The sequence below is a fragment of the Capra hircus genome, chromosome 16 (assembly GCF_001704415.2).
Source record: "Capra hircus breed San Clemente chromosome 16, ASM170441v1, whole genome shotgun sequence".
NCBI lineage: Eukaryota > Metazoa > Chordata > Mammalia > Artiodactyla > Bovidae > Capra > Capra hircus.
The window spans coordinates 2457822-2527200 of NC_030823.1; the positions used below are offsets into that span (position 1 = coordinate 2457822).

The 69379-nt window shown below is 53.1% G+C and overlaps 3 protein-coding genes and 1 pseudogene across 4 annotated transcripts; 1 reads left to right on the plus strand and 3 right to left on the minus strand.

Annotated features, from left to right (window-relative positions):
- Positions 6730-25797, minus strand: NUAK2 (NUAK family kinase 2). Of its 2 annotated transcripts, none has more exons than XM_018060048.1 (7): positions 25452-25797; positions 16311-16431; positions 13802-13953; positions 13451-13516; positions 11472-11591; positions 10883-11015; positions 6730-10092 (listed from the first exon to the last, which is right to left on the minus strand). In XM_018060048.1, the coding sequence occupies exons 1-7, from the start codon at positions 25695-25697 to the stop codon at positions 8996-8998; spliced, it is 1935 nt and encodes a 644-aa protein (XP_017915537.1). In that variant the 5' UTR covers positions 25698-25797; the 3' UTR covers positions 6730-8995. The 2 variants fall into 2 exon arrangements, with proteins under 2 accessions (XP_017915537.1, XP_017915538.1); XM_018060049.1 differs by lacking the exon at positions 25452-25797 and adding an exon at positions 19934-20666.
- LOC106502938 lies at positions 26627-27192 on the minus strand (annotated as a pseudogene).
- Positions 36914-37304, plus strand: LOC102186914 (putative 60S ribosomal protein L37a). The gene has a single exon (XM_005690398.3). The coding sequence runs from the start codon at positions 36965-36967 to the stop codon at positions 37241-37243; it is 279 nt and encodes a 92-aa protein (XP_005690455.2). The 5' UTR covers positions 36914-36964; the 3' UTR covers positions 37244-37304.
- KLHDC8A (kelch domain containing 8A) lies at positions 45533-52001 on the minus strand. The gene is made up of 5 exons (XM_018060050.1): positions 51432-52001; positions 48627-48791; positions 48175-48390; positions 47500-47601; positions 45533-46578 (listed from the first exon to the last, which is right to left on the minus strand). The coding sequence occupies exons 1-5, from the start codon at positions 51805-51807 to the stop codon at positions 46385-46387; spliced, it is 1053 nt and encodes a 350-aa protein (XP_017915539.1). The 5' UTR covers positions 51808-52001; the 3' UTR covers positions 45533-46384.

A 69379-nucleotide genomic window follows, 5' to 3' on the forward strand; every position in this document is an offset into this window, starting at 1 on the left:
ATTTATTAATTTATTTTAAAAGACCAGTCTAAAAAAACAATGGTAATAACTCACTACATGTTTATATATATAAAACACTTTTTACCAAAAAAGCTATATTTAAAAAAAAAATTAGTGAGAAGAGTAGCATTGTTCTACGTTTTTGCAAATGTTTTTAATGGTTGGCTTAATGAAAAAGATAGATTTTTTTAAATTAAAAAATTTAATTGAGTAACAAAATACATAAAATTCACCACCTTAACTGTCTCAAGTGTGCAGTTCAATAGTGTTAAGTATGTTCACGTTGTGCAGAACTGGATTCTTGTACCTCTCAACATTCAGTCTGCTATAATTCATACACAGCACACACATGGTTGAATGTGATTCCAAGCTGGTTCTCATTTCTGAGCTAAGCGGTGGGGTGGGAGGAGACTGAGGCTGGCTCTTGCCTAGTGCCCTAGCAGGGATGAAAAAAAAAGGGCCTAGAAAGACTCGGGACCTAGGGACCTAGCAAATGGCACACAAGCTGTGAAGCAGACCAAGCTGGCTTAGAGAGAGAGAGACAGTTCTGCTTCATCTTGAGGCTCTGAGAGACTGAAGAAGGCAAACTCCTCCAGGCAGGGAGGAGACAGTGGGTGCCTTTCTCAGGACATGGTCAGTGAACCAACATGCTCGATGCCCCAGCCCGCCCTCACCCATGGCTGGCGAGGTGGGAGCTGTTCTTGTCCGATGCCGGCTGCTCATTTTGGCCCTCACCCTCGTTTCCTGCCACGACTTGTGGCTGTGGGGAAGGACCGCTGGGCCCTCCTGGTTCTACCGAGTGGGCTCAGGGAGACCCTGCCTTGGGGCCGGAACACCATGAGCCTTAGTTATGGGCACTTATTCCTTTTCTGACCAACCTGTGACCAAAGCCTGCGGCCAGAGCCAGCCAGGGGTCTAGCCCTCAGCCACGCGAGTGGTCCCGTTACAGCCAAGTCCAGGGGAGCTGGACACATTATCTGTACCAGACACACACCCTTAGCACGCTCACATCTGTGCTGTTTGCGGTCATCCTGCAGGTGTTGTTTTATGGCTTCAGCTTTATTATATACACATTCCTTGAGGGAGGGAGCCATGCCTTGACTGCCTTTGTGTCCTCCCTGGCGCCTACAACAAAGTAGGGTCTCGGTACGTGTTGACGGGTTTATTAGGGGGTGAGTTTTCACTGATGTAACTATCAGATTCCCTTTCTAAGGGGCTGGGGCCGCGGGAGCAGGTGGAGGCCCTTTATTAAACATTTATTGAGCACCTTCTCCCACTCCTTCGTTTTCTTCGGGGAGGTGTTGCTTACAAAGCACGTTCAGGAGTCATCCAGTGATGTCCCGGGGCAGCAGAGCTGACGTGAGCGCGCTGGGAAAGTGACCGTCTAAGTGATTGCACTGTGCCCTGCCTACAGGAGGAATGTGCTAAGCCAGGGAGCTTGTCTCTGGGGCAGTGTGTGCGGGAGGCTCTCCAGAGGTCTGCTGGGGGAAGGCGCCCTGAACCAGCCACCTGGTGCGTCCTGGCTGAGAGGCTGCCACGCCACGAAGGCCATTCATGGCCACAGTGTTCTCTGCCCAGTTTCCATGCTCTCTGAGTAAGCTTCCCTCTGAATCTCAGCTTCGCCGCGTGTGGAAGCAAGGGGTGAACGTGCTCATCAGCAACCCAAGGGCCTGGCTGGTTTGACAGCAGTTTACGAACCAACAAACTGACGTTCTGGCTGTGTCTGTTCATCTCCTGGAGCTTTGCAAGTCTGCCCCTGAGTCTCCTGGGCCTGTGGCTAGCAAGGTTTCTGAGCAGCCATGTGAGGCCCAGACCCTGAATTGAGAAAGCGTCTCGAAGGGGACCTGGCCACCACGTGAGACTCTGAGGAGGAACCAGCCAGCTCCCCCCAGGTGGCACCCAGCCCACGGCTTCTCCATTCATAGAGCCCTGCACTTAGAGCCAGCCAGGGGTCCTTCAGCAGAAGTGGGGCTCCATGCCGGGGGCTGACCTGCTTCGGCAGGAAGCCAAAGGACCAGGAAGATGCTGCAGACGAGGCTGGAGGCGGATTCGGAATCCAGCCGAAGAACTTTGAAAGGTCACTGCACCCTTCCCTCTGCTGCTGGGTGAGGCATGTAGTCAGCCCTGCTGGGGAGCTGGGTCAGCACCCCTGGGAGCTGGTGTCCTCCGAGGAGGAGAAAGCAGGGACGAGCAGGAGTAGCTTCCACCCGGAAATGGGATTTTGGCCTCTGGGGCTGGGAAAATCCTGTTGTGCTTTTCTGTTTATTAGGGAAGCTGAGTCAGTCTCCTATCTCCTAAAAAGCTGCTGTTTGTAGAATTTCATTGGTCAAAGCCGGCACTCCCCTCTCCCAACAGCTTCCTTTTCTCTGGGGAATTCCTGTGGGGGTAGGTGACGCAGGGGAGGAATGGGAGAGTGAGACCGGAAATCAGAACTTTTGCCCATTTATGGACTTGAAGCCCCCTCCCCAACTCTAGGATGACTCATTCCCCCAACTCAACCTAAACATCCCCAGAGGGGAAAGGGTGAAATTGAGTCAGGGGATTAGCTGGAGTGAGGAGGGGAAAGCCTGAGAAGCATGGGGTGCTGTGCTCAGTGGCTTCAGTCGTGTCCGATTCTGTGTGACCCCATGGACTGTAGCCCCCCAGGTGCCTCTGTCCATGGGGTCCTCCAGGCGAGAACACTGGAGTGGGTTGCTGTGCCCTCCTCCAGGGGGTCTTCCTGACCCAGGGATCCAATCTGGGTCTCTTATGTCTAACCTGCGCTGGCAGGTGGTTCTTTACCCCTAGTGTCACCTTCTTATGAAACACGATCAGTAAGGAGGATTTTAGAGCCGAAAGCAGGCGGAATAAAAGAGAGAGAGAGAAAGAAGTTTGCAACCCAGAGAGGAAGCTGCTTGCCCAGTGGCGTGGCATTTCTCTAAAGGCAGCAGCTCTGTAGAGAGAGGTTAAAAGCCCTCACTTGGAGTCAGTCCTCCAACTCTGGTGTCATCAGAGCCACTCACCAGGCCTGTTAAAATGAGGGCTGCGTGGAAGCTTGCCCATGATCTGAAGCAGGAAGTTCTGAAACAGCGGAAGAGAACTGGGAATCCGGGAGCTGGCTTGTTCTCTGGGGCCTGGGTTGTACAAGGCAACTCCCCTCCCCTCTGCCAGTGTCAGAGGCAGAGGCCTGGCCCCAGAGTGCCATTTCCAATGTGCTTATAAAATCTCTAACATCCTTAGATGTGCGGTCATGAGGTTTCACGGCTGGATGGTTTTGAGAGGTCTTTTAGCACAGCCCTCTTGTACAGGAAGACAAAGGACGACCCCCCGCAGTCTTCTTCCATCCCTGGGAGAAGCCTGTGTCTTCCTCAGGAGGAGAAAGTCAGTTGCATACGGGCAAAACCACCTTCCTGACTCAGCAACACCCATCTCCTCCACTGTCAAGCTTTCACAAACTGATCAGCCACACAGAATAACTGCTTTCCTAGTCAATGTGTGTGTGCATGCTAAGTCGCTTTAGTTGTGTCTGTTTCTGTGCGACCCCATGGACTACAGGCCACCTGGCTTCTTTGTCCATGGGGATTCTCCAGGCAAGAATACTGGAGTTGGTTTCCATGCCCTTCTCCAGAGGATCTTCCCAACCCAGGGATGGAACCCGTGTCTTTTACATCTCCTGAACTTGCAGGCAGGTTCTTTACCACCAGCACCACCTGGGAAGTCCTTCCTAGTCAATGAAATCCAGGAATCTTTAGAACTCAGGGACTTCAGAGATCAACTAAGCTGATTTTCCACCCGAAGCAGAAATTCTTTCCTAACAACTCCTGTCTTTATCTCCAACTCATATGTCTTTCAGAAATTCCAGACTCCTTATACCGTTCATCTCCACTGGAGATCTGAGTGCTCCCTAGCTTCCTGCCCCAGCCCCAGTCTCTTATAAATGCCGAGGCTGCTTGGCTAACCCTTTGTCCTGGGTCCTTCCTGGCTCAGACATGCTCTGGCTCTCAGTGAGTCTCCAGATTCTGACTGGCAGAGCTGAGCAGAAGCTCTGGGGCTGTGGGCACTATTTCATGTGGAGGACTGCTGTTCCCCACCCATCTGAATTGCCATTTCCCCTTCCCGCCAGCCCACCAGAAGGGTCTGAGGCAGCCCAACTGGATGGGGTCCCGGGGGGATCAGACAGCTCCTCCTGACGTGCCCAGTGGGGGGGGGGGTCTCCCCACTGCATGAAGTGAAGCTTCCATGCTCCCCAGCGAGGGGGTTTCCACCCAGGGACAGCCTGGATGGACTTGCCCCAGGGAAGGGCTGAGGGTGTGGAGAGAATTCTGGTCCGGTTTCTGAAGGTCCTTTCCTGTCTCCCAGAGTTGCCCCCCGGTGGTTGTCTGGGTTATTCACATTCCGGAAGCGCTGATGTGGCACTAAGTATTCCTAGGGCCCCAGACTTCCCCCCTGGGGCTCAGAGTCATCTCTGAGTCTACTTTCTGGAATGTTTTTGGTATGAAGCATCTGGCAGGTGAGGGGAAGGGCCCAGCAATATGGAATCCACATCCCCAGAGCTTGGGTCTCCTTAGGGGCTGGTGTAATAGACATTCTCTTCCCCCCAGGGTCTCTTTCCCCAGCGGCCTGCCCGCCTCCCCGGTTCCCTCTCTCTTGCCCACCCCTCCCAGCCCCTGGTTTGAAAGAGGTTAAGCAAACAAACCTCAAAGAGGACAAAAGATCTCAGTCCTGGAGAACTGCATGGACTGTATAGTCCGTGGGGTCGCAGAGTTGGACACAACCGAGCGACTGCCACAGCCACAGGCCCTCCTTAGACGTTCCAGCCCCAGCAGTGCCGGTAGGGTGTGCTGCTGGGGCTGTGGTGTCCCTTCTCCCTTCCGGGCTCCCCACACCAGCTTCTCCCTGTTCTCACTCACCCTCTGCTTTTCCAGCTCCCTTTTGAGGCTTTCGAGGGAAGGGGAAGGCATTTGGGGCAGAAATAACTACCTCCATTGTGCCTAGACAAGAGCGGGCCTGTCCATTTGTAGTTCCATTCACTGATATTCACTGGTATTCTCCCAACTCTCCAAAGCCTACCTAGATTAAATAAATCCCACATCGCCCACTCCTGCTGAGATTTGGCATTCCCCCAGACCTGGAGTTCAAGAGATGTGGTTTTATCCCTGGGATGGGAAGATCCCCTGGAGGAGGAAGTGGCAATCCACTCTAGTATTCTTGCCTGGGAAATCCCCTGGAAAACCTGGTGTCGCGAAGAGCTGGACACAACTGAGCGAACTAACACTTTTCACTTTCACCTGGTGGTTCAGTGGTAAAGAATCCGCGTCCAACGCAGGGGAGACTGTTTGATCTCTGGGTCAGGAAGATCCCATGGAGTAGGAATGGTAACCCACTGCAGTATTCTTGCTGGGAATCCCATGGACAGAGAAGCCTGGTGGGCCACAGTCCCTGGGGTCGCAAGAGTTGGACATGACTTAGTGATTAAACTACCATCACCAAGTGTTTGATACATAAGCACTTAAATGGTAGCCCCTGTTACCTCCTCAATTGCAATTATTCTTTTCCATCACCCCGTTGCCCCTTCCCCATCATCTAAACTGGCAGTTTTTCTATTGAACTCTATTTCTAACACATGCAGCCTTGCTGCTCGGGCTGCATCCTCTTTGAGGTTACGATCTTCTGTGCTGCACCAGCAACAGAGCACTTACTTCTGTCTTTCACAGAGGTTTCACTTTTTTCCTGAGTCAGTGAATAAATGAACACGGTTGATTCCACATCTGAACTCTCTGCTTCTTGGGTAACGATTTTCTCCTAAGCTTTTCCTATGTCTACCCAGAGCTTGGCCCAGAGCTCCGGCATTCATTTGGACCACAAACAAAGGTATCAGACTGAAGTATCCCATTCGCAGCCTCAACAGTTTGCTTCCTCTCCCATCCTGACCCCACAGTTACCTGGCCTCCTCACTTCTTTCCCAGACTCAGCAACTTTGCCAGCTTCGCACAAGCAGGGAAGGGGAGGAAAGGGCAGGTGCCCCATGCCAGCAGGCACTGCAGGCTGGCGGGAGGGCAGGTGTGTGTGGAGCGGGCAGCTGCAGCTGGCCACGACTGGGGCTGTTTGGGGGCCTGTGCACAGCAGAGGCGGATAAGGCATGGGGGAGGGCGTCTGCTTGGAGCCGGAGCCAGCCGGTTGCTGGCCTGCACTTTGTGCTTATCCTCCCTTTCATCCTGCCCTCCGAGCCTGGGAGTTTCTCAATGGAACCGGCGTCTGGGGAATGCTCTGCAGGGGGTGGAGAGGGCTGGCCCACGAGGGGGGCATTCCAGGCATTCTTTACATCCTCCAGGAGCCAGGCGGTTGGGCGCTAGAGAGAGAAGCTGCCCTGCACTAGCGGGAAAAGGATTTCTTTGGAAGGAGAGAATAAAGGTGGCGGGGTGCCTTCCAGCAGCCAGGGACAGAGCTGGATAGGGGAGGGAAGGGCGGGCTATATAACTGGACAAACCCAGTTCTTCAGTGCTAAAGGCAGAAAGGGCAAGTTGGGACCCTCAGTCCAGGGCTCTCTCCCCTCTGTGTGCTTACAAGGGCAGAACTGCTGCTGGAGGTATACCTGGGAGTCTTTTGGAGCTAAGAGCCGGGTTTTTGTTGTGTGTTTTGCTTTCATTAAGCAGGGTCTCCATTTTTCACCCCAGAGAGTCCAAGGAAGTGTGTGTTAGGAGAAAACTCAAAGGTCTGTGTCCCACTACCCAAACAGAATGACTGAAGCTGTTTTCCAATCACCGTTCTCATTTTTAATGGGGTGGTTCTTTCTGGTCACAGGAGGGAAGAGGGACCATCAGGTAGACAGTGTCAGGGCGTGGAGCGAGGAGCCAGAGACCCCTCCCAGAGAGTGCGATGGGGCACGTAGGCTTACAAAAGATCCCCACCCCCGCCTGTGATCAGCAGGGAAGCTCTGCACTAATACCTCCCTGTACACAAAACTTGATGTCATAGTGGAATTCCCCAGAGCATAGCATTCACAGTATTGAAAATATAAGATTCGCTCTTTTAAAAACACAGAGCTGAAAACATTAAAATAAATAAGGACTTTCTAGGGCCCTAAAGGCCCGGAGAAACAGATACATCCATTCTCAATAGCAGGAGCAGCATGGAGGCTGGAGAAGTTCAGAGTCCTTGAGGTCCAAAGTGGGGTCTGGGGGACTCTGAGCCCCTTGAGATGAAGTCCATTAGCAGCCTGAGCTTTTTCAAGTCTTTTAGATCCATAGCAGCGATTCCATTCGCCCTGCGGCATGAGGACCTCCTGGCTGACCCCGTCTCTCCCTCAGGTGGAGAGCTGGTCCCTGGGCGTTCTCCTCTACATCCTGGTGCATGACCACGAGACGCTGGTGAAACAGATCAGCAACGGGGCCTACCAGCAGCCTCCTAAACCCTCTGGTGAGTGAGGGATGTGGGCATTCTCATCCAGACCCTGGGTGTCCTTTGCTAATTCCTGATGCAGGAATTAAACAGTGACGTAAAGTGAAGCTTCCCTGGTGGCTCAGACGGTAAAGAATTTGCCTGCAGAGCTGCAGAGTGGGAAAAATCCCCCCGAGAAGAGAACGGCAGCCCACTGCAGTATTCTTGCCTGGAGAATTCCGTGGACTGAGGGGATTGTCTGCAATTGCAGCCTGGTGGGTACAGCCATGGGGCTGCAAAGAGTCAGACACGGCTGAGCGATTTTCACTCCCACTTTCCAAGTTTGGAGGATGGGAAAGGGGAGAGAACCTCTGAGGAAACAGAGGCTGTGTTCTCTTACTGCTCAGGTAAGTATGGAAGGGCACACTCTAGGAGACCATTCCCAAGACACCCCCGGGAAAACTAGCGGGGAGGGCCACATTGCAGTTTGAGTGGTTCTGTTAGCGGAAGCACACTGACTGAAACCGCCCACCCTGGTAACCGTTTGCATGAGTTGTTTCACAGGAGATCCTGGTAAGGAACACGGAACTAATAAGCCTCCACCAACTGGCAGAGTTCAGGAAAGGTCAAAAGGAGACACCACCTGTCCCACCACCTCCCAGAACCCTTCTCTCTGGCATCCATCTTGGCTGAACAAGGCATGCACCACCAGGAAGGACTCTGAGTCAGAATGATTGGCTGAGGGCAACCCAGAAACTAACCCCATCACCATAAAACCCGAGACTGCGAGCCACGTGGCAGAGCAGCTCTCCTGGGTTCCCTTACCCTCCTGCTCTCCACCCGGGCGCCCTTCCCCAATAAAACCTCTTGCTTTGTCAGCACGTGTGTCTCCTTGGACAATTCATTTCTGAGTGTTAGACAAGAGCCGTTTCGGGCCCTGGAAGGGGTCCCCCTTCCTGCAACAGTTGGTGGAGATGGGAATGTGTGCGTGAATGAAGAGCTTCTAGCCCCACCTTGGCAGGACGGCATCACACACAAACTTACTCTTTACAGGAGCTAGGCACTGACAGAGTGCTCTTTCCAGCTCTCTGTGGCCCTACTATGGGGAGGGCACAGGCTACACTGTACCCGCATGTGGGCGGGCGGCCGGCAGAGACCCTGGCCAGGCCTCCGTGGCTCAGTGGCTGCGGCGCCAGCCTTTGTTTAAGAAGTCCAAGAGTAAGAACCACACAACCCAGACCCTCCAGGGGGACGCCGCCCCTCGCCCTGGTAAGGGTGGCCTCAAGCTGCCAAAGGCATCCTCAAGAAGAAGGCATCGACCCCCTCAGAGGGGGCAGTGGGCAAGGCAACCTGGAAATTAACAGGCAACCTAGACTCAGCCGCGGGCCTTCCTCGCTGCTTCTCTACTCATTTCCCCTCTAGAGCTACCTTCTTGGTTCCACGGGGCTGAAGACATTGAACCCTCAACGCACTTCACTTGCCCACTGCCCACATTCAGCCCTCCCCATGGCTCAACTGAAACCACCTCAGCCTTCTGGGCTGGGATGTGGGTCCTGGGAGGCAGGGAAGAAGGCAGTCTCCCCCTTAGGGTGCATCCAGCTGCATCTCAGAGCCTGCCCGCATGGGCAATACCCCCTCTTCAGCTGAGCTCCGAGTAGACCCTCAGTCCCTGCTGGCCGCCCTCTGTCCCCTCCGGGCAGTCCAGCAGGGAAAAGCAGCTAGTCCCCAGGGGGTCCTGCCTCCAGCGCCTCAGGCCTCGGCTTCCGGGGCCCTCCAACGGGGGTGCCTCCAGCCCCATGAGGTTGTCCACAGACACAGAGCCCCGCAGAGGGGGCTCGGGGAGCCGTTCGGGCAAGTCCAGCTGGTCAAAGGACTCAGAGGACAGGATGCTATCCTCACTCACAGCCCCCGAGGGGTGGCTGGCCCGGGCTGGAGGGCGCGGGGAGGCCAGTTCATCCAAAGAGCCGAAGGTGGTGGGCGCTGTGTGCTCCAGGGCTGCGTGCGAGAACTTGCCGTTGTGTTTGAGAATGCCCTTGCGATGTGGCAGCCGCCCCGAGGCTGGAGGGGGCTTGTGCTCCATGGTATCCCCACTCACAAACACGTTCCCGGCATCCGTATCCCCACTCACAAACACGTCCCCGGCATCCAAGAGCTCCCCAGACTCGCTGGGCTCAGGTGAGGAGTAGTAGCCAGACTCCCGCTGGTGCGCCTTCTTGAGGATGCCCTTCTTGGGGAGCGGCGGGCCAGCCTGGCCTGGGTTGGCGGGGCTGGGGCCGGGCTCAGGGCCCTGCGCTGCCCCCTCTGCGGGATCTGATGTCTTCTTCTTGAGAATGCCTTTCGGCAGCTTGAGGCCACCCTTCCCAGGGCGAGGGGAGGCATCAGTGGCCGGGGCCCCCTGGAAGGTCTGGGCCATGGCGTTCTCCTTGCGGGACTTCTTGAGCGAGTGCTGGCGCTCCAGGCCAGGGGCGAGGGCCCTGCCGCCTGGCGCCTGCTGCTTCAAGAAGCTGCAGACCTTGGCGCCATTCTCCAGGAGGGGTCGGGAGGAGCGCCACAGCCACTGAGCCACGGAGGTCCGGCCGGGGTCGCTGCTGGGGTGCCCGCCCTCGTTCAGGGCTCCCGGCTCCCCGACACGGGTGGTGTAGCCCCAGTTGACCCACCAGTGGCTGGCCACGTCCTCCAGGGTGGCCCGGCGGCTAGGGTTCACCATCAGTAGCCACCGGATTAGGCCACAGGCATCTAGAAGGGGAGAGAGAGGCTTCAGCTCCGTAGCCACAAGCTCGGGCACCCACAGCATCCCTTCTGGCTCACCCCATGGATGCTAAGACGGGGCTCCCTCCCAGGTCAGCTGTGCCCCCAGGCAGGCTCCCCAGTCTCCAGGACCGCAGGACCACAGCCCTGTTTACAGGTCTGCTCCTTTGCTCCAGTGAAATGCAGGCCTCTGGGGGTGGAGGCTATGCTGCTCAAGAGTAAACCAAGGTCCTCACACCCTTCTTCTCACCTTACACATTGTACATGAAAGGACAAGATTTCTAAGGACAAACGCAGTAGGCAATGAGACAACTGTGGCAGAGAGGATCTAGACTAGGCTTTAGGAAGCACTTCCCAAATAAGCATGCCCATAAAGGAAGATTTAGCCCTTCCTTCCTTGCAGGTCACAGACACAGGAGGCAGGGACATGAGAGCAGCTACACTGGGTTGCCGTCTTCACTTAGTGAAAGCGAAAATCGCTCAGTCATGTCTGACTCTTTGCAACCCCACGGACTGTAGCCCACCAGGCTGCAATTGCAGACAATCCCCTCAGTCCACGGAATTCTCCAGGCAAGAATACTGCAGTGGGCTGCCATTCTCTTCTCTGGGGGATCTTTCAGACCCAGGGATTGAACCCCAGTCTCCAGCTTTGCAGGCAAATTCTTTACAGTCTAAGCCACCAGGGAAGCTTCACTTTACGTCACTGTTTAATTCCTGCATCAGGAATTAGCAAAGGACACCCAGGGTCTGGATGAGAATGCCCACAACCCTCACTCACCAGAGGGTTTAGGAGGCTGCCGATAGGCCCCGTTGCTGATCTGTTTCACCAGTGTCTTGTGGTCCTGCCCATCAAAGGGCATGGAGCCATGCACCAGGATGTAGAGGAGAACGCCCAGGGACCAGCTGTCCACCTGAGGGAGAGACGGGGTCAGCCAGGAGGTCCTCATGCCGCAGGGCGAACGGCTCCAGGCTCGCCTTCAGTACCCATGAGGCGGAACCCAGAGCCCAGAGCATCCAGGGACCACCTGCTTCTAGTACCCAGGGGCAAAGAGGGCCATACTGTAGAAGGGACTGGGAGTCACGGAGAGAGGCGTCACCTGCCTCTGCTTGGGGAGGCTGGCCGGGGCTAGGAAAGGCAACAGGAATGCAGGTGTGGGGCACAGAGCCACGCTGTCAGGGGTCAGGGGTCAGAGGTCAGAGGACTTAAGCGCTCATGCCAGTTTTGCTACTCCCAGCTACAGAACTGGCCAGGCACTGCTTTGCCGGGGAAGTGAGTCTTGCAATCTGAGAAAGGGAATCATTAGAAAACCAGCTCATCCCTCTCTCAAGGTCTAAGCCAAGAGATTAGGAGGCGGCCAGGTGCTCACCTCTGGTCCTGTGTAGGGCTTTCCATTGACGATCTCTGGCGAGGCGTAGAGGGGGCTCCCGCAGAACGTCTGCAGGAACTTGCCTTGGTGGTAGAGGTTGGAGAGGCCAAAGTCAGCGATCTGTAGGATTGGGTCAGACACGGACAGGGTTAGGGTTAGGGTTAGGGGCCTGGATTGTTCTGTAGCTCCTGGTCTGCCCCTCTCCAGACCCTGAGGAAACACAGGCCCTGGCAGAAGGAAAGGGTGCCCATGACCTCTACCCCATACTGGGCACTACCAACACAGCTCAGGCCCTGGAAGAAAGAGCCCTTCAGAGGCCGTGTCAACGAGGTGTGCCTGGGCAGAGGTGAGGGGAGCTCCAGAGTCCTCACTGTTCCCCAGGCCCTTGCTTAGCCTGCTCTCCACTCCAGGGATGCTCACTCTGCCTACACACGTCCTACCAACCCAGAAGGCCCACCTCCCCCGGAAGCCTTCCATCGCCCTGAGATCTCCTCTCCCATAAAGCCGTACGGTTTCCAGTGGCTCACAGGGGGCCCTGCTTGTCAGTTCCGTCTCCTCATGCTGCCATGTCAATATGCTCCCCACGTGGACCACCTGCCCCGACCCCTTCTGCAGCTCCTCGCCCAGCTGCGGCCCATGGATGGGACTAGTGGGACTTAATGACTGAAGGACGGCTCTCAGTTGGAGGGGGAGAGACAATGTCTCATGTCAGTGCCAAGGACTTCAGAACACAGTTACCCCATGGGCTTGGGTTGCCTTCCCAGCAAAGGGCTCATCTTGGCCCACATCTAGGCAGGAAAGTGGTGGTGGGACTGGGGTCAGCCCAGGAGATCTGAGAAGCCACAGGGAAGGCAGAGCAGAGATTAGGGCTATCATTATGGCCCAGGAGAAGCAATCTTCTTACAGGAAGGGCCTCATGAGCCCTCAGATACTGGGGGTTTGAGGGCCCCCAAGCCCATCTTCCCCCTCCTTAGAGAGACCCTTCCCCCAGCTCTCCTCAGACAGAGGCTGAGACCTATGCCCTCTCGCTCCTAGCCTTCCTCCCCAGCAGAGGGTCACGTGTGTCCAGGGTGGGGAGGAGCTGTTTATGAACTCCTTCTTTTATGGGTTTTATTGGCCTCTTATCAAGCAGTTACCTATTGACGCCCATGACGAGGCAGATGACTGGTACAGATGGGAAAGCTCATGCCTGCCTGGACTGTGTGCACTTACTGGCTCTGGCCTCCCCCTCCCTGGTTAGCATCAAAGCGAGCCCCACCTACTCCGGGAATTGGAAAGGAGAATGAACTCAGGGCACCTCAGGGCACAGGTCAGGGGCCACTGGGGAAGAGGCTGTGACCTGGGTTCGGGAAGATTCTGCGGAGGGTCCGAGGGCAGAGTCAGAGCCCTCCCAGGTGTCTTCAGGGCAGGCCCTTGCTGTCTGCCCCTTCCAGCCCTGAGATCCGAGCTTATCAGGTCAACACGAACTTCTCAGACCTAAATCTAACTACTTAGCCATGGGAATTCAGTGGCAGCAGGAGGCAGGAAGCTGGTGCTGGAGTGCTTGCTGAGGTGGAAGGTGAGAAAGGGCTCCTTCACGGTAGCAGATCACAGTGCACACGCGTGCGTGCGTGCCTGCATCTCTGTGCACACGTGCAGGTGCGAAACACGCAGGCCACGGCCTCTCCCTGCCAGTCCCAAGGCTGTGAGCAGCAACCGACCCTAGATCTGGACTCCTTCAACCTTGTGACGTTGAGGGGGTTAGAAGACTGGTTCCAGCTGACCTTGCTAGCCCTGGGCCCTTGTGTAAGACACGCCTTATCATGAGGCCTCAGTCTTCAACCCACAGAAGGAAGTGCTGAAATGGAGGGTGGCTGAGTCCTTACCGGGACTCAACTCCTCCTGGAACCTCCTGGAGACTAAAAGATGCTTAGGTGGGGCCAGTGCAGACGGCCTGGGGAGGGGTGGGGGAGCAGTTTTAAACAAGAAGTGAGGCTCACCTTGATATTTCCGTTGGCATCTAAGAGGATATTCTCCAGTTTGAGATCCCGGTGGACAACCCCGTTCTGAAAGAGGGAGGACAGGGGTCAGGGGAAGGCCATGAGGGGAGACGGACATTAAGACCTAGTCTGGACAGTGAGGAAGCACAAAAGATGGGGTAAGCACAGACAGGCAGGGAGCCCAGCTTCACCGGTACAACAAACCATGGGTCCTTCCAACCCCAGCCAAGAGACTTGAAGCCAGACGCGCCAACACTCCCATCTCGCCTTTGTTTCTCGCTCCCTGTGTGGTCCTGGCAAGTCTCGGGACCTCTCTGGGAAAGCCAGCCCCCGGGCCCAGGGCCCGCCCACCTGGTGGCAGTAGTGCACGGCGGAGACGATTTGCCGGAAGAAGTGCCTGGCCTCGCGCTCGCTGAGCCGCTGCCGCCCGCTGATGTAGTCATACAGGTCACCCCGGCTGGCGTACTCCATGACGATCACGATCCTGCTGCTGTTCTCAAACACTGGGGCAGAGCGAGGCAGCAGAGTCAGGCCCTGCGGGGGGCACACTCCCACCAGGGGCCACACCCTCCTCCTGGCCCCAAACCAGACAACTGTAAGGGGGCAGGATGCTGCCCGCTGATGCTCCCAGCACCTCCCAGTAGCAATGAGTTCAGGCCAAGAGGACTGGCTCACTTCCCTCTCCTTGGAAGTTCAGGCTTCTGAGCATTCTTAAACCTACCCTACGAATTCTGAGACATCGCTGGATAAGAATGAAAAGTCAGGCTCCCTGGTTCAGAACTCAGTACTTTTTTGCCTGGTGACCTTCAGCAAATCTGTTCCAGACACCTCAGTAAGGACATAGGTTTGGGATTCGAATCCTGGCCCCATCACTTACTAGCTGGGTGACCATGGCAAGTCATTCAATCAGTGCGCCTCAGTTTCCTCATATGAAGAGGGATAATGACAGCAATTTCACAGGGCTGGGGCGAGAAATAGATAAAAACAAGCGACAGCTTTCAGGCTGGCTGAGCGAGCTGGTGTGGAGCCTGACAAGCAAGCAAGCACTCAATAGATGGTTGCTAAGCTGCTAAGTCACTTCAGTCGTGTCTGACTCTGTGCAACCCCATAGATGGCAGCCAACCAGGCTCCACCATCCCTGGGACTCTCCAGGCAAGAACACTGGAGTGGGTTGCCATTTCCTTCTCCAATGCATGAAAGTGAAAAGTGAAAGTGAAGTCGCTCAGTCGTATCCAACTCTTAGCGACCCCATGGACTGCAGCCTACCAGGCTCCTCCATCCATGGGATTTTCCAGGCAAGAGTACTGGAGTGGGGTGCCATTGCCTTTATTATTAGCATCCTCATGCATAAACTTGAAAAATAATACTCAGAAGATCAGAAGAGGGATAAAAGCATATGAAAGTGGTTTGTAATCCACGGAGAGCTGAGACACTCATCACTCTGAACTTCTTTGATTTCCCGTCCAGAGTATTCAGGCTTGGGCCTTGTACACAGAAACAATCAATAAATATTTGATAATTAATTGACTCGCTGGGCTCCTGGCGGTCAGCCTATTTCAGCTGGCTCATCTCCACGTGTGGGAGGGGCCTGCTTGCCACCACAGGCCTCGTCTGTTCTCCTGGAAAAGCAGGGAACGGCTGGTTCATCAAACTGGCCTTTCAGCTGGGTGTGTGTCAAAACATGTATGTCCGTGATATTGCATCTTCGTGTCAAGCGGGTCCTATGAGTCTGGCTTGCTCAGTCAACCCCAGAGCGATTCCTGTCTAGCCTGGGAGAAGGAGTTGAGAGAGGAGGCTACTCTTAGGGAGAGTCCGAGCTCCCAAGCAGTTGGGTATCTGGCCAGGAAGACTGTGCTTTTTCCCAGGAGAGCACCGTGGCCCAGACTGCTGGGGCCTGCCTAGAGACTCCAACCCTGTGGGCCTCTACAACCCTGCAGAGATGCCACTAGCCTTCTCAGCCGCTTGCTTGGGCTCCTCATGGGACGGGGTCAGGCCAGGGGACCATGGCAGTGGCTCTGCTCTTAAGCCTTCTTCTAAACAGAAGGTGAGAGAGGGGACCTCTCTTCCTCCCATCAGGAATATCCAGGCTGAGAGCGAAGTCTCAGGCTCCCTTCCTCCCGCTGCTCCTGCCATTCCTCACTTCCTGCCTAACTGATATTATGTAAAGGCTGCCAGGAGACAGGAGTGCGTGGAGGCCGTTCCCTGTCTTTCCCGCGTCACCATCTCTCGCTCACTTTGTTGTCTGGGTCACAGGGAGCAGGGTAGCTGGGGTGGGAAGCCAGCACTGATGTCAGTACAAGAGGAGGCTGCGAGATACGAGGACGAGTAGGAAACGGCCTCACAGTGGGAATGATTCAGAGGACAGGAGGCCTGGCTCTTGAGACGTACAAAGAAAGAGAGCACCCACACGCCTGAGACAGGCGCAGGTCTCCGTATGCTTCAGCTACCCCCACAGTGCCAAGGCTCTCAGTGGGTTTGGGGAGGCAGTGTTTAAGTATGGGAAACCTAAGAACAAAAATGCCTACAATCTGTGGAGTTCCTCTCCTGAGCCGAGTACTTGGTGATATTAAATTTGATCTTTGCAACAACCTTGTGACGTAGGTGAGATTATCTCATTTTACAGAAGAGGAACTGAGACCCAGAGACTACATTAAATTACTTGCTCAAGGTCATGCAGCTGGGTTTCAAATCCAGCTCCTGCCCAAGCCTAAGCCCATGCCTTTTTCTACTCCTGTGTGTCATCTGTTCTGACCGTGTGTGCGCACGCACACACTCTCTCCGCACACAAACACACTCTCCGCACGCACACACACTCTCCGCACACATACACTCTCTCCACTTCAATGCCCTGCCTCTGTACCTTCGTGGATGGCAATGATGTGGGGGTGGTTGAGTGATGACATGATCTCAATCTCTCGCCGAATGTGCATCAGATCTTGCTCATCTTTGATTTTGTCTTTCCGGATTGACTTGATGGCCACCTGGGAACAGAGGGTGCAGCAGAGTGAGGAGGAAGGCCTGGCAGGCAAAGGCATCCCTGAGGACACTCTGGGGGAGCCCTGACCCTGGTGATCTGCCTCCAGCTGCTACAAAGGCCATAGGTTGCACCCAGAGAAGCCTCTCTACCCTTCACTGGGGCAGGCAGCAGAGAGGCTAGAGAGAACCTTCTCTGGCAAAGATTCTTGCCTGGGTTGGGTGCAGTTTATGTAGTAGGAATGAGGATAAGTCGATGACCTCACTCAGAGTATGGATAGGTGAAGACGGTAGGTAACAACCTGTACTTGTAAGGCCGACGCTTCGTGATTCAAAGCAAATTTATCTTGGTCCACCACGAGGAAAGGACTGGGCCTCTTCTGCTCCCCACTGGGTGGCGAGCACGGTGCCTGGCACGCAGTAGGCACTGAGTAGCCATTTGTTGCAGCTGTCACTGAACTGGCCTCAACCAGCCTGAGAGGCAGGCGCGGAAAGCACCACCATCCCCATTTCCAGGTGAGGAAGCGCGCTCCTAGAGAGGCTGTTTCCTTCCTGTTCAACATCACACAGGCACTCACTGGCACAGACTGGCTTGCACTGTTGACCCACGTCTGATACTTTTTCCACCTGATACTTTTTCCACCTCAGCCCTCTACTTCGCTACAGTCTCTAGCTAAAAGGTGGGAAACAACCCAAAGGCCCATTAACCGATGACTGATCAGACAAAATATGCTATGTTCACACAATGGAGCATTATTCAGCCACAAAGGAGAATGAAGTACCGATACATGCCCAACACGGACGAACCCTGAAAGCATGCTCAGTGAAAGAAGCCAAACACACAGGGACAAATGCTGCACACCTCTACTTATCTGAGTAACCAGGATACACAAACGCACTGCACAGAGAGCAGGAGGCTGGTTACCGGGGTGGGGGTGCGGAGGCGATGGAGAGTTATTGCCTAGTGGATACTGAGCTTCCATTTGAGATGATGAAAAGGTTTGAGAAACGCATAGTGGTAACGATGTACAGCACTGTGAATGTACTGAATTGTACACTTAAAATGATGACAATGGTAACTTTTATATGTCTTACCCCACGTAAAAATGTGAAGTCGCTCAGTTGTGTCTGACACTGTGCAACCCCATGGACTGTAGCCCACCAGGCTCCTCTGTCCACGGGATTCTCCAGGCAAGAGTACTGGAGTGGGTTGCCATTTCCTTCTCCAGGGGATCTTCCCGACCCAGGGATTGAACCCGGGTCTCCCACATTGTAGGCAGACGCTTTACCGTCTGAGCCACCAGGGAAGTCCCTGCTTACAAAAAGATCACTCAAAAAAGTTATGAAAAAAGTACTAGCGTTTTCAATCCAGGTGAATAGTAAGGTCTCTCCCTCAGCACCAAACAACCAGACGGTTAAACAGAGTCCCCTGGGCTTCGCTACCTTGTCTGTAAAGGTGAACACGCCATTTAAGGATTAAACTCTGGCTGGTACCTGCGGTGGGTTCAGGAAGGGTGGAGTGAGGCAGAGGAAATGGAGAAAGAACTGCCAAGAAGCTGCTTACGCACAGCGCTTATACACAGAGGGGTCCCGGGCCTCTGTCCCGCCACACGGAGCAGCGACACAGGAAACGCGCGCGTGGAGTGCGGGCAGTCGGGGAACCGGGCTGGACTAAGGAGGATGTCTGCCACGCTCTCCTCCTCTGCCTCTGTGGAACGACCGTATAAACGCCCCGGGCCACGGAGATGCAAGGCGGGCACCGGGGCCAGGCGGGGGAGGGCGAGGCGTCGCCGACGTGGGCCGTTCCGACAGGTCTTTGCGAGCGCACGGGAGGCAGACACAAGACCCCCCCCTTCCCCGGAGCCTGGCGAGTTGTAAGAAACCCGGGGAAAACGGCCCCTGGTTCATCCCCCAGGAGGGTTTGCCGCCCCTCGAGGTTCAAAGGAGCCGGAAAAAGGAGCCCGGGGGCGGGGCCGCCCACCCCTTCCCCGGGCTCTGGGCAGACAAAGGCTTCCTGCTTCTGACGCGCCCGCGGGCCTGTGTCCCCTCAGCCAGGAATGCGGAACCGCCGCAATCCGGCAAAGCGGCGCTCACAATGCCCGGGCCGGTCACCCCAGCAACGGGCCGGGGACGGCGCGCCTGAAGAGGGGCGGCCGGCGGGCGGGGGCCAATGGCGGCGGGAGGGGCGGCCCCCTCGGCGCCTCCTGCCCGCGCCCCGCAGGGGCCCCGCTGCAGCTGCAGGGCCGGCTGCGCCCCGGGCGTCTCCTCACGCGCTCCACCCCTCCCGCTCCAAATGACCCCGAGGAGCGAGCGAAGCAGAAAAATCCCCAGCTTAGAACTGGACAGGGGGTGGGGACGGGGGAAGGGGCCTAAATCCTCTTCCAACTACAGGCTTCAACCGGCAGCCTGGCTCCTGATCGCCTCTCCTATACCCTTTTTCTCCCCCTGAAGGGGAGATATTATGGACTCGTTCTTCTCTCTTTAAATTTTTTGTTTTAAAAATCAGGTAATACCCCGAGCTCTTCAGATAAAGGGCCATAAATTGAATCTATTTATGTAAAAGGAAAATCACATATAAATCACATACTTAGATAATGAAACAAATATTTGAGAATTTAAGATACATATGCAAAACCTAGGCATATCTCAGATGTACGACTGTGCACACACAGACATGCGCAATGAGCAAATCACTGTAGGCGGGGTCAGAGCTCTAAAGAAGGCAGGCCTAACAGAAGAGAGGTCTCAGAAAAGGAAAGGGCCCTGAGGGGTGCTAGGAGGAGTCACTGTGGGGATACAGGGTGCACAAGTTGAACCCTGAAATCCATTCTGGAAGCCTACAATTAAAACCAGAATTGTTCGTCCTCAATGGACAGCTCCATCCCCCTGCCAGCTCAGGCTCTGGTCCCATTATCTATGCGAGGTCTTAGGAGACCACAGTTTGGCTGGCACTTCCCAGAAAGGAAACAGGTTACGTCATCGAGCCACCACCAGTCCTCAAGCAAGTGACAGACAAGAAGAGCAATGTGTCACTGCCCTGGTGGGCCTGGGGCACTTCCCGCACCCACCCTAGCCCCACCAGACAGGCCTCTAACTACTGGAGAGCCTGTCAAAGTATATGAGATAGAGCAACAGCTCAGGCTTATAAGGAGCTCAGCATACAGAAAACACTCAACTGTTTACTGGTGAACACAAATCACAAATGAATATTTATTGGTTACATCACTGGGCTAATCCCTGGGACCTACGGGACCAGTGCCCAAATAAGATTTTCTGCCCTTTTTGTGAGGCATGGGTGGAGTCAACCTTGTTTACTAGAACTCATTTTGAGAGACCTTTGTTCTTATGAGCAAGATAGTTGAGGAACCACTCTCTAGAATTAAAATATAGTGACCAGACTAAAGGAAGAGAAAGATAGTCGCTGAATGGATCACCCAGAGGCAGGAAAGCCACCTGCGTACCGACAATCCTGGTTCATCCCATGTAATTAATAGTGCCCTTCTTACTCACCGAAGTATTCAGGCTGAGATGTTATATTACATGGCCACCCTACTCAGAAGGGCCAGGAAACTGAAACACAATAATGACAATATAAATGTGAACGTTAGATCAGTGGAGGGGCGCCAAGAGCCCAGGTATCTAATCTTTATTTGCCCCTTTGGAGCTATGCAACTCAAGACAAGTCACTTAAATGATCTGGTTAACTGGTCTGGCTAGTTCTAATGTTCTCATCTGAAAAATAGAAGGGCATCTATTCTCCAAACATTTGCTGAACGCCTACTACATGTCTGGCACTGCAGTAGGTGCTGGATTCAGACAAAAACTGGACAGTCCCTGCACCAAGGCCCTTGATCCAGTGAAGTATGATTGAGATCCCTGCCCACCCGGGAGCTCCAAGAGCACTGGAGAGCTTTGCCTGGAGGAGCAAGGTCAATCACCCCTGGGAGAAAACTTCGTTTTAGATCTTGAAGGAACAGTGGGGCTCACCAAGCCAAGGCACATAGGCTTTTGGAGGGGGACAACAAGGGCATTCCAGGCAGACAGAAAGGTTTGAGAACACACCAGAAAGAAAGGAAAGGAACTATTCGTGAATTTGCACACTAGGATCTCTAAGCTCGCTTCTAAACTCCAGCATTTTCTGATGAGCTTCTTCAGAAATGGGTCACCTGCTATCATGCCAGGAAGGTGCTGGCCAAGGGTTGTTATAATGGGCTTATTCAGAGGCCCCATGCCATAACCGTGTTAACCTGCCTGAGCAAAATTCCTATTGCTACCAGCCCAGTGGTTTTCTTGCCTCTGCGGCCCTGCCTGCCTGAAAGGCAGCATGGCTAATTCCCTATCCCATTTTGCAAATGCAAATACTGAAGTCCAGAAAGGTGACTCTTCCCAGGTTCCTCAACAAGGCCAGGCTGTCAGGATCCAAGATGGAGGGTTGCTGTGTGGAGAAGCTACCATCTCAGAAGACAAAAGGTCTTTACAGATGTTCTGGCCTGCCTCTAACCCCTGGGGAAGGGAATACCCCACACCCTGCCTTGGGCTGGGCTGTGCACCACCAGCCACCATCAACCCACTTACAGATAGACAAACATGCTGGACAGATGGGTGCTGAGATCAATTGGTTAAACACTGCCTTCTCTCCTTCTAATCCCCATAGGAACTCAGATCAAGAATAATATGCATTCAGGAGAGGATGGCAGAAAAATCTTAGAAAAAGATGACCTACAGGTACTGGCTGCAGATGACAAGAGAGAGGGTACAAATTGGGCATCTCTGGTCATAGCTATCAGCCAGAGTTGGAGCCAAGATCTTTGACTCCTTTTTGGCCTTTCACGGAGCAGCTGCCTCTGGGAGGCAGGTTGAAGAGCTGGAGGATGACCCATTTAGATTACAGAGGAGAAGCTGGGCTGGGCTGGCAGGATGGAGATAGGCCTGGGGGTGGCTCACCATCCCACCAAGCCTTCCAGAGAACCCGGCAGGGACCAGGAATGGGTTCTGAGGAGAGGGGGCGCTGCCTCCCCTAAATCCCATGCTGTGCCCACCCCTTCTTTGCCACCCTCCAGCCGGCTCTGCCAGACAAAGCGCTTCCCTACCCAGCCCTCCTGCACGGCTTGGCCAAAGCCCAGGAACAGGAGTCACCTGCAGCCAAAGTCTCTCTCTCTGCCCTGAGCAGGCAGGTGCAGCAGGCGCTGGGAGGGCAGCATCACACAGAAGAGGCCTCTGGCACCTGGCCCGGTGGCAGCCCTTCTCTGGATCAGGGGCTAAAGGAGAGACTGGGACTCTGAACAAGGCAGAGGCCAAAGGGCTTAGGGAAGTGAAGCACATGCCATTCTCTTCCTCAGGGCAGGACAGACCCAGGATGGAGGGACTCCGCCTTCCCCAGGAGAGGGCGAGGAGGACCGTGACAAGGCCAGCCCTGCTAGGGTAACACCACTACCACGCATGTCAGCTAACATGCACATTACCTTATTTAACCCTAGGAGAACCCCCACGAGGCAGGAGTTATCACAATCCCCACTTTACAGATGAGGAAGCTGAGACGCACAGAGGTCACATGGCTCGGAAGGAGCAAAGCCCGGATTTTGAATGCTTGCACCTTGATGATGAGCGGAGCAGTTTTCCTGACAAAGCAAAAGCCTCGAATGTAGTATAGTTCACCCACTCAGGATCCCTGGGCACAGGCAGTGAGGATGTGGGGGTGGGGCTTGTTCCCGAAGACTCTTCCCACTCTCAGTGTGCCTGGAGCTCTGGGAAGGGCAGTCAGAGCTAGCTGCTGGAATGACAAAGCAAACTGAGGCGAGCCCAGGCTCAGCCCAGAGCCAGCTCCCAGTTCGAGACTCAGGCCTGGTCATCTCGCGCTGGGTGGTCAAGTCAGGAGCCAATGTTGCAAGCATGCCACTAACCACCCCCGGGACATGTCACCTGCCCTCCCTGGGCTTCAGTTTCCCCATCTGTCAATGAGGGGATCAGACCATATCGGTCGTGTTCAAACATTTTGAAATCCCACGCAACAATCCAATATAAAAATGAGACAGAAGCTCCCCTGGCCCAGATCACTCTCCCCTGGGACTCCACTCTGCTCGTGCAGGTAAGAACTCTATGCAGATCACCCTAACAGCTGTGGTGGACTCCACCATTCCAGGCACCCAGCAGGTGCTTTTCTTCCTGGGGGAGGGCGTAGGTCAGGAGAGCTAGGAGAGTCACAGGAGGAAATGTCATGTGGATACCAGGAATGCACTCAGAGCTAGAAGATCCAGAGCAAATATTTATTTTTCTTTTAATGTCCTCCTGGAGTGGCCCTTAGTCCTGCCCACCTGCCCCTCCCTGCAGACAATCCCATCGGGCCCCTGAGAATCCCATCAGACAGGCTGGGAATTGGGAATGGGGCGGAAGTCACCCAGCAGGCTTTCCTCTGACTCTCCTCCCCAAAGACCTTGGTTCATTTAGGGGGAGGTCGTGGGCTGCTCCCACACTCCTCTCCTGGGGCACCAGGTCAGTCTTTCTTCAGGGAGGACACTGCAGAGGCAGAAGTGGGGTGCAGTGGAGAAGAGGATTCCTCTCCAGAATTTAGAGAAACCAGAGTTTAGCAGCGTGTAGAGCTGCTCTCCAAGGAGGTTGGAGGCCCTGAGCAAACTCCCAGCAGAAGTACAGGGTGATCTATGGATCAGGGAGCAGGTTCCATTCCTACTTATCTCAGCTCCCTGGAGACAAGAGACATGAAGCCAGGGAGCACCTTTGAATTCTCTGTTCTGATGTAATAAGAGCGGAAATCTCTGCCTACAGCCACTGAGGTTTGCAAACTGAAAGCTGGTTCATCTCATTCCAGAATCAATGATTTCTCTCTTTCTCTTTTACACACACACAACCCCCATACACACGCAGTGACCCAGGTCAAGAGCTTAATGGGTTTCTGAATTTCAGCCTCAGTTTCTGGGCCACCCCATTCCTCCCCAATCCAGTCTGCCCCCCAAGAGGTATGAGCCACAAGCCACAAGCAGCTATTTTTCACTTGAGCCCCTAACAAAGCCTCGGTCCAGCAGTCCCAAGCCTGGAGGCTTATTGGGCCATTACACTTTATAGAAAGAGAAAGAAAAGGAAAGTCAGGAAGTACATGATTGCCCAATAGCTGTAACCTGGCAGTGGGCACCTGGGGACTGTGCCAGGCGTCAGCAGGAAAAACATACTCGGTTCTATTGATGGGGCCATAATCCACTCCCTTTCCCCAGCATCCACTCTCCTTCACCAGTGAAATGACTTCCTGAATTTCAAACCAGCTACTGGCTGCAAAAGCAAACAATCTAGGGAGGTGACTTGCTGCCATAGCCAACAGGCAAACCACGGCCGTGCATACACGCACATCTCATAACCAGCACCCAGCTGGATTTGGCAAAACAATCCCTAAACCACCTGTTTTTAAAAGGCTTCTTAAAATACAGATTATTTAGGGACTTGTCTGGTGGCTCAAATGGTAAAGAGTCTGCGTGCAATGCGGGAGACCTGGATTGGATCCCTGGGTTGGGAATATCCCCTGGAGAAGGAAATGGCAACCTACTCCAGTACTCTTGCCTGGAAAATCCCACAGACGGAGGAGCTTGGCAGGCTAAAGTCCATGGGGTCACGAAGAGTCAGACACGACTAAACCACGAATACTTTCACTTTTGACCTTTTTGGAGGTTCAGTGGTTAAGACTCGGTGCTTCCACCGTAGGGGCACGTGTTTCATCCCCGATCCCACGTACTGCACAGTGTGGCAAAAAAAAATACAGATTATTTGGCCCCATCCTAGATCTTCAGAATGAAACCCTCCCAGTGCGGAACCAGAGAAGGTGCTTCAATAAGCACCCAGGTGATTCCAATGTACATTAAGCTCAAGTTAGGGAACCACTGTTAATTTCTGCAAACTTGCCATCCTTTTAGGGCCAGTCTTCCCAAATCAGTTCTCACTGAGGGGTCTACTGTCAGGAAACAATTTAAATTCATATTTGTACCTCATTCAATCCTCATAGAAACTCTGAGGGAGCCCATATTTTCTTCATTTTTGCAAAAGGAGAAACTAAGTACAGAGAAAATAAACTACTTAAGGACACACATTAAAGGACTCCCCCCCCCCCCCCCCCCGTGACTCGGCAGTAAAGAATTCATCTGCAATGCAGGACATGCGGGTTTGATCCCTGGGTCAGGAAAATTCCCTGGAGACTGAAATGGCAAACCATTCCAGTATTCTTGCCTGGACAATCCCATGGAAAGGGGAGCCTGGTGGGCTATACAGTCAATAGTGTCACAAAAGAGTTCGACATGACTGAACAACTAAACAACCCACAGATCGCTACTACTATACATACCTACGTCCCAAATGAACAGGACACGTCCCTGAAAAGGCCCCAAATCCAAAGGTACCTTGGGGCACAGTGGATCTTTCACCAGAGCCTGATTTCACATTTACCAGAGTGAAAAACACATCATAATAAAACTTTGATTGAATGTCAGAGCTGGCAAGGACCTAAATGTCAAACCCACCCACGCCCCTCAGGAGGGAGGGATGTCTCCATCGTCTCCTGGGCTGCCAAACTCCCAGAACTGAACTGAGGAACTGGACGCCTCATTCCTTTATTCAGTCGGCTACACATACGCACTACCCCCACTAAGATCAAGTGCCTTCTACTTCCTCTTTCCATGCTACTCCACTGGATAGTCTGTCACAAACAAAATTCCACTAAAGTCTCATCTCTAGGGACCCTCCTCACCCTGACTCACTTTGGAAACCATCACTTGCTGACCAGAGTTGCTCGGGTTCTCAGGTCCAAGACCATTGTCCCTATACTCATGGACAAATGTATAGAGAACACCATCAGCGCGCGCACGCACGCACAAACCACCACACACACACACACACACACACACACACACACACACACGAAGATGGAGACTGAAGGCAGGCAACCCCACCGAGTAGGGCGCTGGCCCCTGGCCCACCCTCCGCCGCTCCACAAGCGTGGCCGAGCCAGGAGCCCGCCGGCCGGCGCCGCACTCACCAGGCGCCCGGAGCTCTCCCGCGCCTTCTTCACCTTCCCGTAAGTCCCCTTGCCCAGGGTCTCCAGGAACTCGTAGCGGTGTCGCAGGTTGTGCTTGTGGTGGTGCCGCTTCACCGCCTGCTTCTTCATCAAGGGCTTGGGCGACTTGAGAAGCCCGTCGGCCAGGGGCCGGACCAGCTCGGCGGCCAGCGCGGCAGTGGCCGAGGGCGCAGGGCCGAGGCGCCGGGGGAAAGGCAAGGGCTCCATGCCAGACGGCGGGCGCGGGCGGAGGAGGTCGGCGGCTCAACAGAACCGAAGACCCGGACACCTGTGCCGCTTACGCCCGGGAACCCAAGCTTGCACCTGCGCTCGCGAGCCGGCGCGGAGCTGCAAGCGGTTATAAACGCCGGGAGCCCGCAGGCGGACCACGCCCCCCGGCGTCCATTGGCCGGGCCGCCAGGAACGCGTGACCAGGGCCGCTGGCATTGGCTCCTCCCGCGCTTTGCGGGGAGAGTGACAGTGGAGCCCCGCCCCCCGGGCTCCGGGGGTGACTTGCAGCGGAAGGGGCGCGCGGGGCGGCCGTTGGGGCGGCCGTTGGGGCGGGGCGGGCTGGGGTCGATGCTGCCGGGACCCGGACGCTTTGAGAGCCCCTACATTGCTCTGTGCCTCTCAGAGGCTCTCGGTACTGCCTAGAGCCACCTGTTGGCCTCTCACCGCGCTGTTCTCAGTTAGCCAGAGGCAAACTGACAATGATACTGTCCCCCAAAGGATTTCTCCATCCTGAGTAATTTGCTTCTCCCAAGTCAAAATCCATAAAGTCACCCCACCACTTCTCTGAGACCATAAGGAGGAAAAAGGGATGGATTGGAATGGAGGCAAACTCTCGAGTTGGAGGGTTAGGGGAGAGCCGTTTCAAGGTTCTGAGTTCTGCTTTCGGTCGGATCAACTTTAACTGTATCCCAGACATGCAGTTCTGGGAAGTTCCTACTTCTTCAGCAAATAAGGCTTCTAAGGTTGAGTGAGTTCCTCAGGATGTGGTAGAATTGATGAAGCAAGGGAAGGAGGCAGAGCCAAAGGGAAACATCCATTCATTTAAAAATATATTACACTCCTACTATTTAACTTGTAAATAGTTGCCCATTCAAGTTTTCCTTTTTTTTTTCTTAACTTTTATTTGCATTTATTTTTTGCGGCATTTATTCCCAGGCCATAAACTTTTGTTTCTTCAGTTTCTTCTGGGACATCTTTTTCTTCTGGGCAACCTCCTCTTCTGGTTTAGGAACAATCTGTTCTTTTTCAGTAAGGATCATCTCAATGTGGCAGGGAGAGCTCATGTAGGGGCTGATCCAACTGTGAGCTCTGTAAGTCCTGCGCCACATCTTGGGGGCTTTGTTCACTTGGATTTGCTCAATGACCAGAGAATATACATCTAAGCCCTTAAGTTCAGCATTACTCTCTGCATTTTTGAGCATGTGTAGTAAAAATTCAGCACTCTTTTTGGGCCACCAACCCTGCGTCCAGCCCCACTGTTTGGCCTGTGCACACCTACCAACTCCACGGTTATAACGACGGAATGGCACACATTGCTTCTTTAAAGTGACATCCTTCAGGTACTTGGTGGCTTTCCGGATATGCATACCCTTTATGGCCTGTTTCATGAGTGTTCTTAAAGTGAATACGAAGATTTGAACCTCTTGATTTGCATGATTTTGTGGGGTTTTCTGGGTCAAGTGAATAGTGCACCATTTTTAGGGGTCACCTCAGGCCGCTTACCAGAAAAGGCTCAAGTTTTCCTTTCTGTGGTTTTTGAGCCTGGTTTTTAAGGTCTGGAGCAGAATCCTTAGTCCAGAATCCCCATTGTGAGTGTCATTTAGAGTGAAGAGACTACCCATAGGCTCGCCTCTTTCCTCTAAGTGTGGGATGTAATGGGGAGAAAGAAACATTTCCCCCTGAGTCTTCATAGTAGTCCAGTCCTGTGAAGGGTGCATTATTCTGTCCAAGGCCACACAACTGGTAAGAAGCTGGCAGAGCTGGGATTCAGAAACCGCTGGAGGATGCTGCCTCCAGCTGTGTATTCAGGGCAGGCTGAGGACCAAGAAGGACTAGACCCCCAGTGACTGAATTTTGTATTTAGTCTGCCCACTTTCCTACTTCCACTGTCCTTTCTAGTGTGAGTTAGGGCTGGAGAATGGGGCCCTTGGCTTCCTTTGTCACTGCAGAGGATCCGCTTATTCAGGAAACCAAGCCCAAATCTGGAGAGCCACAGGAGGTGGTACCAACCCCAAACCTGGAGAGCCACAGGAGCTGGTAGCCAGTCTGGCATTCTCCTCTCTGCAGCCTCCCCTTTGGCTCTGAATTATCTGAAAGTAGAATGAGGTCCAGGTGAACGTTCCCCTGACCTGCTGTTTCCTTTCAGCAATGAGATTAGGATCCATTCCTGGGATCTAGCTGGCTGGGGCCGTTTAGATAGATAAGGGCTCTCAAGAGGAAGCATGGGTAATATAAGAGCAGCCACAGGGCAGGGTGTTAGGACCCCTGAATTCTCGTTCTGACTGATACCTGCCGCGTCTGTGGCCTTTGATCCCATCACTTAGTCATTCTACAAATACAGGTGCCTACTAGGTACTACCTATGGATCTGAAGGTGACAGGGTGGCTTCTGCCCTCAGAGAGTTCTCAATCTAGTGAGAAATAAACAAGCAAATCCTAGAGGCAGATGTATCCATGATGAGGGAGAACAGAATGCCCTTGGGGTGTATTTCAGGAGGGCACCTCTAGCCCTCTCTGGAAGAGCCTGGTCTGGGCAGCTTCCCGCAGACAGAGCCTTTTAGGCTCAGACCTGAAAGATGTGAGACAGCCAGATGAATCAGTATGTTCTCATAAGTAAGGTGAAAGAATTGTACAGATGAATCTGAAATTTCCTTTCAAGCTTGATCCAGACGCCTATGCAGTCCAGACTAATCCAGACCTAATCTAGACTCCAGGCATCCCTAATACACAGCCCATTGCTAGGCACAAAAAGGCACTCAGCAAACGTTTATGAACTAAAAGAATGCATATGCAGTGGAATTCAAAGACTCGAGGGATTTCCCTCTGTTCCCACCTAACAGGGGTGGGGGATGAGGCGGGGGTCGGCGGGGGAGATCCCCTGTACCTCTTGGACCTTCCCCACCCCCACTTCAGCTTCCTTTGATCAGAATGTGAACCTCCTTTTAGGGGGCAAGCCGTGATAGCCAAAGTCTTCAGAGAAAAGAGACCGCCTCAGTTCCAGACAAGGTGACGGCTGGGCTTTAGTCATGAATAGACGGGGCTGCTATCTGTCTGCAGCAGACAGGCTGGGGGGCAGACAAACAGACAGAGAGCCGGAACGGCATGAGACTCGGAAATGACCCTAACTGCTGACACTCAATGCCCGGACTCCTGGAAGGGAGACCCGGTCGGTCACAGAGTGAGAATGCCTGACAGAGGATGGGATTACGTCAGGGAGCTTGGCTGCCGGCAGATAGCGGGGAATTCCTGGGTCATGTGCGCGGATGTGCCTAGGCGGCTGGGCTGAGCTGAGCTGAGCCGTCCAGTTGAAGGTGGGCGCGCAGGAGCTTACCCTTGGTGATCATGGTGTGAGGGGCTCTGGGATTAATGGTTTACTGAGCCTGCTAGATGCTTCACTGGGAAGACAATTAGAAACACACATCTGTCCCCAGCCCTGACACACTTCACAATCTGTGCCTGTGTCTGGGTGTCCGTATCAGCGGGAGCGGATGTTAAGACGGCTCGGAGTAAGGACTGCAGTGATGGGTTAAGCGCAGGGTGCCTGTGGGAGGGCTGGTGAGAGGTATCAAGGCCATGCTTTGGGGGTGAGGTGGGGAGTGGTGGGAAAGCAGTTCTCCTGGAAAAGAAATGGATCTCAGGTGACTCTTGAGGGATGATCAAGAGTTAGCTCCTTGCTCTCAGGAAGTTTACAGTTTAGCAAGGGATATAAGATAAGTGAACAATTTACCATCTAATCCAAAGCAGACAGTGGGAAGGCTCTCAAGACCAGCGCATAACACAACACTGTAAATCAATACACGTTTTGAAAGGTAAAATAAAAAGTAAGAAAACTAGGTAGGTGGTTGGGCCGCTAGCACAAATTTAGGGCACAAGAGGAACACTTACATGCTTGAAGAAATTATGAAGGAAAAACTTTCATGTGTTAACCAAAAAATAAGCAGCTTCTTGCAACCAGTTGCCCTATGCCTCATCTCATATCACAAATTGCACATCCCTGTGTCTATAGTGTTACTTCTGTCATTCTCTTGGACAGATGAAAACAAACTATAATAAATTTAAATAATGTATGCATTGTTTTTAAGAGACAGGCACAAAATGCCACGTACGGTTAAAAGGATGGGTCTTATTCTGGCTCAGGGGTTTGAGGGAGGGCTTCACAGGAGGCCAGTTGGACCAAAGGGAGAGTAAACTGTGATGAAAGACGTTCAGGGATGGGGTAGTGGGGTGAGAGTGAGGGGCGGTACTGAGAGAGCAGTAGGGGAGAAAGGTAGATGAGGGCCAGCTGAGCGCTCTATGGATCTGCTGAGCTTTGGGGGGGCTCCCAGGCCCTTGGGGTTTATCTGGGTATAGATGCCTAGATCCCTCTTTCCTTTTCTCTGGGAAAAAGGCTGGTGCAAGCTGGAGGGCTCAGCTTACCACTGCTTTGCCTGAGACCACAATCATTGTATTTCCCTTCCTCAGAGCTCTGAGTTATAACCCTCTGTAACTGTCATTCTCGGATGGTGGACAGGATGGCCCTTTCTTTTTCAAGGGCTAGAGGAACTGCCTGATTGTGAACCTGCTCATTAGAAGCGGCCTTCCAAGACTGGGAGGTGGGCTCTGAAAAGAGACCTGGGACTGAATTCTTCGTTTCTGACTCAATGCTGCCCTCTGCTGACAAAATCAAGCCTAGCATGTTGTATGGAATGCCCAAAGCTGTGACCAACATCTGTTGGATCATAGAAAAAGTAAGAGAGTTCCCTAAAAACATCTACTTTTGTTTTATTGACTACGACAAAGCCTTTGACTGTGAGGATCACAACAAACTGTGGAAAATTCTTCAAGAGATGGGAATACCAGACCACCCAACCTGCCTCTTGAGAAACCCGTATGCAGGTCAGGAAGCGACAGTTAGAACCAACGTGGAACAATGGATGGATTCAAAACTGCGTCCAGGCTGTGTATTGTCACCCTGCTTATTTAACTTATATGCAGAGTACATCAGGCGAAATGCCAGGCTGGATGACGCACAAGCTGGAATCAAGATTGCCGGGAGAAATAATAATCTCAAATATACAGATGACACCACCCTTATGGCAGAAAGAGAAGAAGAACTAAAGAGCCTCTTGATGAAAGTGAAAGAGGAGAGAGAAAAAGTTGGTTTAAAATTCAACATTCAAAAAATAAAGATCATGGCATCCAGTCCCATCACTTCATGGCAAATAGATGGAGAAACAATGGAAACAGTGACAGACTTGATTTTCTTGGGCTCCAAAATCACTGCAGATGGTGATTGTAGCCATGAAATTAAAAGACGCTTACTCTTTGGAAGAAAATCTATGACCAACCTACTATATTAAAAAGGGAAGACATTGCTTTGCCAACAAAGGTCCGTTTAGTCAAAGCTATAGTTTTTCCAGTAGTCATGTATGGATGTGAGAGTTGGACTATAAAGAAAGCTGAGCGCTGAAGAATTGATGCTGTTGAACTGTGGTGTTGCAGAAGACTCCAGAGAGTCCCTTGGACTGCAAGGAGATCCAACCAGTCCATCCTAAAGGAAATAAGTCCTGAATATGCATTGGAAGGACTGATGTTGAAGCGGAAACTCCAATACTTTGGCCACCTGATGTAAAGAACTGACTTATTTGAAAAGACCCTGATGCTGGGAAAGAATGAAAGCAGGAGGAGAAGGGGACGACAGAGGATGAGATGGTTGGATGGCATCACCGACTCAATGGACGAGAGTTTGAGCAAGCTCCGGGAGTTGGTGATGGACAGGGAAGCTTGGCGTGCTGCAGTCCATGGGGTTGCAAAGAGTTGGACACGACTGAGGAACTGAATTGAAAGCTGTCACCACAGGTATATGTCTGTTTAGGCAGTTTGTTCATTTAATGAGCTATTCATTCATTCCTTCATTCAACAAATATGTACTGAGCAACTCCAGTACTAGGTATAATACTAAGCTTCCCTTGTGGCTCAGCTGGTAAAAAACCTGCCTGCAGTGCGGGAGACCTAGGTTTGATCCCTGGGTTGGGAAGATCCCCTGGAGAAGGGAAAGGCTACCCACTCCAGTATTCTAGGCTAGAGAATTCCACGGACTATACAGTGAGCGACTTTCACTTTCACTTTACTTTCTATATAACATTTATTGAGCCAGTTCTGGTTCTAAGCACCTTCAATATACATGACCAAGACCACCTAGCCCTAGCTAGAAGTAACAGAGCTGGGAGGCAGACCCCGTCAGTCTGACATCACAGCTCAAGTCCCTAAGAATCACGCTGTCTTGTGGGACCCAGATGGGCTCTGGAAATACAAGATGGAACTGATGAGCTACTTATAATCTAAATAAGCAAGCCTTAACCAGGAGTTTGGGAAATTTTGTGCTACCAACTCTGAAAACAGTCCCCAAGCTATCCGTTAAAATGGGAAATTTAATGTTATTCACAGGCCAGGCCTAGGAAAGATGTGACCAAGGAGAGGCTAGCTCTTCTCTGCAAGCCGGACAACTTGCAACTCCCACTTGCAGCAGCAGGGGAAACGCACATAAATGAATCCGACTCCTGGGTGGCGTGGCAGTCCGAATGCGGGTGCTGCAGAAAGGAGTGGGTTTATTAAGACCAGAGATAACGCGAGGGCTGTGAGCACAGTCAGCTGACCTCCTAACAGCCCAGAGAAGTCGACAGGACACAAGTTAGAACAGCAAGCTGGCTCAAGAGAGAACTCACACTTCGTGGGTTAGTAGTGAATTTTTCTTATCAAAACAAAGATAATTCCCTCTGGAAGGTTGGCATAGGTGATTGGTTAGGGCGCTAGAGGGTGAGTGCTGATGTGGGCACTTTTGCCGAGTGGGGTCAAGAAGCTCATGGGTGATGATCACAGGCCCTTTTGGCAATGGTAACAAAGGTGCTCAGTCAGCTTCGGAGGTGATGTTGGTTCTGGGCTCCATGTCTGAGGCCTTGGTGAAAGGCCTTGCACCTGTGGCCATGGCACAGATGCCACACTGGGTTCCAGGGAATTCCCTGGCAGTCCAGCGGCTAGGACCCCACGCTTCCACTGCCAAGGCCCAGGTTCGATCCCTCGTTGGGGAACCTTGCAAGCTATGAGGCACAAGCAGGAAAAAAAAAAGTGTTAGCTGCTCAGTCAGCCCCGACTCTTTGCGACCCCATGGACTGCAGCTCACTAGGCTCCTGTGTCCATGAGATTTTCCAGGCAAGGATACTAGAGGAGTCCTGAATTCCAGCTTCTCTTTTACCACTATCCATGTGTGGTCATGGCTGAGGACTTTCTCTCTGGAGGGCAGTTTCTTCATCTATAGCAAGATATTTGGATTAAAAAAACTGAGTTCCATTTCGACTCTGCTGTAACTTGTCCTGTGGTATTTAGCAACATGTTAGAAATCTCAGTCACACCTTTTTTTTTTTTTTTTTTTTTTTTGGCCCACCTGCCAACAGATCGCCTCACTACAGGACACTCAGGAGCCCTATTCCTTCTGCTACCCCTGACACAATGTTTTGGCTCAGAAGTCTGACACCCTGCGCTCCAAGCTCCACTCTGCCACTAATAGCCCTGTCTCTTGGCACCTCTCTGGATAAGAATTATTCTCTTTTGGGCTTCCCTGGTGGCTCAGTAGTAGAGAAACTGTCTGCCAATGCAGGAGACACAGATTCCGTCCCTGATCTGGGAAGATCCCACACGCCTTGAAGCAACTGCGCCACAACTATTGAGCCTGAGCTCTGGAGCCTGGGAACTGCAACTGCTAAGCCCACTGAAGCCTGGCCTCAGACATGGAGCCCAGAACCAACATCACCTCTGAAGCTGACTGAGCACCTTTGTAACCGTTGCCAAAAGGGCCTGTGATCATCACCCATGAGCTTCTGACCCCACTCGGCAAAACAACCACTACAACCTGAGTGCCCTAGAGAGGGTGCTCGGCACGAGAGAAGCCACCGCAGCGAGAAGGCCTCGCACCGCAACGAAGAGTGGCTCCCGCTTGCTGCGACTAGAGACAAGCCTGTGAAGCAGCGACGACCGGGCATAGCCAAAAATAAATAACATTATATAAAAAAAGAATCATTCCCCTTCGAACAGCTAACACTCACTGTGCCCTCGTCACCGCATGAATGAATTCACTCCTGATCACAGTTCTATGTAGACTCTAACATATGATTATCCCCATTGCACAGATGAAGAAACTGAGACATAGAGAAATTAAGTAACTGCCCTTGTGGGGTTACAGAGCTGGCAAGTGGTGGAGCCAGATTGGAGCCCAGGCAATCTGGCTCCAAAGACAGCACTCTCAGCCACCAGGCTTTGGCTGGGAGAGGATTCTTTTCAATGTACTCGTTTTTTGACTGTGCTGGGTCTTTGGTGCCGCTCGTGCTTCCCTCTAGCTGCAGCGAACGGGAGCTGCTTGCTCTCTCTCGGGGCCCGTGGGCTTCTCACTGCAGCGGTTCCTTTCGTTGCTGAGCCCGGGCTCTAGGACCTGCGGGCTTCAGTAGCTCCCGAGCTCCAGAGAACAGGCTCAGCAGTTGTGACCCACGGGCTCAGTTGCTCGGCGGCATGTGGGATCTTCCCAGACCAGGGATTGAACACGCGTCTCCTGCTTTGGCAGGTGGATTCCTAACCGCTGAGCCACCAGGGAAGCCCGGAGAGGATTCCTGATTGGCTCAAGTCTCCAGTAGCCTAAGCTAAGTCATAGTTCACTCAACCTGAAATGCACCTCATGACCTCCCCGTGGGCCGGCTGTCGGACAAAACAAGACGTGAAGCTGTCAGATGGATGTTTCTTCAGTCTGCTCGGGGTTTTGCTGGACTCTGGTCCTCCCAAGTCTCCTTCCTCCCCAGCCTCCCATTCTGGCAGACACCCAAGCATGTGTTTCTGTGGATGGGAGCTGGGACAGCACGGGAGCTTATCAGACTCCCTGAGCTACAGCTGATCTGATCTGGGACAAAGAACTGTCAGATAAGCCCAGTGCTGGGAAATGGTCCTGGAAACCACCGGAGGTGGGAGCTCTATGCTGGGGGAGGGAGAGAACAGCCTTTCTGGGGTTGGGGGAAAGGAGGGCCTTTGAATTACTCTCACTGCTGATTTTTAATGCAGACAAGGGCTCTTTCTGAGAGCTGGGAGGTGGGGTGGGTAGGTATTTGTGTCAGTTTAGGTCTAGAACTTCTAGTTATTTTGGAAAGGGGCCTCCTTACCTCATTTGTTAATGGCTAAATAAGAAGATCTTTTTCTGCCCCTCACTTCTGTGTTCCTTTCTCAGTCTGTGAGGCTGTGTAACTCGTGTTGCTGTGGGGTTGGGAAGTAGCGGGGAGCACTTAAGCTTATGACTGGGGCAAAAGCTCTCATGGGATTCATCCACTGGGTATCCAGTCACCAAGTTTGAATCCTTCCCACCAACCAACCCTAGTGTGTTACTGAGATGCTTGATGGACTTAGATGGAGAATAAGAAAATAAAAATAAACTTCTACCTTGACAGGGATCCATGCTTTCACACCCCATATTTGCCTGATCCATCACTGACCCTGTGAAGTCAGAGCCTTGGGTTAGATCCTAGGGCTGCTGATCCAGATGAAGAAGGGGGTTCATGAGACTCAGAATGGCAGCCAGAGAATGGGTTTCCATACTGAGGAGCCCCACCCCATGCTGGCCACGTGACCTGGGGCAGCTGACTCAGTCCCCTTGAGGCTAGGTTCCTGTCAGATGCTCTCTGTCAGCTGGAAAAGGCTCCCCAGTGGCCGGGGATTAACGGCTGTGCCTACTGTGGCAGAGGAGCCTGGTAGGTTGCAGTCCATGGGGTCTCGAAGAGTCGGACACAACTGAGCGACTTCACTTTCACTTTTCACTTTCATGCACTGGAGAAGGCAATGGCAACCCACTCCAGTGTTCTTGCCTGGAGAATCCCAGGGACGGTGGAGCCTGGTGGGCTGCCATCTTATGGGGTCGCACAGAGTCGGACACGACTGAAGTGACTTAGCAGCTACTGTGGCTCAGCACTCGGTACTTCAGACTCCACTGAAATGCTGTTCCCTTGAAGGGGCTGAAGGCCCTCCTCTTCCTGGCCTGCGCCACAGCTGCCGCCCTGCACCCGGGGAGGTCCCGGGAGGTCCACACAGGGCAGGGGTGGGCGGGGTGCCTGGGGTGCCCAGGAGGAGGATCTGCCCATGCTTGGCTCCCACCCATGGCCTGAGCCCTTTGCCTCCCAAGCTGATCCTGGAATGTACACCCCTAGCCAAGCACATTCTTTCACCAGGTCACCAGCTCCTGGCCCTCGGGAAGGAAAGCGGCAGCTAGCACTTCCCTTGGCCCTGAATGACGCTTGCACAGTCTGGCGCTGGGGCTGTTACCTCCAGCCTGGATTAACCGGCTGGCTGTCATGCATAGCTTTGGAAAAGCCTGAGGCAAAGGGGAGAGGGAACCCAGCCCTAAGCAGGAGGATTTAAAATCCTGCTGATTTCCCAGCTCTGGTTCCTTACATCAGTCAGGTATCTGTGCTCAGAGGATGGGGGGCTTTGTAAAGGTTATTCTCAAAGCTGGTGCTCTCTGTGCTCTTGGATGTCTGACATTCATTCAGTTCAGTCATTGGCTGCACTTTTATTCCATTCAGTTACACACTTAGGCTCTGGGTGCCTAGCGAGGGTTAGGCATAGAGTATTGTGGGCCCACAAGGGTCACTGATATCGCCATGTCCTGAGGGGAGCCTGTGTGCAGGGGGTGAGGTGGGTGTACACAAGGGAGGGGGCGTTCTACATTCTGGGAGCGCCGAGCTGGGGCGGGGAGCGGCAGGGCTGGTCCAGGGAGCTGCCTGCTCCCAGTGGTCTCCCAGGGGCCACCCGAGGCAGAGGTGCAGAGGGGTGGCTGGAAGGGCAGGGCTTTGGTGGAGGGTCCTAGGAGCCGGGGCCGGGAATCACCGGAAGGACCAGGAGGGCTGGGGGACGGTGTCTAAGCTCTGTAACCGTGTAGGTGAACTTGTAGACGGGAGCGATTTCCCCAAAGGCAGGGGAATCCAGCCATGATCTGTTGTGGGCGAGGGAGGTTGGAAGAGAGCAATGAGGTGGTCGTTTTCCACCCAGGGTTGAGTCGACTTCCCTGAGGCGCTGGGGCTTGAGGTCTGAGGTAAGACCAGATTGGAAGGGGAGCTCCAATCCAGTCCCTGCTTCTGCAGATGGGGTGCTGATCTGGAGCGGGGAGGCTGGGAAAGGCTTTGGCAATTGTTCTTCTCTGATAACCACGTGTCGCTAAGAATGTGAATTGCCCTCTTGGGCTCGGACCTAGGTTGCGTTAACATGGCGAAACGCACCAAGAAGGTCGGAATCGTGGGCAAGTACGGGACCCGTTATGGTGCCTCCCTCAGAAAAATGGTGAAGAAAATTGAAATCAGCCAGCACGCCAAGTATGCCTGCTCCTTCTGTGGCAAAACCAAGATGAAGAGAAGAGCTGTGGGCATTTGGCATGGTGGTTCCTGCATGAAAACAGCAGCTGGTGGTGCCTGGACCTACACCACCACCTCTGCTGTCACAGTCAAGTCCGCCATCAGAAGACTGGAGGAGCTGAAGGACCAGTAGAAGCGCCACCATCGATAACGTTGCTAGCCTGTAATAAATGGGTTAATTTATCTAAAAAAAAGAAAAAAGAATGTGAATTGCTAACCTGAGTTGAGACCTCAGAGAGTCAGACTCAACTTTCTGTCAGACCCCCAGTGCTCCCTCGGGCCCTCCAGATAAGGCAGATGAGTCCTGGAGATAGTGGATGGGCCCCGAGCCCTGCCCTCCTGGGACGGCTGCACCTCTGCAGCCGACCCAGGCTGGAGTCTGGACGGCCCAGTTAGGGCCCCAGCAGGTGAGGAGGCCGCCAGCAGCAAGCCCGGAACTCCCCGTCCACCTCGTCACCTCGGAGCAGCAACTTGGACGGTGCAGGGAAGGGAGAGTGACCCCACCAGCCTGAGAGAGACGGAGCTCTCCTGAAGCCACCCAGAAAACCCATCATTTCTAACATTTCTAAAGCGTCACCTTAGGCATCAAGTCTTCAGACATTTCTGGCCTCTAGCCCCTCACCCCACTGACCTTCTGAGTCATCTGTCAGATATTTCCTCTTCAGGGGAGGTAGGTGGCTGGGAGGTTTGCATGAAAAAAAAAAAAAAAAACCCACAAAAGTCTCAGAAGCCAGGAGCATCTTGTCTGGCCAAACTAGGAACTGGGACTGGGCATTAGGATCTTTCCATACACTTGCTCAGTGTGTGTGCTGAGCAAGTGAAGGAAGCAGGGAAGACCTCAGTTCAGTTCAGTTGCTCAGTCGTGTCCAACTCTTTGCGACCCCATGGACTGTAGCACACCAGGCCTTGCTGTCCATCACCAACTCCTGGAGCTTGCTCAAACTCATGTCCATCGAGTCGGTGATGCCATCCAACCGTCTCATCCTTTGTCGTCCCCTTCTCCTGCCTTCAATCTTTCCCAGGATCAGGGTCTTTTCTAATGAGTCAGCTGTTTGGCTACATCAAGTAGCCAAAGTATTGGAGTTTCAGCTTCAGCATCAGTCCCTCCAGTGAATATTCAGTCTTGATTTCCTTTAGGACGGACTGGCTGGATCTCCTTGCAGTCCAAGGGACTCTCAAGAGTCTTCTCCAACACCACAGTTCAGAAGCATCAATTCTTCGAAGCTCAGCTTTCTTTATGGTTCAACTCTCACATCCATACATGACCACTAGAAAAACCATACCTCTTACTATGTGGACTTCTGTCGGCAAAGTGATGTCTCTGCTTTTTAATATGCTGTCTGGGTTGGTTATAGATTTTCTTTCAAGGAGCAAGCATCTTTTAATTTCATAGCTCCAGTCACCATCTGCAATGATTTTGGAGCCCAAGAAAATAAAGTCTGTCACTGTTTCCATTGTTTCTCCATCTATTTGCCATGAAGTGATGGGACTGGATGCCATGATCTTTATTTTCTGAATGTTGAATTTTAAGCCAGCTTTTACTCTCTCCTCTTTCACTTTCATCAAGAGGCTTTTTAGTTCTTCTTCCCTTTCTGCCATCAGGGTGGTGTCATCTGCATATCTGAGGTTACTGACATTTCCCTTGGCAATCCTGATTCCAGCTTGTGCTTCATCCAGCCCAGTGTTTTGCATGATGTACTCTGCTTCCCTGGTGGCTCAGAGGTTAAAGCGTCTGCCTGCAGTGCAGGAGACCCGGGTTCGATTTCTGGGTCGGGAAGGCCCCCTGGAGAAGGAAATGGCAATCCACTCCAGCACTCTTGCCTGGAAAATCCCATGGACGGAGGAGCCTGATACAGTTCATGGGGTCGCAAAGAGTCGGACACGACTGAGTGACTTCACTTTCACTTTCACTTGGCATATAAGTTAAATAAGCAGTGTAACAATATATAGTCTTGACATACTCCTTTCCTGATTTGGAACCCAGTCTGTTGTTCCATGCCTGGTTCTAACTGTTGCTTCTTGACCTGCATACAGATTTCTCAGGAAGCAGGTCAGATGGTCTGGTATTCCCATCTCTTTAAGAATTTTCCACAGTTTTTTGTGATCCACACAGTCAAAGGCTTTGTCATAGTCAATAAAGCAGTAGTAGATGTTTTTCAGGAACTCTTTTGCCTCTTCAATGATCCAACGGATGTTGGCAATTTGGTTCTTCTGCCTTTTCTAAATTCAGCTTGAACATCTGGAAGTTCACGGTTCACCTACTGTTGAAGCCTGGCTTGGAGGATTTTGAGCATTACTTTGCTAGCATGTGAGATGAATGCCAATTGTGCAGTAGTTTAAACATTCTTTGGCATTGCCTTTCTTTGGGATTGGAATGAAAATTGACTTTTTCCAGTTTTTTGGCCACTGCTGAGTTTTCCAAATTTGCTGGCCTATTGAGTGAAGCACTTTAACAGCATCATCTTTCAGGATTTGAAACAGCTAAACTGGAATAGTATCACCTCCACTAGCTTTGCTCATAGTGATGCTTCCTAAGGCCCACTTGACTTCACATCCCAGGATGTCTGGCTCTAGGTGAGTGATCACACCATCATGATTATCTGGGTTATGAAGATCTTTTTTGTATATCTCTTCTGTGTATTTTTGCCACCTCTTCTTAATATCTTCTGCTTCTGTTAGGTCCAGACCATTTCTGTCCTTTATTGCATCTATCTTTGCAGGAAATGTTCCCTTGGTATCTCTAATTTTATTGAAGAGATCTCTAGTCTTTCCCATTCTGTTGTTTTCCTCTATTTCTTTGCATTGATCACTGAGGAAGGCTTTCTTATCTCTTCTTGCTATTCTTTGGAACTCTGCATTCAGATGCTTATATCTTTCCTTTTCTCCTTTGCTTTTGGCTTCTCTTCTTTTCACAGCTATTTATAAGGCCTCCCCAACAGCCATTTTGCTTTTTTGCGTTTCCTTCCCATGGAGATAGTCTTGATCACTGCTTCCTGTACAATGTCACAAACCTCCATCCATAGTTCTTCAGGCACTCTATCAGATCTAATCCCTTGAACTTATTTGTCACTTCCACTGTATAATCATAAGGGAGTTGATTTAGGTCATATCTGAATGGTCTAGTGGTTTTCCCTACTTTCTTCAATTTAAGTCTGAATTTGGCAATAAGGAGTTCATAATCTGAGCCACAGTCAGCTCCCAGTCTTGTTTTTTGCTGACTGTATAGAGCTTCTCCATCTTTGGCTGCAAAGAATATAATCAATCTGATTTTGGAATTGACCATCTGGTGATGTCCATGTGTAGAGTCTTCTCTTGTGTTGTTGGAAGAGGGTGTTTGCTATGACCAGTGCGTTCTCTTGGCAAAACTGTATTAGTCTTTGCCCTGCTTCATTTTGTACTCCAAGGTCAAACTTGCCTGTTACTCCAGGTATCTCTTTACTTCCTACTTTTGCATTCCAGTCTCCTATGATAAAAAGGACATCTGTTTTGAGTGTTAGTTCTAGGAGGTCTTGTAGGTCTTCAAAGAACCGTTCAACTTCAGGGAAGACCTGGTCCCCTATTTATGGAGCACGTGATGAAATGGGGAGATCACAGGACTCCTTTGGGTCTCTGTTTCCTGTAAAACTGAAGAATCCCAGTCTTGCCCAAGCTCCTAGGGAAATAAGGGCGTGAACGTTCCTCTGGCTGTTTTGCGGCAAACTTTGCAGGGGGTTCTGGAGGGGGCGCAGGGTGGATGTCAAAGCAGCGGGTGCTCCTGTGCTAGCAACTCACCATCCACACTGAAAGGGTTCTGAGCCCAGGCACCTGCTCCCAGGGTGCGTACCATAGCATAAGTGTGAGGGCTATATGTGTGAGTGCAAGCTGTGTGTAAGAGTGTGAGTGCGTGTGAGAAAAGGTGTGCACCAGCATGTGGGGTCCATGCAACTGTGTAAAAGTGTGAGGTGTGTTTGAGGTGTGTGAGTATGAGTTTAAGGCACAGGTGAGTGTGAGCTATACTGTAAGGGTATGAGACAAGTGTGAAGCATAAGAGGGAAGTGTGTGAGTCGTGTCTGTGAGCATGAGTGATTATGTGAGTGTAAAGATGTGTGCGTGCGTAAGGTCTGTGTTAGAGTGAGGGGTATGTGGTGTTTGAGGTGTGTATGAGCATGAAAGAGAGAGAGGTGGGAAAGGGGAGACAGATGTATATGTGTGTGTATATGCGTATGAGCTTGCATGTGTGTGTATGTTTGTGAGTATGCGTGTGTGCAGGAGTCCGGCTGGCCCAGAGCCTGCTGGCTGGGGTCACAGGAAGCTCATCTGGGGTGAAATGCCAAGTGCGGAGACCTGTAAAGGCTCCCTTGGTCTTGGAAAGAGGGCCACTCTGGCCTCTGGGCTGCGGCCGGGGGATTCTCAGTGCTCCGATCCATGCCGTCAGGAGCGTGGGCTCCGGGACATCTTCACACCAGGCACACACCTGCCTGCTGAGCTCAGATGAACTGGAATATTTGGGGAAACAGCCTACAGTTTCAAGCGTTGAAGGGTCACACCCGGAGGGAGAATCCAGGCTCTGTAGAGACACTGTGCTCTCAAGCCAGCTGGCCTGGGCCCTGCTCAGAGATCAGCTCCCCCTGTGCCCACCCCCCACCCCTGTCACTTCCTGCACCTTAGGTAGGGAGGGGCGCCTGGACTGGCTGAACCATCGCCCTTCTTCCAAGGCACTCATCCACCGTTCCAGGTCTTCATGGACTCCAGCTTGCCTTCCACGCTTTTCTCACATCACTCCCCACTCCCTCGTGCGCTCTGGCGCCAAATCCCCGCTTCCCCTGAGGCCCAGTTATTCCAGCAGGCTCCCCAGGACGCCTTCGCAGGCCAGCTCAGCCCTCTGACTTAGGAAGAGGCAAGGAGACTCCTCCCTCCCCCCCGACCCCCCCACCATTCCGGAACTGTGGGACAGTACATTTCTGTTGTTTTTGAAGCCACCAGTCTGCTGTGTTTTGTTATGGCAGCCCTAGGAAACTCACCTGCCCGACCTGTCTGCGTGCTTTTATGAGCCGCCTCTTCAGCTCCTGCCTGTGCTCCGCCTCTTGCCTTCGCTTCTGCAGTTGTTTAATTCCAATAAGAGGTGCCTGCCCACGCAACTCTTTGATCTCACCAAGCAGATTTCTCCAGCTCTCTGGAGCTGGAGGCCTTTGACCTGAGCACTGGTCCTGCTCTGCAGACACTGGGAGTGGGGGTGGGGATGGGGGTGCCATGTCTTCCTGCAGAGCTCAGGACGGTGGGGGAGGAGGTTTGCACGCCCCTCTGCCCCCAAGCTGAGCTCGAATCTCCTTCCTGTCACTTGTTAGCTGCACTGCTCGGTTTAGTCAGGGCTGCTGGTTTAGTCTCTTCTACAGGCTGGAGGTGGGAAAAGGCCAACGGTACCCCATCTCCTGCGAGGGTCTCTCTGGGCCAGAAAGCTCAATCAAATGCAAGAGATCATCAGAAAGAAATTCTGGGGGAGAAGCAGCAATGGAGAGGAGGGGCTAGTCTACTCCCTGTGGTCCCAAACCCTCCTGCCACTTTGATCGCACAGCAGTCGGACTTCCCTCCAGAGGAGGCCTGAAGGGTTTGGCCCACATGTTTTTCTGAGGACTCTAACACCAACTGGGCTTCATTCTTTTTTTAAAAATAAATTGTTATTATTGTCAAGTGAGTGTATGCTCCTTGGTTTTTGTCTCGTCACAACAGAGATTTGGAGGGATGGACATTAAAACTCCCTCGGCATGTCACAGCTCTCGAGTCTTGGACAGACCCTGTTATAGCTCTCAGGTCTCAAACAGACCGTGTTATAGCTCTTAGACAAATCAGTGTTACACCTCTATTTTACTTAGAAGATAGCGGGAAAATCCATTTTCGAGGTGTGAGGGCACATAGATCCAAAGACACGGAGCGAAGAGCGCCCTGGGCGGGGGCTGCGGAGAGCCCTTTGGCTTCTCTTTTTATATGTTTTTCTCCCCCCGGGCCTGCCCTGTGCAAACTGGGCTTAGTCAGGCGTGCTGTTCTACCTGAAGTGCTCACTCGGTCCTCAGACCTTCCTCTGTTCTATCTCCGCGGGCTTTTCTCTTCCTTGTCTTTTAGCCACCGCCGTTTTGGACTCCTTTTCCCTACCCTAACTACCTGATGTTATTATTGTCCCCGTTTCGCCGTGCTGTGTGCTCATTGCTGTGCACAGGCTCTCTCCAGTTGCTGTGGGCAGCTCGGGCTCCGAGCTGCGTGGGCTTCAGCAGTTGTGGCTCGCAGGTTTGGCTGCTCTTGGCATGTGGGATCTTTCCAGACCAGGGATTGAGCCTGCGTGCCCTGTGTTGGCAGGCAGATTCTTTGCCACTGGAACCCCGGGGAAACCCACTGGGGTCCTTTGTGATCTTAGATATGCCCTGGTGATCTTACTGACTTCATTTTTCTCAGAAGACGGTCCCATGACGCTTCTCCAGTCAAAATCCTTCACTTGCTCCCAGTGTCCCATGTGGATCAAGTCCAGAGCCCTTTGCAAGGCATGTAAGGCCCCCGGACCGGCACTGCCTGCATCTCCCCGGGTTCTGTGTGTGTGCTGTCCCCCAGTGGCTTGAGAACACTTCTGCCTCTCCCTCAACAACAGAAAACACTCATTCCTCAGGAAACCAAGCCTTTATCTTCCAGGTTTGCCATGTTGAGCCCCTTACATAGTGCAGTACAGCTGACTGTCTCCCTTTTTCTACGTGCTATTGCATTTGAGGCAATGAAGTGCTCTGGTCACAGCTTTTGGAGTCAGACTTGGTTCAGACACTTACTAGCTTGTGATCTTGGACAAGTTATATAACCTCTTGGAGCCTTAGCTGTCTCAAGGGCAAAATACAAGGATGCTGCCTACTCCAGGGGTAACCTGAGGACTGAAGCACCGGGTGAGATGGCACTGTCCTTGCTGTTGTTTTACAGGCTGGGAAGTGGAGACAAGAAAGCGGAGGGACCCCGAGAGGTATGGGGATGAGAAGGGCTCAGGTGGAGAGGGGGTGAGGCCTGGCGCCAGGCCGAGGTATGGGGATGAGAAGGGTTCCAGTGGAGAGGGGCTGAGGCCTGGCACCAGGCCATTGGACCCGACGCTGAGCACCCTCCGCAGCTCCACAGGGCACAGCTGCGACGCATGCTCCTGATACCCCCTATTTCCCTCGCTCCTCAGTGAGCTCCCCCAGTCCTCCCAGCGTGGACTCCAACAGGTGAGTCCTAGCAGACACCAGCTTGAGTCCGACGGCCCTCACATTCCAGCGGTCAGTCCCCGATTCTCATGATGGGAAGACCCTTTGGGGCAGGCTGTACCCCCAAGGAACCCCAACTATTTGAAATGCCTCAGTCCAATCCACACGTCTGGTGCCATTTGGGGTGCTTGGAAAGCCCCCTACACACAGGCTAGGCTTCCTATCAGAAAGGGTGGAGGGGCCCCAGTTGTAAATACCTTTCCTGGGGAGGCGCTGAGAGGGAAGGAGGCAGGGCAGAGCCAGGAGGCAGCCAGGGCTGGGTTTGGCAATGCTCCCCCTAACGTATCAGCCATTCCTCACAGTGTTGGCTTCCACAGCCCCCTTTCCTAACAGTCTCTCAGAGGGCTAAACTAAAGTGGGGCGGGGGCCTGGATGCAGTGGGGAAGGCCTCCCGCAGTCTGCTCACCAGGGGGCACCCGCTGCCATGCAATGCTAGGGTGGGAAGGAACAGCTTGGTCAGCAGGTGGCAGTGTCCTTCCAGGGCCCAGTAAAGAAGAGCAGGTGCCCAGAGAAAGGGAAGAAAAACCCCATCCTGTCCAGAGCCTGGGTCCCCTTGTCTCTGAAGGTTTGGTGGAGGGGTTACCTCCTCCAGGAGGCTCCCCCTGGCCCCTCAGACAGGTGTTCCTGCCTCAAGAGACATGATGATACCCTTGCGTAGTGAGTGCTGACTCCCCCACAGCTCCTCCAGGGCAGGTATTTTTTTCATCTTTGTAGTCCTGGTGTTAGCACAGCTTTTAAGAACAACTTGGAATCGGGAAGAGGCGCTGTACCAGCTAAAAGGAGGCACATCCTTTATGTTTTCACATCAGTGAGCCATTCTCTTTCTGCTCTGGGCAAAACAGAAATGAGCAAGAGCTGCATGAGATGAGGCTAGGCCTGACAAAGGTCAGGTCGAGGGTAACCTGACAAAGATGTCAGCTAACGAGTGCAACCTTTTCCCAGCACACGTACGGCGCGTCAACGCTGCAGAGACGGAAAGCGTGCTGTTTTCCTAGGAGTGAGGCGACTGATCGGGACGAGGTGGTTCGAAGGAGGAACCTTCTCAGAGTGAGCAGCCGAGAATGAGCGGCCCCTCAGGGTGCCACGTGGCCTGAGAATGTCAGAGGGACCGCTTTATGGGGTCCCCTCCACGTATCCAGACCCCATCCACCCGATCCCCGCATGAGGGTGCCACGGAAAATAGGAATATAGGTTTAATCATTGTGCTCCTGCTGTTAACCAGGGTGCAGCGAATCCACCCTTCACGGATGCAGATGCCACAGTGTCAGTGAGCAAGTTTTGCACGGAAGTGCTCCGGGCCCATCAGTGACACAGGGCCAGACCTCTGGCGGGGAGGGGTGCCCGGAGGAGAAACGGGGTGAGGAGAAGGGTGGGGAGCAGATCCTGGGCTAGCAGTCTGCCCCTTCCACATCATTACATTCCCACCAGGGCCCCAAGCAGGACCGGTCCTTTCCGGCCAGGGTGGCCAACCTGGGCCAGCCCCCATGAACCCGACTTCCCTCCCAAGCCAGCCGCCTCCAGCTCCAGGGCCATTCTTGCTGAGCAGACGAGGTTCCGGGCAGGCCCACAGCCGGCCACCAGCAGGGAAGAGACGGATACCAAGGGAGGCAAGAGGGCTTTGGGACAGCCCTTGTCTGTTTTTCATCCCAGGAGACCCTCGGCTGGGTGCAGAGCCAGGGAAAGGACAGTGGTGAGCAGCCATGCTCTGGGTCAGAACCCAGGTGATGGCAGAGGTGAGCCCACAGCGGGGAAGTGGCAGGCGCTCCCGTCCCTTTCTCTGCCTGAGCATAAGTGAGGACTCCCCGCCCTGGCCATCTCAGCTCCAGTGGGGAGGAGGGGTGGCCACGTCCCAGACACGTCTTCCAGCTTCCGTGGGTTGGTAGGGTTTGGAGGTGGAGAGGTCACTTAGAGCCCCGGGGACTGACCCGACTGGCTGCGGACAGGAGCTGGTACCCGGGCAAGTGGCCCCAACTCTTGTTCAGAGCGGGTGGTCCAGTCCAGGACGCTGTGGCCCGGCCCAGAGGCAGCTAGGCGTCCGAGACACACAGGGCCTCCACCGCGTCGCTCAGACCCTGGTTGACGCCGCCCACGGCCAGCAGGCAGTTCCTGAGGACGAGGCTGGAGCAGGCGCAGCGGGGCGTGGGCATGGCGGGGAGGGCCTCCCAGCGGCTCTTCCCCGGGTGGAACGCCTCAGCCGTCTCCAGGACTGTGGGCTGGTTCCCTGAAAGTGCAAGGGGTTGGGCCTCACCAAGCATCCAGCCACCAGCCCGCCCCAGGGAAGGGCCTACCTGCACCCTCCCTCTGGAACCACAGGCAGAAGGTGACCCACTGCCCGCCCTTCCTCCCTCCGCCCCGGGGGAGGTGACCCACCTCCCGCCTCCCTCAGGAACCACAGGCAGAAGCCCAGCACCCTGGACTCCCTGGGCCGCAGGCCTTCCCCACCCTCTGTCAAACAGCCACTCTGCCCTTCCCGTCTTCTCGGTCCTTCCATCCCCTCAAGATGAAAGACTCAGCTTTCTTCCCCCACCGCCTGCTTTTACCACCCGTTTCTAGACACTACGGCCTCTCTCCTGCCCGTGACGAAGGAAGCTGTTCACACGGTCTAGCTCACGTCAAGTCGGGGAATCTGCCCACACTGAGTAAACTCTGGGTTCCCAGGAGCCCCACTGCCCACTTATCGCTCCCTAGTTGATGGGACACCACCATCAAAGTTCCCTGATCTCTGGGAGGGCTCATTCAACAAATCTTGAGTTCATCAGAACAGCTGATTCGATCAGACTGCTTTCCTTCTCTCTGATAGAGCTGAGTGTCCAGGGAGAAGACAAAGAGGACCAAGGCCAATCCCTTCTACCTCCAGCCCTCCCGGGACAGGGCCCCGGGGACCTGGGCTCTGCCTGCCTGTGTCCCACGGTTCTCAGCATGTCCTTTATGCTCTCTGAGCCTCAGTTTCCCCCATGTAAGAGCACGGAGAGACCATATCTGAGGCCCACCCACGGAGGCGGGACGTCAAGGCTGGGAGGAAGAGAGCGCTTTGGAATCAGCTGGTAGGCAGGCAGTGTGCCAGGAGCCAGCACCCTCTTCTGCTCATGCACATCCAGAGTCCACGGAGCACCAGGCCGCAGCCTGGAGGCTCTATCCTTACCAAGCCCTCCAGCCACTATGACCCGACCACTCAGAGAGCCGGCCACAAAGTCTGCCCGCCGCTTCTTGAGGAAGAAGGAACGCTCCATCTTCAGCCATCCCCCTGCAGGCGTGGGCGATGTCAGGAGAAACACAGAGAGAATGAGATGCTGACTGCCCCTGCCAGATACGCACGAGTGCCAAACCGCTCTCACCCTGGGCGGCACCTCGACTCCATCCACCCTGTATGCTCAGGGCATGTACAGTGCCTCCTGCCGTGTGAAATGGCACTCAACCGACCCTCTCCATGCCTGCTGCAGGCCAAGGAACCATAAGCTCTTAGCATGAATCACCTTGTCCCACCTCTGTCTTCACAGACTTTAGGCTGGAAAGGCGGAGAGTGTCCCAGTCAGCATCCTTCTGTTTCAAAGCCCTCCCTCACCTGGCCCTGGCTGGATGTTGTAAGAAGGAGCAACAGCTGGGAAAGCTTTGATAAAAACAGCCAGCCAATCAGAGGGAGCCCTGGACAGATGAAAGAATTTGATCCCAAGAGTAGCCCTGAATGGAGAGGAGCTTTCAGACTTCTGAAAGGCTCACGCCTCTGGGTAAATGGGCCCAGGGCAGATGGCTGGGATGGGGATAAGATGGGGGTTGGGCAGAAGGGAGGTGGGTTGTTAGGGCCTGGTGTCCAGCTTACCTTGCTCCATGTCGAACACATCCATCGTCCGGAGGAACTTGGGCTGCCGGTAGAGCCGGCCCTGCCGCAGGCCCCCCAGGCTATACAAGCGGTCGTCCAGGGTCACAAAGCTGGAGAAGGCCCGCTTGCAGGGGATGTTGGGGAACTTGGTCCAGGAGCGAGTCTCGATGTCAAAGACCTCGAAGGCGTTGACCGCATACTTGGACTGCCGTCCTCCTGGAGGCCAGAGCAGGGCACAGGTTGGGCAGGAGAGTAAGCCCCTGGGGACTGGGGCTGGGTTCCCCCTTCTCACTGTTATTCGATCACATAGGAAGCTCCCTGAGGCGGGGGTGGGGGGGCAATGTGATTAACCCCAGTGCCCAGGATATGCTGGGCACACAAACACTGCTTCCAACAGGAACTGATCCAGAAGGAAAGGAGAGACGGGCATGGGCCAGACAGTCTGTCCTTACCCAGCACGTAGATCTTGGAGCCTCGGAGGAAGGAGGTGGCGGCATATCTCGGGGTGGGCATGTGGGCCAGAGACACCCACATGTCCTTGAGCATGTCATAGTGTTGGAGGTGATTGTGCGGACGGAGGTCCAGGCCCATCCCGCCCGCTGCATACACGCGGTAATCTAGGAGAAAGGCCACACGGCAGACACCGTGAGACAGGCCCATGGCACTCAGCTGCTACCTTGGCCAGGCTCTGTCAACCCCTTGAATCCCAGCACTGAAACCCGGCCACATTCCCAACCACTGCTCTGCCAGAGAATGGGTTGGTGGCACCATTAAAAGCTCCTGCCACACTCAAGCCTGGGTCTTCTTGAAACCACGTCAGGCCTACGTGCCTTACCTTCCTTGGTGCTTGGCCCTTGGTTAAGCCCAAGATGCCAAACCATGCCCAGAGGTAGACTGCAGTGGAGTCCAGGCCTGGACAACCCTTTGCAGATCTTGTCCCCCCCCATTCTCCTTCCTGGGCAGCCAGAGAGATGCCAAAGAGGGACAGTATTTCCCTGACGCCCTCCAGGAGCAGCCTGATGCCAGGCACGCCCAGACCAGAACTCAAGACTTAGAGGGAGCCTTTGGAGATGAGGTCAGCCCTGCTGCCACTGGCCTTGCGGGACACTGGCCTGCTGCTGTCCCTTTCTTTCTCTGGATAGGGGAAGGCCATCCTCCTGGACACACAGGAAAGCTCGTGGGCTCCAGGAGGCAGCTCGCACTGAATGGGATAAGGCTAGGGGTGAAGGAGAGAGAGGCTTTGGATGAAAGAAGCTCTGAGCAGGCAGCGAGCTGGGCACTCTGAGGACAGGAGAGCTTCTCTACTGCCTGTGGCCGCAGGTGACACAGCACACCAGGGAGGCCGCACAGCCTCCAAGCTCCCCTCACCTCAGGACCTCAGGCAGCCCGCTCAGGACACAGCCCGACCGCCAGAGCCCTCTTCTCCCAGGGACCCATCCCTGCTCGGGGTTCTGTCTACTAGAGGCCAGTCCTCACCACTTCTGGCTCTAAGAGGCTTTTATTTTTCAAGAGAATTACAGGAATGAGTACTTATTTCTGCTTTCCAATCTTACTAAAGAAAGAAAACAGAAATCCCAACCCTCGCCTGTGGCTAGGAGATGGGGCTTGCTAAAGAGACATTCACCTTACGCACACTCTGCGTCTCCCATTCCTATTCTCACCTATACCGCTGAAGCTGGGAACCCGCCCCTCCACTCCACACTACCAATCCTGCGTCCGATTCTTGCTCACCCTTTCAGAATCATCTTGGTGTCCCCGAACTGCAAGGCTGGGCTGAAGGTAGTGGCTCCTGTGGCCACCACCCTGCTTGACACACTGTTACTGGGATAACCTTTGTATGTTTCTTTCAATAGATTGTTAGGTCCTGGAAATTTGTTAATCTGTGGCCCCAGCATCTGGTATAAAGCCTGGCACACGAGCATGTACATTTTTAGTAAACTAACTGCTGAGCCCATTCAGCGCCACAGTTAAGAGCACAGACTGGACCATCACCTGCAGGCTGTTACTTGGGCGAGTTACTCAACCTCTCTGGGCCCCACATTGCTTCTCTGTAAAATAAGGACAGTGGTACTACTTGCCTCATCAGACAAGTTCTGAGGGTCAAAGGGGTCAATACCTATTAAGCACCTATGGTAAGTACTCTTAACCGCTCAGCACCACTTCTTGAGGCCTGGGGATAAAGGGCTCCCCTTTCCCTCTCCATTTCCCCATGGGCCTCCAGGCCTTCCATCTTTCTTACTGGGAGTTCAGGAGGCTCTGTTGGCTACTCTGCCCTGAGGGCTTCTTGAGTTTCTCTGTCTGATCTTCATTGGTAAGACCTGGGCTCCTAAAGGCAGGGATCGGATCTTCTGCCTCTTTCCTTCCCACCTGGAACCTAGAACTGTGCCAGGAACAGAGCAGGTACTCAAGAAATACTGATTTCTGACCTAAGAGTAGACCTGACAGGCAGCTGAAATAATTTTGCGAGAGAAGGAGGTAAGAGTGCAAACCTCTAAGCCTGTCTGATCTGCATTTGGGGTCTCCTAACTCCCACTGGGCCATTTCCCATAAAACTGTGTTTTAGAAAGGCAGTTTCCAGGGCCCCTTCCCTGCTCTGGGATATACCAGGCCAGAAAAGAAAGACAGGATAAGCTTGGAGAAACTGAGATAAAAAGCATAAAGCTATGTGGTGAGCATTCTCATGCCCTGAGAACCTAGTGAACCTGGGCAAGAAGCTGCAGGAGCATGAACCTCAGGAACATTTTGGTCTCTACTCATCAGCACCTCTGAGATTAGGAGGCAGACTGTAGGGAGATGATCCTGGAATCAGGTCCCAAGACCCTCCCTGTGGGGGCTGGGGATGGTATGAAGATGGCATGAACAGGCCCAGGACCCCAAATATGTGTCTGGACGTGGTGGCACCTGCAAGGCACATTTCCAGGGATTTGCTGCTGTGGGTGGGAGGCCCAACCATTCTGCTGAATGAAGGTATCCATAGGGGTATTGACAGAGTGCCCTTTGGCTCTCCCCTCAGCCCGGCTTGCCCACCTTGCTGGGAGGAGGCTGCTGGGGTGGGGTGGAGCTCTGGCACCATGCGGAATTACCACACACTTCGCTTGCCTGAGCCGCAGTTTTCCCACCTATGAAACCAGGCCAGCGGGTCTTTAGCTTCAGTGTCCATGTAATTGTGACAGCGGCCTCATCCAGGGCTGGCTTCCACCCCTTTCCCGGGGCCTCCCACCCCTCCTCCGCCCGCCCTCAGCCCTGGCCCCACTCGCCTTTGGCTGTGACCGAAATGCCCATGGCGGCCTCGCGCAGCGCGCTCCGCTTCTTCCACTTGCCCTCGTCGATGTTGTACACCTCCACGACCTTCAGGGGCAGCTGACTGGCGCCCACGCCCCCGATCACCATGATCCGCTTCCCCAGGGCGGTGACCGCCACGCCGGCCCGCGCTGTGGGCAGCGGGGCCAGGGCGGTCCACTGGTCGGCCTCGGGGGAGTAGACCTCGAAGCAGTCCATGGGGACGCCGTTGTCGTCACAGCCCCCGATGGCATAGACCTGCCCGCCGGTTTCCAGCAGGGAGCAGTACACCCGGCGGCTCGGCAGCGGTGCCAGGCGCTTCCACTGGAAGTCCTTGACGGCGGGCACCTCCATGGCAGTCCCGGGGCCCCGCCCGCCGCGCCCCCGCCAAGCGCCGAGCAAGCCCGGGTCGGCCAGCTACTCCGCGCCGCCCCTCGCCGTCTCCATCTCGCTGGGGTCCGCCGCCGCCCGCGCCGCGGCGAGGGCCCCGACGCCGGCCGGCGCTTCTCGCTCCCTCAAGGCTCGGCGGCCCGGCGACGTCCGCGCCCGGCCCCGCGCGACGAGCCGGGCGAATCAAGGGCGGCGGGGCCCCGCGCGCGGCCTCCTGGCCTCCCCGGCCCCCGCCCCGGCCAACTTTCAGGGGAAGACGCGGCGGCGTCTCCCCGGCGCCGCTCCGTCCCCCGCGGGTCCGAGAGCTGGGGGCGCGCGGAGGCCCGGGAGCGCCCCTGCGCGCCGGGCGCCGGGCGGCCTCCCGGCGAAGCGAGGAGCGGACCCCGCCGGGCGCCGCCGCCCGTGCCCCGCGGCTCTGCCCGCGCGCCGACTCCCGCCCCCGCCCCGCGCCGCTCACACAGCCAGGCCGGAGGGGGCGGCGGGCGGCGGGGCGCGGAAAGCGCGTTACGCGAGAGCGGCGCGGGGCGCAGGGGAGGGGGCGCGCCGTCCTGCCCGGCGCGCGCCGCCGCCACCCAGGCGGACGCGGAGAGCAAGTGAGCAGCGGCAGGAGGAGCCGCGCTGCCGCCGGGGTGGGGCGGCCTCGCGCTCAGCCTCCCCGCGGCCGCCACACCTGTGCGGGAAGCCGCGTGCGCCCCGCGGCCGCTTTACGTAAGCCTCGGTGCTCCGGCCGCGGGGGAGGGAAAGGGCCGGGCGGGAGGCGCGCACCCCCTGGCCTCCTGGTCGGGGAAAACGGGGCCCTAGAGCCGCGGATCCGGATGACGGGCCGGGACTCGCTCCAGGGCGGGGTGGGCGGTTTGTGAGTGTTTGTTTTGGGTGAAGAGGCGGAGAGTCCAATTACCCAGTTTATCTACAGTACACAGACCCAGTTCGTGACAGACTGGCTCAACAGTGGGCTCCGCTTTGGGGGAGGTATTGTCTGATGGTTTAGTCTAATAGTAACGAGTTATGTGGGTGTGACACACAGACCTGACGCAGGGCCCCCCAAACAGTGTACACGCTGACCTGTGCACACACGCGTAATTTACACATCGCACCACACCCTCCGCCCGGAAATGGCCACATCCACAGAGAAACTGAGAAATGCTGTCTGGCGGACACACAGCCAGCCAGAGACAAAAGTGGAAAGGCGAACACGCGAGTGGGCCCTTCCACGTCATCCTTTACACACCTTAGGAAGGGAAAGCCTGGGTACCGAATCTGGGCCCTCAAGCACCAACCCACAGAGCTTGCCAAATAATTCTTTCAAGACCGGCAATGGCCTTATCAGGACAGCAGTCTGCAGTAACAGGTGCCCCTGAGGCCGATGAGCCGCCTGGTGTGCGGAACTGCAGGCTTCTGGGGTCCCGCTAGGCAGTTCTGCTGAACAGAGCCAAGTCTTGAAACACTCAAGCCTGCGAATCTGACAGACCTGGATTTAAATTCTGACTCTTAGAAGAATTTAACTACTTACTCTGAACTTCAGTTTCCTTATTTTGTTTAGATTAAACTTTGTATTTTGAGATAAATTGTGGATTCCCTCTCAGTTGTAAGAAATTACATTACACCTTTTACCCAGCTTCCCTCAATGGCAACATCTTGCAAGATGTATGGTATAATAATATCCTACCCAGAATATGGAAGTGATCAGTCAAGATACAGAAAATTCCCAGCACCACAAGAACTCTTCCTGTTGCCTTGTTTTAAAAAAGTTGAGCTATAATTGATTCACACTATGTTAGTTTCAGATGTACACGTTGCCTTCTTATACCCATACATTCTTCCCTCTTGCCTCTGTCTTGCCAACCCCTGGCAACCACTAATCTATTCTCTATTTCCATAATTTTGTCATTTCAAGAATGTTGTGTAGAGAATTCTCTGGCAGTCCAGTGGTTAGAATTTGGCACTTTCACTGCTGGGTCCTGGGGTTCAGTCTTTGGTTGGGGAACTAAGATCCCACAGTGATGGTCCACCACCACCCCCCCAAAAAAAAGAGAATATTATTGGGATCGGCTTTTTTTTTTTTGCTCCCAGCATAATTCTGAGGAGATTCATCCAAGTCGCTGCGTATATCACCAGTTCACTACTTTCTGTTTCTGAGGAGCATTCCATGGTATAGATACATCACTGTAGATTTTTGCAAAGATTAAAAGAGAAGACATTTGCAGAGTGTTCAGTTCAGCTTCTGACACACGGCAAGGGCCTGGTAAATCGCCATTAATGCCGTAACTATTACAACTACTGTCAACAAAACCAAGGAAAAGGAAATTTGCCCCTCACTGAGAAATGACTTCCTGTGGGAAACAGAAGTCACAGCTCCTGATAGGCCCATCTCAACATCTTGATTCTTGGCTTAGAAATTCCACTGCTTTTTAGTTTGAGTTCTCTGTACTTACATATTAAGCACCTCTAGAACCTCACAGAGGATGGTTGTGCTGGGGCTCAGAGCAGGCCACCCTGAGATATACCACAATGGCATATTGACTGTTTTAAGTTAGTTAGAAACAGACGGCGGGAAAAAAATTGATGTTGAAAAACACTCTGAACTCCTTCTTTACCTCTGAAAGTGGGAAATAAATCTTCCATGTCAAAGTACCCTACCCAAACCAAGAGGAGAGAAAGCAACCTCACCACCAGAGGAATGGTAGGGAATTCAAGGCTAAGAAATTTGTATAAACAAATTTTGTTATTTTTATTAGTCTGCTACACCAGGCATGAATTCCTTTGTTAAATTTTCACAAATAGTTGTTTCTTTGTCTAAAAATGATATATAAACAACCTGCCCTGGTCACTTTGGGGGTCCCATTGCTATGGGACCTCTGGATATGTGAGTTAAATTTTTTATCCCTGCTGATAATCTTGTATTCTTTTAATTATTAGACCAGCAGAAAGAACTCAAGATGAGGAAGGGAAATATTTCCCCCTCCTCGAAAGTAATGTTCTGTTTATTTAATAAGAATGCATAAATTCAAAAAAAATGTAATCTACATAAATGAAGTTTCACTGGAAGCAACAAACATTTCTCTTTTTCCTGGAGGCCACAGTCTGCCCAGAGGAACTGGCAATAAACCCTCAACCATCAACTTAAACTGTCTTCACAAGATCTGGACATGGTGATCAGGAGTATTGAAAGCCGTACGTATTCCTCAAGGGGGTTTGTTGGGTGGGTCCGCCTTCAGCCTCTTTTGCCCACTGAGCCTTCTACCAAAGCAGTGAGGCAAGGCTTCTTGTGGCCCCACCCACCCCAGCTGGGACAGCTCAGTGAACAGGTATATAAAGCTCATACTACTTTATGTTTGCCTAACTTGAAATAAACTTGCACATCCGCTTTCCCATAATCTTGAAAACAACCCCAGGAAATGTTGTCAGTCTGGTATCAGTATCTGCTTTGTAAGATGAGGACTCTGGGCCTTAGTGAAATGAAGTAATTGACTCATGACCATGTGACCCATTCATGTGGGTCTAGTTGGTGAATTCCAAATCCAGCGCCTTTCACTGTATTCCAGTTAAATCACAAATGAAAGAACTGTGTATTACTAAGGGCGTCAAACTTCTCTCCTCTCAGCTTTCAGCCCAATTACCGTGAAGGAAGGAGCAGGGGCCCTCAGAGGTTTCAGGGACTACCCTCTCCCCTTTCCCATATAGTCTAGGCCAGGCAGCATAGCTCGGAAAGGACCAGACTCAGCCCCCAGAATAGGACAGTTCTAACCTAATGTTCGTGTCCTGCAAGCATCATGCTCTGAAGACTGTGGGATCCAGGGAGTCAGACCCGTGGAAAAGTACTAAGACAGGATGCCTTCCAGGCCACGGCCTCAGTGCTTGTTCTGGAAGTCCCGGCCTCTCTGCATCGCCCCCGCTCCTTCCCCCACAGCTCTTCCTCCTAGCCAGGTGACATCCTTTAGTCCTTACACTGAACGTACACTGAGAAAGCTTGTAACCTAGCAACCGCCACTTAGGATTCCCTGAGTCACCTGCCGTTTCCATGCCTGGGCTGAGTGCACCAGGCTGGGGACTTACGCAGTGCCAAGCAGAGGTGGGGGTCCAGCGATCCCCTTTGATTCCTCACCAGCTCATTCCCGTGTATGTAACCACATTACCTGTCAGGAAGGTCTTCCTCTTTAGAGGAAGGATTCGGAAGCCTAAACCCTTCTTGCTTTCAGAATTTGTGTTCATTGGTCTGGGTTTCTCTTCCTCTTTAGATACTGTTTGAGTTTTTGCCTTGGTTATAAGGTAGCACTGGAAAGGTAGGAAGGTGGGGAGAGGAAGTTCATGAAAGTCTCTAAACATGAAGCCTTTGATACTCAGGAGCCTTTGTTATTGTGATATCGATGCATCAGTCAAATTGGTTGAAGGGGTATTTAGCCCCAGAAATACTTATTAAGTATATTTTTAAAGAAGTCTCTTTTCGGGTGTTGTTTAGTCGCCAAGTCAGGTCTGACTTTTTTACAACCCCACGGACTGTGGGGTCATCCATGGGATTTCCTAGGCAAGAATACTGCAGTGTGTTGCCATTTCCTTCTCCAGGTTTTGGGTTTATTAAGGCCTAATTTGGAGAAGGAAATGGCAACCCACTCCAGTGTTCTTGCCTGGAGAATCCCAGGGACGGGGGAGCCTGGTGGGCTGCCGTCTCTGGGGTCGCACAGAGTCGGACACGACTGAAGCGACTTAGCAGCAGTAGCAGCAGGCCTAATTTACATACAAGAAACTGCACAGTCTGACTCAGCATCAATAGAGTTTATTAGATATTCAAGGGCTGGCCTTCACTGAACTCTGCGGTAGGTAGTGGGGAAGCTGAGGGTGGTGGTGAGGGGACAGTCTCTGCCCAGGAAAGTAGGCTGAGTCCCAGCCAGACATACTGAGGGTGACGTATGTGTGTGCAGGGCCTCAAGGGGCTGGTCCAGCGTAGAGCACAGTTGTGCTGGGGGAGGGGAAAGGGGAGTTGTGTAGCTCTTAAGTGCTGCACTAGCTTCTTCCTCCGTCTTCAGAAACATGGTTTACCCTCCCGTCGGTGGGTGCAATGCTGGGGGACGGCACCCCGCATTCCACTGGGGCCACGCCACCACCCCGGTGCAGCTCTCTCTCTGCAGGCAGGTGGCCTTGGGAAGGTGTGTGGACCTTGGAGTCAGACAGACAGGGCTGAATCCTGGCTCGGCCACCCCTGGCTGTGTGACCTTGAATAAATCGCTGATGTCCTGAATCTCAGCTCCTCATCTGTGAGAAAGGGAAGAAGGAAACTGCTTTCTAGCATGATGCAGGGAACAAGAAGCCAGGCATGGCTCTGGGGCAGGCAGCAGGTCCTCTGTAAAGAGTAGTGTGCTTTCTTCCCCTTGCGACGGAAGGTTTCCATACTTCTGGCCAGAGAGCCTGAATAGCAGGTGCCAGTCTCATAAGGGAGGCACCTTACCAGAGCCCACACCCGTCCAGAAATCCAGCCATTTCTGGGTCTGTGTCTTGAACAGGATATTTCCTCCTAGCTAACTGGAATGAAAAGAAATAGAGGAAAACAACAGAATGGGAAAGCCAAGATCTCTTCAAGAAAATTAGAGATACCAAGGGAATATTTCATGCAAAGATGGGCTCGATAATGGACAGAAATGGTATGGACCTAAAAGAAGCAGAAGATATTAAGAAGAGGTGGCAAGAATACACAGAAGAACTGTACATAAAAGATCTTCACAACCAAGATAATCACGATGGTGTGATCACTCACCTAGAGCCAGACATCCTGGAATGTGAAGTCAAGTGGGCCTTAGAAAGCATCACTACGAACAAAGCTAGTGGAGGTGATACAATTCCAGTTGAGCTCTTTCGAATCTTGAAAGATGATGCTGTGAAAGTGCTGCACTCTATATGCCAGCAAATTTGGAAAACTCAGCAGTGGCCACAGGACTTGTAAAGGTCAGTTTTCATTCCAATCCCAAAGAAAGGCAATGCCAAAGAATGCTCAAACTACTGCACAATTGTACTCATCTCACATGCTAGTAACGTAATGCTCAAAATTCTCCAAGCCAGGTCTCAGCAATACGTGAACCATGAACTTCCAGATGTTCAAGCTGGTTTTAGAAAAAGCAGAGGAACCAGAGATCAAATTGCCAACATCCGCTGGATCATGGAAAAAGCAAGAGAGTTCCAGAAAAACTTCTATTTCTGCTTTATTGACTATGCCAAAGCCTTTGACTGTGTGGATCACAATAAACTGTGGAAAATTCTGAAAGAGATGGGAATCCCAGACCACCTGACCTGCCTCTTGAGAAATCTGTATGCAGGTCAGAAAGCAATGTTAGAACTGGACATGGAACAACAGACTGGTTCCAAATAGGAAAAGGAGTCAGTCAAGGCTGTATATTGTCACCCTGCTTATTTAACTTATATGCAGAATATATCATGAGAAACACTGGGCTGGAAGAAGCACAAGCTGGAATCAAGAGTGCTGGGAGAAATATCAATAACCTCAGATATGCAGATGACACCACCCTTATGGCAGAAAATGAAGAGGAACTGAAAAGCCTCTTGATGAAAGTGAAAGTGGAGAGTGAAAAAGTTGGCTTAAAGGTCAACATTCAGAAAACGAAGATCATGGCATCTGGTCCCATCACTTCATGGCAAATAGATGGGGAAACAGTGGAAACAGTGGCTGACTTTATTTTTGGGGGCTCCAAAATCACTGCAGATGGTGATTTCAGCCATGAAATTAAAAGATGCTTACTCCTTGGAAGAAAAGTTATGACCAACCTAGATAGAATATTCAAAAGCAGAGACATTACTTTGCCGACTAAGGTCCGTCTAGTCAAGGCTATGGTTTTTCCTGTGGTCATGTATGGATGTGAGAGTTGGACTGTGAAGAAAGCTGAGCACCGAATAATTGATGCTTTTGAACTGTGGTGTTGGAGAAGACTCTAGAGAGTCCCTTGGACTGCAAGGAGATCCAACCAGTCCATTCTGAAGGCGATCAGCCCTGGGATTTCTTTGGAAGGAATGATGCTAAAGCTGAAGCTCCAGTACTTTGGCCGCCTCATGTGAAGAGTTGACTCAATGGAAAAGACTCTGATGCTGGAAGGGCTTGGGGGTAGGAGGGGAAGGGGTCGACAGAGGATGAGATGGCTGGATGGCATCATGGACTCAATGAACGTGAGTCTGAGTGAACTCCGGGAGTTGGTGATAGACAGGGAGGCCTGGCGTGCTGCGATTCATGGGGTCGCAAAGAGTCGGACACGACTGAGCAACTGAACTGGCTGAACTGCACTGGACTCTGTTCCACTGCAGTCTGAGCAGTGTTCTGATCAGGAGAACAGCCTGTGCTCTTCCTGTAGATAATCACCTTCTTATTCCTCATTTGAGGCTTGGGCTGGATTCAGGGAGCCGGGGCAAGGATGACTCATCGAATTAGGACAGAGGCCACAGCAGACTAAGGGGAGGGTCGATCCCTCCCCCAACTTGGAAAAGCCTCATTAGAGCCCCCTCCTGCTCAGCCCCAAGGAAGGATTCAGGGCTTGAGCGGACCTGAGTGGAGCCAGGGCAGCGCCGGGGCCGCAGTCACAATCGTCATCCGCATCTGTTCCCACGGCACCACCAGCCTCTGGGGTGGCAGTCTGGGGCCCTCAGGATGCCCTCGAATGAGAGAGAGGGCCTCACCGCCTGACCATGCAGCCTCAACCAGAGGGCTGAGTCGGCCACGTTCCTTCCGCTACCCGCCCCCTCCATAGCACGGAGTGCAGTGCCCGGAGCTTGGCACGCAGCATGACACTCAGCACAGAGCATAGAGCCTGGAGTCTAGAGGGACGAAACGGGGGTCACCATCCACGCCTGTGTCTGCCTGGGAGCAACCTCTGCCCGTTTAGGTAAAACCGGGACATTGGAAAGTGGGTCACAGATAAGGCGTTGGCAGGGTGGTCATCTTGATTTTCAGACTCACAAGATACACAGTTTAGAAGGAAGAGCTGGGGAGCACAGATTCCTCTGCTCCTTAATGCATCAGATGATAAAGACTGCAGGAAGAGGAGCCTTCTCGGAAAGACTTCGGCTACTTCTCTGTGTTTATTGAGGAAATTGTAAGAGGAAATGGGGCTTGTAATAAAGCCTGAGGATCTGGCTTATAAAAAGGAAGAATTTCCTGCCCCGGGAGCATCAGAAAATTAAAATACCAGCATGAGGTGAGGTGAGAGACCTTGGTGTCACCTCCCCTGGGAGGTACTGGAAATAGGAAAGACACAGGGCTTGAGAGTCAAAAGACCTCTGTTCCAGCTCACATCTTGTCATAACCAGGCTGTGTACCTCTGGGCCAAGCATATCTATTCTGGTGTCTGTGAAATGAGAGAGGAGGGAAGTAGACAGTGGCCTGTGGTCTCTCCCAGCTGGAGCGTCCTTCCGCAGCGGGCATGCAGGGTGGGAAGCCCTAGAGAAATCATCGTTTAACCAGAGCGACAAAGCAGGCAGTTCCAGAATGGACATCCTCACGTTTTTCTGGGTGGGGCAACCTTACAGAGGTCTGGCCTCCCTGGCGCTCGTGGGTGCTCCCCACTCCCCAGGGTTCTGTCCCCAGAAGGGACCGTACTAGGGACCTTCCCCTGACGCTATTGTGGCCACCAGCCTCGTTTCCCCAGCTCAGCCAGGGACCCGGGGACCTGGGCGAGCTGCCACTGCTGCTAAGAGGCTGGCTCCTGGTAGACCTTGGGCACCCACCCAGAAGCCTGACCTCCAGGACCCTGACATTTCTGGGGTGCCTCTTGCCTTTCCACAGGCTGCAGGAACAGGAGGCAGAGGACTCAGGGCTCAAGACACACCGATTCTGGCGCCTCCTCTAAAAATAAAAAAATGGGTGCGTTTATCCCAGGTCACCAGGCCACGGCCTGGATGGGCGTTGGGGGTGGGCTGGGGTGGGCCGTATCCCACACCCTTGCTGACCTGGAGGATAGCAAGGCCTTCACGGGGGTCCAGGGGCTCTGCAGAGGAGCTGGGGGCTGCCGGCTGGGGGAGGCAGCCGTGGAGCACTCAAACACAGCTCTTTAAACACCCATTAGTAAGTTAATATCGCCATTTCCAGAGCCAGCCGTGTCCTCCATTCTTCTTAATTAAAAAGAGCTCCATGTCCTGGCAGAGCTGAGAGAGGGCTCTGAATGATTTACACACCAGTCCTGCTGCTCCAGCTGGGCGTTGGGCGAGGAAGATTGATTGGCAGATGGGCCGGCCTGCCTGTCAGGGCGGGCACAGGCGTGCACGTGTGTGTATGCGCTGGGGGCCCCGTGGGGGGTGCTGGCTCTCCGGCTGGCGGGTTCTCAGTGAGCAGGGCAGCGGACACGCAGGAAGGCCCAGGAATAAGGCCTTCCTCAACAAAAGGCTCGCCTGCTCCCCTCCTGCAGGGGCCCCCACTCCCCAGCGAAACCGTCTCATGAGAGGACAGATGCTCAGGCTGGAGGCTGTTGTCTTGCCTTCAGCCAGGGCCCCTGCCCAGAGGTGAGTACGGCTCACCTAGCAAATCACACTTACTGCTTTTCTGTTGGTCATTGCTGCTTGCATTAGGAGGAGGGCTTCCCACGGCCTGACTTTCCTTCCCTTCCTCCCTTGGAGCCCCAGATTTCGTCTGAACCTGATGTGCAATGGGTTTGAAGGTGCTGGGGCTGTTTATGGAGCTGGGAGGACGAGGACCGGGTCTACGGGTTGGACCGGCGGGAGATGGCGCACAGTCCGGGGCCTCTAGAGGGCTGGGAGCTGGGAGCAGCTACCATCAGAGGTCCTAGCCCTTTTTGCCTCTGCCTTCTTGCCAGGCCTCAGGCAGCTTCTATTATTAGCTGAGCAGCCTCATTCTCCAGCCTGTGACTCTCACCTCCACTTCCAGGAGTCCACCATCTCCCACGGGTGCCTGAGAAGCAGGGTTGGCTCATCCTCCAGCTGGAAAGAGTGTCTGTCCGCCCTCGTTGGGACCATTATGGAGGAAGAGGGTGGTTTCCCTCAGGCAGTGTCTCTCCTCACCTCCTCCCCTTGTCCTCTGTGCTCCACATCACACAAGCGCACACACACACACACACCCTCCTCCCCAGAGGTTCTGGAGAAGGGACCAGGCGGAGGCACGTTGGGGGCGGGGTGGGCACGGCAGAGCTGGCATCACCCTGGGCCCTGCTTTAACCCTCCCTCCCACGGGAGACCGGCAATCTGCTGCAGAAGCAAGGTTGCCATCTGGCGTGGTGACCTGCGTTCTCTCTGTGCTGGAAGGGAGAGGCGGGACAGGCTGGCTGCAAGTGGGCTTTGTGTGTGTGCATGCTTAGGAACCGAGATGAGCGCCCAGCAGAGGGGAGACGCAGGCCGAGCCGGGGTGAGTCAGACCTTCTGCTGTCCTCATTAGGTGGGCACCCGGCAGGGCTGAGGCGCCCAGGGAGCTTGCACCGCTTGCGCAGTTGAGGCAAGAACACGTGAGCACCCCTCCCTAGCCTGTCGCCAAGGATGGCCGCCTGCTCAGTGCCCACGAGTGCTCAGGACACCACCAGGGAAGTATACTGAGTGACACCTCTATTCACGCCCTGACCCTGGGTGGACACCCCAGCAGAGACCAGGGTCCTGTGTGTCCTTTCATGTTTGACGGTCCTGGCCCAGAGGGCAGTTTTCTCCCTTGGATGACACCGCTCCCCTGTGTCCCGGCCTCGGGAGTCCTGATCTGAGGGCTTTCTCAGTGCAGACCCTCCTGAGTCACAGGTGAAGGTCTCTCACGACGCTCCGGGGCTGTGCATGGGGGTGTTGAGCAAGCATGACTGCTGGGCCACAGCCAGGGCCCCACCTGTTCTTGTATGACATCGTGATCCAAGTACAGTTTTACATTTTTAAATGGTTGGGGGGAAAAATCCAAAGGAAAATGTGTTGTGATCCATGAAAATTACGTGACATTCACATTTCTTCGTCTGGGAATAAGGTTAGAGTGGAATACAGCCACGCTCTCCACTCACTCGCTTATGTGTCAGTGGCTGCCCTCCCTCTGAAATGGGGAGTGGAATAGTTGCGTCAGAGAGCGCGTGGCCCGCAAAGTGTGAAATATTTGCTATCTGGTCCTTTACAGAAAGTGTCTGTGCACTGCCCTCCCATTTAGGCCCCTTTAAAGGGAAACTGAGGGATACCACCTTCTTCTTGACAACCTGCTTCTCGCTTACTTTGACATGTTAAGCTGGCACAGAAATATCTTGTGACAATGGGAGGAAACTAACCTTTGCTGGACGCCTACTGTCTAGCAGGCACATTTCCTGTTTATCACATCCTCTGTACAGCAGGCTTGAGGGGGGCAAGCACTTTACAACGGCTGCTTACATTACGAAGGCCTGGAGGCTCAGAGGGCTTCAGAAATCCACCCAAGCTCTTATGGCTGATCAGAAGCGGATTCTAGATTCAAACCCAGTTCTGTCTGAAAATACTTTCTTCCAAAGCCAGGATCATCCCCAGGCCAGTGTGATGCTAAATCGACTCCAACAGCCCAGAGAGGACCCACCCCCGTGGCTGCTGTCTTGGGCCTCCCCATGAAGCACTCATGGGCACTGAACAGGGGGATGAGACTCTGGCTTCGGGGACCCAGCCTCTCCTCGGGTTCCCTCGGCGTCAGAGCCTGGTGAGGGGAGTGCCCGCGGAGGAAGCAGGTCAACAGCACCACGGACAGCCGCAGTCAGCGCCTCCCTCCTCGTTTCCTCACCTCTTGCCATCTTCTTTCATCACTTATTAGGCTTCCTTCGGGAAGGCTCAATTTGCATTTAAATAGAAAACCTCCAGAATGGCTCTGATATAACAGTTAAGGTGTTAATTACAAATTCATTCCTCTTTAAATATTAAAGCATTTAGTACCTCTCTGGGGTGATGGAAGGCAGCAGGAATGCGCGGTGTTTACTGCTGTTTACTGCAAAGCCCTTACAACTCCCCACCAGCAGAGGGCAGAGAGGAGGCGTTCTCAAGACCCATGGAAGGATGTGCGTCTTGGGAACCTAAAATCACTCAAAAATAAAGGACCAGCAGCAATCATTCTTGAAAGAAAGGAGAAAAGGGCCAGCAGGATGAAGCTGCTAGCATCGGGCAGAGGGGCGTCTTCAGGTTGCCAGTTCCCTGAGTTGCTTATTCACCACCCTCTCCCATCACCAAGCCTAATGCCTGGCATGCAGTGGAGACTCCAGGAATGCTTACTGATTTAGTGACTGAGTAAGTTAGCCAGACAGTCAGCTATGAGAGAGACCATTCATTCAACTACCGTTATGACTCGGGTGCTGTACTAGGTGATCTTCGTAAGCCTCCTGGGTAAATAGTTTATTCCTCTGCATCGCCCCCAGAGCCCTGCCGACGATACACTAGTTCATCTCTGTCTTGAAGAACTGTGCTTTGTGTTTTACATACTGATTTATAAATTCGCCTTCCTATGCCACGGTTAATAATTGTAGCAAAACTGAGAGGTGCACCAAGTTTTATTATTCCCATTTCACAGGTGAGAAGACAAACCCAGGGGAGGTGAAGACATGAGCCTCAGAGCACCCAGGTCAACTGGAAGCTCAGTCAGAGCCTGAGCCTTAGTCTCGGGGCTCTCAGCCTGGATCTCTTTCAAGTGGCACACTCCCCTCCTCTCTGGCTGGGCCGGATACACTCCAGAACTCACAGCGTCACACCCCGACTTGGCCCCTGTCCCCAGATGCTGGGGCCCGAAGCCCAGCTCAGCCTCTCGGCCAGGCTCAGGGCCCGGTTGTGGCTTGCTGCTCTCTGCTGCGTTTGTGTGTTCTTGCTTGTGGAAGTCCTGTTCCTTCTCCAGGGCTCAAGCTCAATGTCACCTCTTCCAGGAGCCTTTCGTGATTCTGGCAGGCAAGAGCACTCTACCCCTGTTTCTGTAGAATTTTATCTGTGACTTACAACAATTGCCTTGCATGATAATAACCACCACTGATATTCAGAGCGCTATTCCAAACTCTTTACATATTTCATATCATTCAAATTTTATATGAACTTTATAATAGTTAGCAAGTATATGGTGATTATTAGTGTTGTGAACAGTTTTATATGTGTGTGTGTGTAAAATTTAGCCTGTAAGATAATTACTATTATAGTGACTATAATTCTATACATATGTATGTGTATAATTTAGCCGATAAGGTAGTCAGTATTATCCCCACTTGGCAGATGAGGAAACTGAGATTTAGGTTAAGTGACCTGCTGAAGGTCAGAGAGCCAGAATAGGGAGTGAAACCCAGACTGGCCGACCTCAGACTCCACATACCACTTGGGGAGAGGTTCTATTTGACTTCCCAGACGATCGGCAGTTTGCAGGTGGGAGCCAGTGTGTGTGTCATTCTTGCCATCCCTTCAAAACCAAGCACAGCAGCTTGTACATAGCTGGTACTCAGTAAGTTGAGCTGAATTCAGACCAGAAGCTAAAAGGTCTGGATTTTGGTTGTGTGTGGTCCAATCTGGGAGCACACCTTTAAGTGCAAAGCTAGAGTGGCCCAGCTGAGGAAGAAAGGCCCTTAGGGCCGCTCACCCCGCCCAGTCCCCCGCCAGCCCGTCTCTAACACTGCTGCCTGTCTCCCCGCAGAGGCGCGGGAATGCCAGGGTGACAGTGCAGAGATGGGTTAAAATAAAACTTTCCTGACCCGGGGAAAAGGGTACCAGTGATCGTCTGCCAAAGACACAGGAGGAGGCGGGGCTGGAGAGGCCTGGGCAGGTTGGCCCGGGGCTCCTTGAGGAGCAGGCTGGGGCAGGGCGGCAGGGGCCCCAGGATCCCAGGCTTCCTCCGGGACTCGAGTCCCTGCGGCCGCCTCTGGCTGATGGACTAGGATCGTGTCCTACGCAGAGGGCTGCCTCCAATGCTTGGGAGGGGTCCTCCGCTCAGGAGGAGTAAGCCCCCACCGTGAGAGCCTCGGCCCTTTATGGAGCCTGGCGGCTTTGCCTGCCTCTCCCTCTGTGGGCCTCAGCCGCCAGGGCCGGATCTCTGAGGAGAGAGGGTGCGGGGCGGACCACTCGCACACACAGACAATGACTGCCATGGAAACTAACCAGCAAGAGGATTTAGGGACACGGACTCCTCTGCCAGGTGGGAGAGAAGGAGGGAAGAGAGGAAGCGGCCGCCCTTTGTGGCAGGAACTTTATGCAAAAGTGACATGTCCACTTTAGCCCTGATCCAGTGATGGCCAGTTTCCCTGTTCTGAGCTGTGGGTAAAAGGCAGAGGCATGAGTTGACCTTTTGGTATTAGAGCCCCAAACAGCCACCCTGCACCTTTGTCCTTCTCTGCACAGAGTGGGCATCAGCATTCAGAGAGGGAGAGCAGCTCCCTCAAAAACACCCTGCACTGCTGGAAACGTTAGATACAGTCTGCCAACCTTTCAGGGCACTTTGGATCACTTTGCTTGAGGAGATGGCTTGCAGAAATGACGAAAAGTGCAGTGTCCCAAGGGGTAGCCAGATAAGGCTGCATTTTAAGCCCCATCTCCTCTATGGGCTGCAGCAGACTGTCCAGAGCTTGAAGACAGACAGCGGGGGCAATCGCAGAGATGTCGCACACGCGGCTTCTCCATTCTATGGCTCTTCTGTTTGGGAGGATTGTCTCTCTGGGCAAAAGAAAATCTAACTAGGGTAACATTTTGTTTATTCTCTGAGGAGAAGGTACTATTGGAGTAAGACCATCAACTGAGCCCCAGAAATCCCACCAGCTATTCAGCTGTGAGACTTTAGACAAGTGTGAAAGTGAAAGTCTCTCAGCTGTGTCCGACTCTTTGTGACCCCATGGACTTTACAGTCCATGGAATTCTCCAGGCCGAAATACTGCAGTGGGCAGCCTTTCCCTTCTCCAGGGGATCTTCCCGACCCAGGAATTGAACTGGGGTCTCCTGCGCTGCAGGCAGATTCTTTACCAGCTGAGCTATTAGGGAAGCCCTAATAGACAAGTTTATCCATCTGTAAAATGGGACTGATGGGGCTGTGGGGGGGGATTAAGTGAGGTAATATGTGAGGAAAGTACTTAGAATAGTGCCTGGCCCATAGTGTTTACCATTGCTATTGTTACTGTCGGTAATTTTTCTGGTCTTCTGTTTCCGCAGCTATAAGTGAGCCAATAACACCAATATCTCTCATGGGAATTAAAAGGGAGGATTACGAGATTATACTCGGTGGCATGGTGATTGTCACAGGGTGTACACTTGTTAAAGCCCATCAAACTATGGATTTTATTGTGTGTAAATGGCACTTTGATTTTAATATGAGTTTATACAAACAAGTGCATCAGTCACGAGTGTCTAGAACATAGGAAATATTCTTATTCCCCAATCTCTCTCCATGAAGACAGAGGCGGACAGACAGCTAATACTGGGAGAGGAGGGCTGCATAGGGAGGGGGTGTCCATACACGGGCCACATTGATTTTGGAGGTAATGGACCACCTGTGGAGACTCAGTTATTCTGGATATTTCCTGAGGCTTGAACATCAGTCTCTCAGTTACAGAGGCAACACTTGGGTAACCGAGTCTCCTTTATTAACCCAGCTCCTAATGTCATAACCTGGTACAAGACAGTGAGCTGCACTCTAGCTTGCTTCACCTGCTCCTCCATGGGCCATCTCCCCTCCACTGCCTCTGCTCTTTGTCTCCCAGACTCCCCGGAGCTGCACTTCGGCCCCTGAGCAGGGTGGCACAGCGACGGTTGGCTGCAGGCTGTCACACCGAATGAAACATTGGCCCGGGCAGACAGCTGTCCATCAGAGCGGCCCAAGAAGGACCTGTGTGCCACATTAGAAATGCCTGAGAGAGGTTGCTACAGCCCAGTTAAAGAGGCATTGTGTGTGTCTGTGCGTGTGTGTATGCGTGAGCACATGGGTAAAGGGACTGGAGGGGGTGAAAGTAGAACACAATTAAGAATCAAATAAAACTGACCCCTGGAGACAGATTATAGGCCACAAGCAAACAGCTTGCCTGAAGGATAGCTGCTTGGATGACGCTGAAGACAGAATCCGCGCTGCCAAATGGCCCTAGAATCTCCTTTGTTTGTTTGTCCTATGGATTGGTGCCTATAAATAAACATATCCCTAATCCATAATCTGAGAATAATTTTAAACTCAATCTGTGACTGCCCATTCTAAGCAAATGTTTGCGGGCACTGGCTCTTCTTGCTTCTCTGTATCGTTCCGGGATACAAGACTGAGTCAGAGACAAACGCAAAGATGATGATATGCTGAAGAGGTTTCAAACGTGGAATCCTTTTAGGGTTACTTCCTTCATCTCTCCAAAGATGCTTATGTCTAGGGACAGGGAAGAAAAGGGGACAAGTTGGGATCGTGACAACTAAGATAGCCATTAAGATCATAGCCCTAAACTGCAGTTCTGAATGTGAAACCCTAGTGATGAGAGGGTCTAATGTTCAACCGAAACCTTGCCAATGATGAAAACGAGCACTGGGTCTTTTGGCAGCGGTCTGATGTTAGGTGACGAAATAAAGCGAGTTCCAATTGAAATTAGCAGGCTGGGTCCAGGTTAAAGAGCAAACAAAAGAGGGTAGCCCAGAGTCAGCTGGTGTCCTGGGGTACAGATAAGTCACAAAGCTGGGTTTATCTGCAGGTGTCAGGATTGACCAGCCTAGGGTCTATTTCCAGGGTTCTTCTCAACTTAGCCATCCCCTCCTCCCGAAAAAGAGGCCCAAGCTGGAATATAAAAAGGTGCTGGGTCTGAAATCCTGCCTAATTTAAGCTCTGCTCACAAAGGAGGCCAGAGAGCACGGGGAGGGGTGGAAATCAAGTGAGTAAATGTCAGCTCTGCAGTTGGGAAGAAGCCATTAGGCCGGCAGAGCATCCAATTAGCAGCCATTGAATCAGAGCAGTAATACAGGGGCCTGACATCAAGGCCCGGCGGGGAGGGACGGTCTAAGTGGGCAGGAAGGCGCGCCGGCGGCGGTCAATGGAGGATTACCGTAAGATGTGCGAATGGCAGGCGCGGACGCCTACCGACGACAGCCCCCGTCCAGACACCCTTCACAAAATGCCCACACGATGCCTTTGTCCTTCCTCAAATCCTGTCTCAGGGAGCCCAGCCATCTCATGGGCGACTTTGGAAAACATTTCTCCCTTCTGCCTGAACCCAGAAACAAAACAGGCAGCTCTCAGCCACTCTGGGATTAGTCAGAACAGACAAAGAAGCGGAGCAAATCCCTCAGCAAATAGCGCCCCGGAGATTTCATTTTTCTGCTTTTCAGTACAAACCTACTCAGACAGATGCTGGAATACATCAGTCTGCCTGTGCAAGCAAGAAAAGAGAACTTTGTTCACATAGAGACATTTTCATTTAATGCTGTATTTATTTCATTTTGTAACCAGTGGTTTGCCAATGCTGAGTCTTCGCCCCCCGCCCCCCACAAAACTCTCGTTTCCTTGTCCAGAGTCTTCCCCCACCTCCCACCAGCCAAACTCTATTTCCTTGTCCAGAGAAGAAAAAGATTAACATTTTTTCCCTTTATCCTAAATTGGAAGAGTTCAGTTAAGTCTTTTAAAAGCCCCATATGGCAGTGGTGCCCAGATTCT

Bases quoted from the DNA above. Each gene is read 5' to 3' on its own strand.
- NUAK2 (XM_018060048.1), bottom strand. From the start codon at position 25,697: ATGGAGCCCTTGCCTTTCCCCCGGCGCCTCGGCCCTGCGCCCTCGGCC. The intron at 11,592-13,450 runs GTGAGCCTCACT...CCAATCCTACAG, and splicing joins ATGCCAACGGAAATATCAAG to ATCGCTGACTTTGGCCTCTC. The intron at 11,016-11,471 runs GTGAGCACCTGG...TCTCTCCCTCAG, and splicing joins AGCCCTACACAGGACCAGAG to GTGGACAGCTGGTCCCTGGG.
- LOC102186914 (XM_005690398.3), top strand. From the start codon at position 36,965: ATGGCGAAACGCACCAAGAAGGTCGGAATCGTGGGCAAGTACGGGACC.
- KLHDC8A (XM_018060050.1), bottom strand. From the start codon at position 51,807: ATGGAGGTGCCCGCCGTCAAGGACTTCCAGTGGAAGCGCCTGGCACCG. The intron at 48,792-51,431 runs GCGAGTGGGGCC...CCTTTCTCCTAG, and splicing joins CATTTCGGTCACAGCCAAAG to ATTACCGCGTGTATGCAGCG. The intron at 48,391-48,626 runs GTAAGGACAGAC...TCTGGCCTCCAG, and splicing joins CTCCAAGATCTACGTGCTGG to GAGGACGGCAGTCCAAGTAT.